At 49.6% G+C, this 70,330-nt stretch overlaps 5 protein-coding genes across 5 annotated transcripts in view; 3 read left to right on the top strand and 2 right to left on the bottom strand.

The window, feature by feature from the left end:
• The window catches only part of LOC128299545 (titin-like), a 30,546-nt gene extending 19,795 nt beyond the window's left edge, over positions 1-10,751 (top strand). Inside the window, exons 10-21 of the mRNA XM_053035544.1 lie at positions 1,313-1,328; positions 1,579-2,804; positions 3,351-3,905; positions 4,516-5,532; positions 5,710-6,536; positions 6,682-6,694; positions 6,854-7,453; positions 8,105-8,664; positions 8,998-9,724; positions 9,821-9,993; positions 10,071-10,201; positions 10,381-10,751. Of these exons, the coding sequence (XP_052891504.1) occupies positions 1,313-1,328; positions 1,579-2,804; positions 3,351-3,905; positions 4,516-5,532; positions 5,710-6,536; positions 6,682-6,694; positions 6,854-7,453; positions 8,105-8,664; positions 8,998-9,724; positions 9,821-9,993; positions 10,071-10,148 (5,792 nt within the window). The 3' untranslated portion in view covers positions 10,149-10,201; positions 10,381-10,751. The remainder of the gene's footprint in view (positions 1-1,312; positions 1,329-1,578; positions 2,805-3,350; positions 3,906-4,515; positions 5,533-5,709; positions 6,537-6,681; positions 6,695-6,853; positions 7,454-8,104; positions 8,665-8,997; positions 9,725-9,820; positions 9,994-10,070; positions 10,202-10,380) is intronic.
• A 130-nt stretch (positions 10,752-10,881) lies between these two features.
• LOC128307947 (scavenger receptor class B member 1) lies at positions 10,882-25,367 on the bottom strand. Its single transcript, XM_053045446.1, has 10 exons — positions 25,010-25,367; positions 14,541-14,632; positions 13,715-13,878; positions 13,469-13,613; positions 12,756-12,956; positions 12,449-12,676; positions 12,265-12,382; positions 12,022-12,188; positions 11,818-11,943; positions 10,882-11,282 (listed from the first exon to the last, which is right to left on the bottom strand). The coding sequence occupies exons 1-10, from the start codon at positions 25,269-25,271 to the stop codon at positions 11,073-11,075; spliced, it is 1,713 nt and encodes a 570-aa protein (XP_052901406.1). The 5' UTR covers positions 25,272-25,367; the 3' UTR covers positions 10,882-11,072.
• Positions 25,368-42,656: 17,289 nt separating this feature from the next.
• Positions 42,657-55,715, top strand: LOC128309579 (uncharacterized). The gene is made up of 21 exons (XM_053046005.1): positions 42,657-42,725; positions 42,893-42,914; positions 43,006-43,087; positions 43,203-44,636; positions 44,709-44,911; positions 44,987-45,368; positions 45,466-45,626; positions 45,726-45,928; positions 46,239-46,732; positions 46,823-47,073; positions 47,172-51,530; positions 51,612-51,777; positions 51,843-52,088; positions 52,173-53,234; positions 53,341-53,702; positions 53,773-54,236; positions 54,471-54,624; positions 54,714-54,912; positions 55,008-55,213; positions 55,293-55,421; positions 55,506-55,715. The coding sequence occupies exons 1-21, from the start codon at positions 42,657-42,659 to the stop codon at positions 55,535-55,537; spliced, it is 10,680 nt and encodes a 3,559-aa protein (XP_052901965.1). The 3' UTR covers positions 55,538-55,715.
• A 535-nt stretch (positions 55,716-56,250) lies between these two features.
• LOC128297627 (cleavage and polyadenylation specificity factor subunit 4) lies at positions 56,251-57,665 on the top strand. The gene is made up of 4 exons (XM_053033308.1): positions 56,251-56,560; positions 56,636-57,162; positions 57,242-57,411; positions 57,486-57,665. The coding sequence occupies exons 1-4, from the start codon at positions 56,458-56,460 to the stop codon at positions 57,574-57,576; spliced, it is 891 nt and encodes a 296-aa protein (XP_052889268.1). The 5' UTR covers positions 56,251-56,457; the 3' UTR covers positions 57,577-57,665.
• Positions 57,666-57,736: 71 nt separating this feature from the next.
• LOC128297955 (FAD synthase-like) lies at positions 57,737-58,868 on the bottom strand. The gene is made up of 4 exons (XM_053033675.1): positions 58,721-58,868; positions 58,276-58,614; positions 58,085-58,206; positions 57,737-58,020 (listed from the first exon to the last, which is right to left on the bottom strand). The coding sequence occupies exons 1-4, from the start codon at positions 58,745-58,747 to the stop codon at positions 57,882-57,884; spliced, it is 627 nt and encodes a 208-aa protein (XP_052889635.1). The 5' UTR covers positions 58,748-58,868; the 3' UTR covers positions 57,737-57,881.
• Between the last annotated feature and the right edge of the window lie 11,462 nt (positions 58,869-70,330).

Below are 70,330 nucleotides of genomic sequence, written 5' to 3'. Positions count from 1 at the left end.
GTGAGACATGAACTCTATTCAAAACTAATAATACCCACTACAATCCACGTTCGAGACGGTAGATTCATCATACAAATGATGAATATTAGCAAGTAAAGTTAAAGGATCAAAAAGCTTCTTTATACAAAACCCAACTGTACTACTTGAGAGGCACACAACATCATCAAATATTCTTTTTGAGGGAATTTTTGATGCTCTGTGTTTTCGTTTGAAATCTCTTATTAAAGCACTTACTACTGCGGCTCGTAATAAAAGTCACGCATTTGGCATTACTCCATCGCATTGCAGAATGCTTCGGATGATGTAAAGCTTGTTTTGGGCATCGTACCCAAAAATATCTCGTAGTAATTTGATCCGTTTGTTATTGGTGAGCAACCAACATGTAGAAGACAAGACAAAAAAAAAACGCTTCGGCTTACCTGTGACGTGTCAGTTGACGCTTCTTCGTCAATTGCAAATGATAGTGAACAAAGAAATGCCACAAAGGGCATCGATAGTACTGCAGGCTAGCAAAAACCCGATATAGTCCAACATCGTTATTGATCAAATCGAGCTACGAAATGTTATGTAAACCCATTTCAAGTCATACCATCCGTTAAACATGATGTGCGCCATCTTGCACGATGTACATCCCAGCCCGCCGAATGGCCCGATGGTGCGTTTTGCGCTAGGCACGCACCCACCAACCTGCCGTACACTACGCAGTGCGTGTGTCATTGAATCAATGAGTATTGACCTACTAAGCATAGCGGTCTCCTCCTTCGACCATGCTAAATAGGCTAATCAACCTCCCTTTCAGTTGAATTTGGGCTATAAATATAGTTGTCAATGTTGATCGAGCCGACGGGGGCACACGGTGACCGTTCGATCGAGCCTAGCATTCGTTCTTGGCACGGTCGCTCGTTCGGCGGAAGAAAATCGGTACAACCCGATCGGATGTGACATAGTTGCGACGCGAGAATACCTGCAACCGTAGCACGCACTGCACGAGTTTAGGCCTCGCGCAAACATTTTCCTGCACCGGTGTACGATTTGTGTCCGATTCGTAACCACCGTACCGAGAAAGGTGCATGAAAATTGAACTGTCCTGTACGCTGTGAAGTGCGCTTCACTTCTCCGACAGCTTTCGCCTGTACAGTGTGTCGTCACGGTCTCGCTGTGGTCCGAGGTTGGCTATCACGTTTGCTAGTGGATCATATTTTTGGTGCATTGAAAAGATTTGTCCGGTGGTTGCTCTGGACGCACGGTTTTCTCGCAGTGGTTCGCACATTCTTCTAATATCTGTCCAATTTCCTTCCCATACTCGCCACAGATTCCCGACCTGGAACGTGCGCTGGTTTTGCGGTGTTTGGTGTAGTGTCGATCGATCGTAAGCGATCGGGACGTCGCTGATCGCCTGCAAGGGTGTATCGACTCTGTGTGTGTGCGCGCGCGCCAGTGCGAGTGTTTGGTGTGGAACGCCCAGCACTGCTGCACGCTCTGGTGGTAAAGTGGGTAAAGGGTTATCCTAGAGGGGCCGGGTAGTGTGTGTGTGTGTGTGTGTACGTGATTGCTCCGTGCTAGTTCTGCTAGTTCCAGCACATTCGCAAACATGACGGGCAGACGGGAGCGGCGCTCACGCTCGAAAAAGAACCAGCCGGAGGAACCGGTGCAGGTGGAGGTAACACCGGCCGAACCGACGATGCTGGATCTGCTCAAGATTCCTGGCCGGGGTGATTCGCCGCGCGATTTTCGCAGCTTGCATCGCGAAAAGTCCCCATTCGAAATAGGTGAGAGACCGGACGTGCAGGTCGCGTCCCAGAAAGCCATCATCGACAAGGCGCTCGTGATGGATATCTCGGGCGGTGTGACGAACGTGGACGAGTACATCTCGCTGTTCTTCACCGACTCGTGCTCGCTGGATCCGGCCAGCTGCGGTGACATATCGACCGTCAAGGTGGTCGTCGTCGAGGAGGAAATGGCCGAACCCGAACCACCGAAACCGGCCGAGGAGCACTCCAAAACCGAGGCGGAAGCCGCGGCCGAGCTGGCCCGCATACAGGAGGAGGAAGAAGGTAAGTCCGCGAAGGAACCGACACCGCCGCCACCGCCACCGCCAGAGCCAGAACCAGAGCCAGAGCCAGAACCGGTGGAGGAGGAAGAGGAGGAAGAGGAAGAGGAGGAGGAACCCGAACCCGAACCGCCTCGGGCACCGACGCCCCCTCCACCGAAGGAGCCGACGCCCGAGCCGGAACCGATAAAGCCACCGCCCGAGCCCGAATATGACTCAGACGTAGAGCTGATACCGGTGAAGGAAGAGTTCGATCCGTCGGTGTGGAAGAGCATCGACAGTCTCGAACAGCAGCTGCAGCAGCAGGCCGAGGCAGAAGCGAAGCCCAGTGCGAAAGTGAAATCCCGTGAGGCGTCCCGCCGCGAATCGACAACAGAGATGACGGAACGGGAGCGTGACCTGGAATGGCAGCGGCAGCGCCAGATGATGCGACCACCGCTGGTCATCTCGCACCTGAAGGCACGGGCTGCCCCGAAGGGCTCGACGGTGAAGCTAACCTGCAGCATCTCCGGCCCGGGCATCACGGTGCGCTGGCTCAAGAATGGTGACCCGATCGAGAAGAGCAACAAGCACACCTTCAAGGTGAGCGAGGGTCTGCTCAGCCTCGAGATCAAGGACGTCGATACGGTCGATGCGGGCGAGTACGCCTGCATGATCAAGAACAAGAACGGTGAAACGTCCACCAGCACCACGCTAACGGTGTATGAAAATTACGAAACCAAACCTACGCCACCGACGTTCATCTCCATCAAAGGTAACCAAATGCTAGTAGGGTAGTAGGCTAGTGTACACTTGTGTTTATGATCCCGGCTCCAGTGCTCGCGCCAGGATGTAGTTCTTTTCCTAGTCATGTTCGGAGCGGAAGTGTGACCAAGGGGGAGGTCCCTTGTGTCCACCCTTTTGTGTATGTGTGTTTGAATGTGTAACTGCGCTTCCGTGTAGGTCGCTGTGCTCTGTTCTGTAGCGTACTTCGTCCGTTGCATCAGTCAATCAACCGAAGCTATCACTAAAGCTGTGTTTGTGTCTTTGTTCGTGATAGTCGATTGGTCGGTGGATTCTAATTCGATGTATTGTATTATTTTACTAATACATTAAGATGATGTTTCACTAGAGGACAAGCAGGCACCCGCGGTAGTTGCCAGTGAAGGGCAGCAGGTAGCAGAAGCTCCTGCTGCTGCCCCTGCCGAGCAGCCAGCAGCAGCAGTAGCTGTCGAGGAAGCTCCTGCCAGCGAAACTAAATCAAGCGAAGCAGCACTGCCTCCCTCCGGTGCTCCTCAACCGACATCACCTCAACCTCAAGAACCGCCCGTCGCAGAAGCACCTCCACCGGCAGCTAGTGCTGCCGAGGAACAGCCAACGGAAGCCACGGGCGAAGAAGGCGAGGCACCGATCGTACCATCGGAAGCGGGTGGCCATGCAAAACACAGACGCTTGGTACCGGAGAAGTCTCCATCGCCGCCACCGATCGGTGGGGATATGGCACGCTACTACCACAAGAAGATCCTGCACCACCGGGACAAGCTGCAATGGTCGGTGCACCTGACCAACCGGGCGATCGTGGCCGGCCACCGGCTGAAGCTGATGTGCTGTGCGACAGGATTTGATCCAACGCTGGAATGGTTTAAGGATGGCCAGCCGGTCGAATATGACGACCACATCGTCGATATGAATGACATGCACCGTGGAGCTTACGGCTGTTTATGGGTAAACGATGTCACCGTGAAGGATGCGGGCGAGTACAAGTGCAAGGCGAAGAATGGCATGGAAGAAATCGAAACCGTGTGCAAGTTGACGGTTGTCGAGCCTGTGACAACCGTGCAAACCTTTGCACCGACGTTCGTGCGCATGGTAAGAGGTAAGTAACAAAGACAGCTAAATCTATACGTGGACTTGCTAAGTATAGAACTGCCTGTACTATTTTTGGTGTAACCACCACGTTAGAATACATTACAGTTACTTGCAAACATGTGCGACCAGATTGACAAATGACAAAGCTTTCAAAACAACTGACTTGTTGAGAAGTGGTCTAGTCAAACTCAATATTAGGGAAGACTCGGGTTAAGGCTTTTTCTAGTATTTCTTAAAAGTTATCGTGGTAACTGGCTGCATTCTGAGAGGTGACCTAGGTTTCCACAACGTTACAAGACTTACTGACAATTACTCACATACTTACAATGATTGGAATAAACTAATTCCCGAAAATGACGAGTTCTCAAATATACGTTGCTCTCCTCAAGAGATACCTGAAATCTTGGCCATATTCATACCATAGGAGACTCGTTCTTCAGGTTTTTTTTGCTATAATGTCCTGCATCATAACGTCATAACAAATTGAAACTGATATAGAAGAAGGGATATTTATATATATAGTTGTATATACATGAACTGATGTACTAAGAACTTCATAACGTGTACCCCATCGCCTTGGCCTGCTTGCTAATATACTTATCCTTATATCTCTTTAGAAAACTACGACTCGTACAGCAACATACTGACGGTAGAGTTCGTGATCCGTGCCAATCCGACACCAACGCTCACGTGGTACAAAGGTATCATCAAGCTAGGTGTCTACCCGGACACGCATATGCGCATCTCGCAACACTTTGACGAAACGGCCGAACATACGATCGCATCGCTCGTGTTTTACGATCCCTCGTACACGGACAATGGCGAGTACATTTGCATCGCATCGAACAGCGTCGGTGAGGCCACGTGCAAGCACATGCTAGACTTCTGCAGCAAGGAGCAGTACTTTGAATGGCTCGCCAAGAAGCGGCCTGGTTGGTTTAAGGCGGAATCGTACATACCGGTCGAACCGGCGCCCACCTTCGGCGGCGATGAGGAGGGCGAGGAGGGCGAAGAAGAGGGCGAGGAAGAGGAGGAAGCAGAAGGTGAGGAGGGTGAAGGCCCGAGGGAACCGAAAGTAAAGCGGGCTCCCAAGCTTCCCGATGTCAAGGAGTTGCCGGAGGAGGAAACGAAAGCTGAAGCGGAAGCCCAAGCGCAAGCCGAGCGGTCCGTGCAGATAGTGGTCCCGGAACCGGACCCGGCCGCCACCAAAGCCAAGGACGCGGAACCGGAACCGGAAACGATGTACAAGCGTCGAAAGTCGCGTACGCAAGTTGCGCTGGAAGAGTTCGAACGGCGCAAAAAGTTCGATTTCGTGTCGCACATGGCGAATGTGCGTGTGGAACCGGGCAAGACGATGCGTTTAATCGCGTACGTGAAATGTCCGGAGGAGGTATCGTCCTACTGGAAGAAGGATGGGCGCGTGCTGGGCAATGGGTTACGGCTCACCCACACCACCATGCGCTGTGGAACGTGTGTGCTGGAGATCGAGAAATGCAAATATCGGGATGCCGGCACCTTTACATGCGTCGCCAAATGTCCGACGTACGGTGAGATCGAGCAAAGCTGCACGGTAGCCGTTGTCGAGAAGACGGAAATTAAGGGTGAGGCACCGGTCTTTACCCGCCCAATGCAAGGTACGCGCGTGACAAACATTTGCTGGATGGATTGCAATGATCGTCGTGACCTCGTGCAGTTGTAGCAGCATCCGCAAACGGTCAAGATCTCTCATCAAGATCTCATGATCAGTCAAGAGAAGGAACTTTTACACGAACGTCTTTTTTGGTGACGTTCCTGATTTTTTATCCTTACAGAAAAGTATGACCCGATACAGGACGAACTGACACTGGAGTGTTGTGTGCGGGGCGATCCTGAGCCGGAGACGGTGTGGATTGTGCAGGGCGTATTTATGCGCCACAACACCGGTGGTCGGCTGTACTTCCGGAAGTATCCGGACGGTCGTCAGCAGCTGAAGATCTTTCAACCTTCGAAAGAGGACAGCGGGCGGTACGTGTGTCGTGCGAAGAACAGCGTCGATAAGACGGACATGGTGTACTACATCAACTACAAGAACAGCGACGAGGATGTGCTGAAGGTGTTCGAGGAAGAGTTGCACAAAAAGTCGGAAAAGCCCATCCTGAGCCGTCATCTCCGCCCGAAGGATTGCGATTACAATCCGGAGGACGAGGCGCTGATCAAGTGGTCCGAGTCGCGCAGTCAGCATGAGAAGGACTACGATTATCGGTACAAGCTGCACTTTATCACGCAGCTGCAGGATAAGACGGTGCCGGAGGGCTCGAACCTCAAGTTCACGTGCTACGTCGATGGGAAGTTCCCGCTGTTCATGTGGTACAAGGATGAGATACCGCTCGTGCAGGGCCGCAAGTACCGCCAGAAGACGCGCCGTGACGGCAAGGTTACGCTCGAGATTGTGAACGTGACGACGGAGGACGCCGGCACGTACAAGCTCGAGGCACGTAATTACGCCGGTACCATTGAGTCGAAGTCGGTGGTTAGTGTTTATGAAAATCCGTTCACCAAATTCGTTCCCCCAATCTTTGCAAGCAACATCCTAGGTAATGAGCGTGGCGACGATGGTACAACACCATCGCCGAATAATGGCCCGGCAGCACCGCCCGGGGCCGCTTGAGCTGTTTGTCAGTTGATACTATACCTTTGCTTACTATACTGCACCAGTTCCGCTACTAATCGTTTATTCTAATCCGTTGTCAATATCTGTCAACTGTCACTACTTGTCGGTTCGTAACGGGCCGTGCACGGTACAGCGGGAAAAGAATGGTACTATGTAGGGAAGAGGGCATTTCATTTTCTGCCACAGCACAACCAGTGAGAAACTATTCTATATTCACTAAAACCGTCGGCCTAAGTCAGGCTGGATAACGTTTAGATATTTGCATGTGTTTATCTTACCATATTTTGAATGTTTTGAATTCTCAGAGTACCAGCAGGCTAGTACAAATCACTACACAGACAAACCGTGTGCTACTAACAGCACTGTCGGTGCATACACCACCACCCATCAACGTGCCTCCGCACGCTCATCGACCAGTGTCGGTTACGATCACACCAAAGTCAAAGACTACTACCGAAGACATCAACATACCGCCACCGATCAGGCGTACAGCCGCGATAGCAGGAACACGACCTTCGAGCACCGTCGGCCATTGCGTGCGTCGAGCACCTACCACAGCACGTACTATTACGGTTCTGCCCAGGGGCTTGGCCACTCGAGCCATCACGGCGAGTCGGCGGCTCGTGAGGCAACAAGCACTTCAGACATCGCGAACCAGCGACAGAGACGCAGCTACTATCATGAGCGGTTGACGACCGGAACGCGCCACGATAGAACGGCGCGAGATGTACGGAAATCGCCGAACGTTCCGGAACAGGCCCAGAGTTTGTCGGTGGAGCGGACCGAGTGGCGGACGCGGGATTGGGCCCGCATCAAGCGAACCAGTCCGGCGGTGGTTTGTGAGGTGGATGATGATACCAGCAGCGGCAAACACTCGATCGGCAGGGGCGGTAGTGTCGTGCAAGGTAAGAACCGTAACTGTTTTTTTTTTGCAAATAAGCCTAGCAACCAACTGCACCAAAAAGGGAGAAAATAATGTTCGATAGGTTCACTTAAGCATCGTACGAATAAGTGTAAACATGCAAACATTGTAAGGAAGCTTGAATGAAACTGAAAGGAGTTCTGGACTGTTGTGTATTCCGGTACATGAAACGTTAAACAAATAAGGGACAGTTATACAATGGAGGGTTGTTGTATCGCTCATAGTCACCAACTGGAGATTATGAAGACCGACAACTGTAGAATTAGTTTTGTTCGAATGAAATTTTCCTAATTCATGAGGAATTCTTTCTGATATTGATACTTCTGAGATCATGAATCTTCCTCTTTAAGCAATACCTGGCCGTTCCTGAATAAATTAAAAAAAAAATCTTCCTCTTTATCGTAACGACAACCTCAAGAAGTCTAGATGCCTGATATATCTGGCATTCTTTGACTTTTTTTTATATATCAGATATATCTTATGTCAGATCCAGCGTACGGAGGATTGGTCCGGATGGGAAGGGATTGTACCGGTCCTATCGCATGAAGACTGCTGATATAGATCATGAAGTTATTGAAGATTAAATAATGCAGATTTATTAAATACTAATTTCTATTCTTCATCTTCCCAACAGCTACTACCAGCGCAGCTGAATCTTCATTGTCCCGCGAAGAGTCCAAATCATTGCGGACAACTGAACGTACCTCACAGCTGCAGCTATCCACCTCCGACGTGCACATGTCCGAGTCGGATCGAACTGGCAGCAAACGGTCACAAACCTACCCGTACCATTACCGGATGGACACGTTCGCCACTACGCAGCGCGTCGAAAGTTTCACCTCGCTCGAAATGTACCAACCGATCGTACAAACCGTACTGCGCGACCGGCTAGTAAAGCGTGGTTCGAACCTGATTCTAGTCTGCTCCTTCTGGGGCATCAACTGTGAGATCGAATGGGTGCACAACTACACGAAAATTAACAGCGGTGCAAAGTATCGCATCTCGCGCCACCAGGGCATGAGCATACTGGAGATCTACGACATCACACACCAGGAGGCGGGCATGTACAAGTGCGTGGTGCGAAACGATTGCGGTGAAGACGTTACCAACTGCTGTATTCTGGTGCTGGACCACATCCGGATGTCGTCTACAAAGCATACGAGACCCGACCGGCATACGCTGACGAGACGTTACTGAGGATCGCTGAGCGATAGATTAGTGTTTAGAAGATTTAGTCTGTAATTCTGTGTCCCCCCAATGTTGTCCAGTGCCATTTCGCGCTCACATCCCCCCATCAAATGTCTCTGTGTGTGTGTGTTTCTGTTGGTAACTGGCATTCTTTTATCTGTTCGAACAATTTAATGTCCCTGTTTGCTTCGTCGATCGTTAAGTGTATTTGTTTGTGTGTGTGCGCTCTACATGACTACGGCAAGAACTAGAAGTTGTCGAGAAGCACGAGGGGCTAACCGGAAAATGGGCCCACAGCTTTGCTAATCCGTTTTGCGTGCGTAAATTTCCCTTTCCCCTATTCCGATCCTGCTAGAAACCTACTCGCTACACTCGAACGAGATCGTACTGGAGTGCCGGGTCCGTGGTACGCCGCGACCGAACATTGCCTGGATCAAGGACGGCGAGTACATTATCCCGGGCGACAAGTACGAACAGTACGATCATGCGGACGGCACTTGCAAGCTGATCGTGACGAACCCGGGCGAGGATGATTCCGGCACGTACACGTGCGAGGCAGAAAGTGGCGGCTGTAGCGACGCCATCAGCCACAATGTGCAGTTCGTGAGCAAGGAGAAGGTGCTGATGGAGCGCACGCACAGTGTGTACCACCGGAATCCGAACCTACCGCACTTCTACCAGGGACTGGCCGACTATTCCATCCCGTCCGGCGGTAACATCTGTCTGGTGGTGGAGGTACAGGGCAACTGTGAGGTGCAGTGGTTCCGCGACCGCTATCCGGTCACCGGCAAACCACCGAAGGTGCGCACGTACAGTGACGGTACCGGCATCTTCGCCCTGTGCATTACGGCTGCCACGATGGATGCGTCCGGCCGGTACGTGTGCCGTGCGACGAACGCGTTCGGCAAAGCGGAATCCTCCTCGAACGTGGACATCATCAACCCGAACGCGATCAAGGGCGCGAAGCCACCGATCTTCATGTCCCGGCCGCAGCCGGAGATCAAGATCAGGCAGGGCGATTCGCTTTCGATGGCTTTCAAAATTATCGGTGACCCGAAACCAAAGAGTAAGTTGCAACGGGTATTCAGAGCAACGTGGGAGAATCAATTAGATCAATCGCTCATCGATCGTATTGCCTTTTTTGGTTTTCTGCACCCCACAGTTCAATGGATGAAGGGCACGAAAGATTTGACCAACTCACCGCGTACGATCAAGGAAGTGCACAACGACTACATTCGATTCTCGATCAAGGAAGCGGTCGTAGCGGACGAGGGTGCCTACTTTATTGTGGCAAGAAACCGACACGGCATTGATCGTTCGTTTACTAAAGTATCGGTACGTAGACAGCGACGAAATGATGTATGGCAAAACGCCGGAGAGGGTTAATCGGGTTATTTGTTTCAAACTTTCAGATCAAGCCACCGAGGGGCTACAAGAAGCACCTGGAAGACGATCTAGATCGGGATGCACCCGATAAGGGAAGAAAATAAATAAACAAAAAAACAAACATGCAAAGCACAGCGCTGAAACTTTACACTTGTAGGTAGGTGATAATCATTGTACAGCGGAAATAAGAATAGCATCGCCAGAAATCCATTTACTCTCCATGCTAAACAGCGCATTCCATTTTGCAGACTGGCGGGCGCTCCAATTATTTAGACAACAGGAACATTAATTGACTGTTTTGAACGCCATTTATCATATTTTTTCCTTTCGTTTTAGTTTCATCTGGAATGTTACATTGTGTTTTGAAGGACGCCTTTGCTTTAACGGAGCGAACTAGTGTGTTTTAGTGCAGCTAAGTTATCATTATTTCATCGTCCATACACTGCAGAATGCATCAGCAGTTCACCCAACTAGGGTATCGAAAATAGTAATGCGTTTTTTGTTGTTTTGTTTTGTATATCTGTACGCACAGAACAGAAGTCAGTGATCGGCGCTTGGATGATTCGAGTGAAAGCATTGCAAGAATATAATTACCTTGAATAAGTTTTACTTCCGATGCCATAAACCCTTGACCATCGCCCCCTTTTTAGTAAGAGAGAAGTTTTTGAGTTTGTATATGAATAAAGAAAACGATTTTAAAAGAAACTTATCAACGCCACGCGGGGTCGGTGTAGTGCACGCGTTTTCTGAGCAAATAAATGGGCGTCCGAACGAATGCAGCGCCATCTGGCGTTTGCTAGCGGTAGCAACATCGTATGGAGATTCTCTTTAGCCAGTTTATTAACAGTAAAACCTTAAATTACTTACAAATCTTACACAATTAGCTGCAAATCTGTTACGAACTAGTTTCAATGCTTGTCTGAAGAAAGCACTTCAGTTTTGGCCTGCTGGATGGTGTGTTGTTTGTGTCTGTGTTTGTGTGTGGGAGGGTATTGTGATTGTTTCTGTTGTGTGGTGTGGCGTACGCACTAGTATAAGCTTTCCCGCAGCTCGTTGGAAATGCGGTACGCGGAGGAATACGCGGACGAGAGCGTGAGCGACACCTTCGTGATGGCAACGAGCAGCAGAATGCCACCGAACGCAAGCAGACTGTGCTTTACGATCTGATCGCCGAACGGCAGGATCTTTAGGTAGAAGATAAAGCGGGATAGTAGCGTTTTCGGCAGTCCTGGCATCGTCTGCGTTAGGTGCATGAAAGTGGAAAACAGAAGGCAAAAAAAGAACAAGAAAACGAAATCATAATTTTAATGACGTCACTGTTTGGTGGGCGACTAGCGGGGTTTTACTCCCAAATTCCGTTACGAATACTACATTCGCTGAGAAAGCGAGTCCTACTTCGGTTGATCGCTGATGAGGAGGAAGTTGCGCACGAATGCAAATGTGAAGGATCAATGAAGCATGGTAAGCCATGAGTTAATTATGAGAATGCGCTACGCAAAAATCAAGAAGAGCAGGCGGTTATGGTACGGTTTACGTGCGCAACGGATGAAGATGTCTTCTGTGCGTGTTCGTGTGTTGTTTGTGCTTTTTGATTTACATTCCCCATTTCAAGCCGGCATCGATGGAACGAGATGAATGACCGCGAGGCCGGTCGGTGGTTAGATATGATATTGTGTTGTAATGATTTGTGCATGCATGCGCTACTCGGAAGCATTTATAATGTGCTCGGTTTGCGACTAGGATGCTGTTTTGAGGGAAATATGCTAGACTTACAATTTCGAACCAGAGCGTCGGTATGACGAGGTTGGAGAATTTCTCACAGTGTGCCATATTGCTCAGATCGTCCAGCGCCATGTTGATTTGGAATTTGACCGAAAGCTCTAGCGGAAGTCCAGATACCTGCGAGGAACGCGACAAACAAGGGTGAGTGGTTTTAAATAAAATCTACACTCCATTCATTCTACACTCTTTTCTTACAGGATTGATCATGAAGTGACTCCGGTGAAGTTTTGGGTTCGGCCGGGAACCGTTCACATGTGCCAACACCTTCGGATCTGCGTCCAGAAAGTGAGGATAGCTGAGAGCGATCGGGAAGCCGTAGTAGCAGCTAGTTACATCCACCAATCCACGCGGTAGACAGCGGCCTGTTGGGGTTGAAGAACAAGGTATGTTCAAGCACTTCGAATGCTCATGCAAAAAAGCCACGCTCTAGGACTTTACCTTTCCGACAGTAACATTTGTTGCGCGGATCAAATTCTCCATTGTCGAGGGCGTTCTCTTCAAAGACGAATTTGGTTGCCTTTAGACCATCCACCTCGTGGTCGGTACCGTTTTGTATCTGCAATTACACGGGGCGTTAGGCGTTAGGCTAGAGCTTAACTCGGTACGTACACGTTCTACTCACCAGGATCTGGGCTCGGCACATACTTTTCCGGAAAAACAGCAACTGATCGTTGGGTTCGATGAAACTCTTAAACTTTGTACCATCGGACGCGTTTCGAATGTTGCTACAGTGGGTTCCATTCCATTGGGCCAGGTCCGGTGATCCGAGATAGGTGTCGTACAGTCCCGACACGCTTGCAGAGGTTTCCCCGGTGAAGAATGTTTCAAAATCATCGTCGAAATCATACATCTGGAGTTATAGCAACGTGCGCAAGGAAGGGTAAACAATCACTCCGGTAACCTGCACCGCTTGCGATCTCGTCACTTACCCGATCGATCAGCCCCACTTTGTCGAACGATATCCAGTTGGGAAGAAAAGTATAGCCGAGCGTGGTTAGTGTGGTTGGATAGCCGTACATAAACTCTTTGGCCGTCTGACGTTCCAGCGGTTGCACCTTTGTTTGCCGTATGAGCAAATTGATTGGCCATCGGAGAAAATACGTTTGGCTGGCAGCTACTTGCGCTATACTCTAGAAGGGGTTGAATGGGCAAAGAAATTGAATGACGAGATGGAAGAGAGGGGGCGGAAGATTGGATAATTGGAAGAACATACTCGATTGGCTTGAAAAACGTTTGTACTGGCTACAGCAATGCTTTTACTCACCAAAAACCTTCACCAACATATCCACCAATGTATTAGAAACTCGTATTGGAAGGATAGGAATGTTAGAATTATTATTTTTCGAGATGTTTTAGAATATCTTGAATAGAGAACAAGTTCATCCTTATCAACCATATCGCAATTTGGCTGACATTCATGAGGTTTTGTTGATAATCTCTGCTGTAACATTAAGTTGATGATGATGATACATATTTGTCGCACAATTCTTTGATACAGAATTAATTTCAATTACATTCGTGTTAATGTTAGCCGATTATCATACTGCCCACTGCCTCACTCTATTGTTAAGTTATTCTTTATTAGTATCATAATTTTAGCAGTTTTTTACGATGTTAAACGAAAAATGTTGTGATCGCTTACCAGCAATGCAATGTTTGGCATCATAAATACATCATCTTCCCGCAAATTACCGGACAAACCCTTCTGAAAGATCAGCGGATGATGGGGCCGGGTTGAAACCGTTCCATTCTCATTGAACGTAATATTGTCGTGCGACATCAGCTCCCTATTGTCGGCAATGTGGAAAGGAAACAACCCGTGTATGATCATTGCATGTGCGTTTTTTTTTTAATTGTCTTTTGTTGCTTCCGCATCCTTGAAACTCACCTGTAAACGTACGGACCCACTTCCTCGATCTGCATCTTTTCGGCCCGGCCCGCCATAAAGTCTTCCGCGTTGGTGACGTTGAAGAGATAGATCTTGATGTACAGATCCACTGGCGGTGTGCGCCACAGGTTGAAGATTTCCGACCCTTCTTGAAAGATTAATTTCTGCATTGGTAGTAGGGAAAAACAAAAATGGGAAAAGAACGGGTAAAAATGTACAAAAACCGGTTGTTTCGTGTACGGGACACTTTATCCCGCAATAACGGCGTCCGGGAATACGGTGCAAAGCAGTTCCGTAGTGCCGTCTCGCGGTGGACTAGTTTGGTTGTTGCATTCATTTTACCTTTCGCAGCAGTGAGTGCCGATGCAACTGAGTGCATTCACTGCAGTTCGTTCACCACGACCGGCTAGGTGCGGGGTATTTTTATACGTTATTTGGTTTTCAAGGTTATGTACCGACAGAGTGCCTCCCGAACGGGGCCGGCACGTTTCAGCGCTGTTTGTTTGTGGTTCACCAAAAAAAACCGGCATTCGAACGACAACAAATTAATGCTTAACCGAGGTCCAGGAATTTGGCTTCGGTTTTACTCCTTGCGAAACATTCGTTGGTCATATTAATATTGTGTAAAATACCACACAGCTGAAATACATTCATTCAGTACTTTATTGCGAATGCGCTTTCTACCAGTGCCAGACATGGAACGCATGCTGATGCAGTTTTTTCTTATTCTCATGCTCCTTAATATTCACCATACAGCACGGAATGTAAAACAACGCGTACGGTGCGTTCGTTAAAGTGCGATTCGCGTTTAATCGAGATTACTTACCCACTTAAATATTAGCAAATAAGGATCAAGGATGTGAACGAGTGCACCGCAGATGATGAACATGAAGCCGACGGCCATAAGCATAAACGTTCCTGGAAGCAAGTGGGAAAATGAACATCATTAGCCATGGGAAATGTCCTGAAGCGAAGCATCACAACAGTGTAATGGACACATGAGCACATTTTAAATAATGTAACTAATATTATTTAATTTCTTATCAAAACATGGTTGTAATTTGGGGCGATCCGGTTGGTGTATTGGTGCACCGGTCTTTACACGACAGCACCGGACCAATCCCCCGTACGCTTGGACTGACGATCCGACTGCGGGTGAATAAAGTTCAAGAAAGTCCATCTAGACTCTCTTGAAGTTGTAAATGATTGCACATAGGTGAAGTTTGAGGATTGAAAACTTATTAAAACGATTCTTTATAAAGTAAAGCAGATAAAAACATGTCAATTTCATCATCGCCATGGTGGATGGTGGTAAAGATGAAACTGGATGAACTTTCCTATTTTTAATTTAAAATAGCATAAGCTACGTTACTTATTATAACACGGTATGAGATACAGGTTTAAAAACATCCGTAATGGATTAATATTAATGTAGAAGATAATTAAAAAGGGTTCGTTTCTTTTCATCTGTTGATGTCTATTGAATTATTTCAATCGTTATTTACATCTACGGTCTTCAGAGTATTGTATTGTTATTGTGTTGTTAACAAACTCAAATGATCATCCTGTACCTGTCCACTTAGTCTATTTAGCCATTAAGAGGAAGAACATGTTCTTTTCAAGCCAAAGAGTTGTGAAAGGATGAATTAAAAATAATTGCATTAATTGTACATTTATATCGCACTTAGATGATTAAGTTCTTTTTCCACGTAATTGTCCGCACCTAATTGTACATTAGACATTGCGTTTGCGGGAATAAAAACACACCGCTTGATGATAGCAAAATGCTCTCAACAGTGGTTACAAGGTAATCTAACGGAACGTGACTGTTGCGAGTTAAAACGAGTCTCATCCTGCGACCATCCTGCGTCAAGATGCTACATAATGAATCCTTAACGCCCGCAACCCACAATTATTCGGTTCGGGTTATAGAGTGGCATTAAAATTTGTGGTCAAACCGGGTTGGATAAACCGAGGCTGAAACGAGCCACGTGAACTTCCGGGAAATTAGTTACCCTGCTTAACCGCTGCTGGGTGGGTGTGATTTATCTGCCAATGATCAACGAACCACGATCGATTGTGTTGCTTTGTTGTCGCTATTTAGCTAGATTAACTCACTTAACCCCACACGTTGTACATGGTGCGGATTGTTGACCTGCAGCAGCAGCAGAACGATTCAAAACGTGCGGAAAGGATTGCAATGATTGCCAGGGCATCAGTGTGGAACTCACGCGAGAAGGCAAATGTTAATGGGGGCATAGGGGCTATGGTTTAACCCTACCGGGGTGGGCTCGGCTCAAACAGCGATGAAGAATGAGTTGTTAATGGTATGTTTTTCACACTAATAAACAAATTACTGTTTCGTAAGAACCTGAAGCTACTTTGCACCCAACGCAATCAGCTTTCCTTAACGACGTTACTACACCTGGGATAATACCTACCCGCATGCCGTTTGTAGGATCGGTCGCAAATACCTTTTCGATTCACTGGACGTGTCCTCTAGCGTCCAAAGATTGCGATTAGGAAGTCACGAGGATTATCCACCGGCCCTGATCGCCAGTGAATTATCTGCATATCCGGCTCGCAAAGGGATCCAAACAAAAGCGCCAGATCAGCATAGTTCACATGGCCAATTAAATAGCCATCGGTTACGCCTGTCCGCGCGTTAGCCGACCGAAGCAAACGTGTTAATGACATGTGCTCTGCAGAGACAGATGGACACGCGTTCCGTCACGCGGTTCCGACCAGTGATTAATTTCGGCGTGTTCAACCGTATCATCGATGCGTTTCTCCGCCTGCTCCATCGAACCATTAATGCGTAAGCATACAAAGTAACGCTTCACTAACGCTATCGGCATGCCAAACCTGCAGGCCGATTTCGATCATAGCGTGCTTACTAGAACGACGCCAAGTAACGAACTAACCAGGTAAAATGCATGTTTCACCGTGGAAAACAAAACGCTCCGCCGGTTAGTGGCATAGCCGAAGGTTAGCTAGCCTCGTATCGATAAAAAATATATAAGAGTTTGCTGATTTTTTTTTTTCGTTTAGTTTTGTGATAAAAAAATGGAAATCGTCTGCCCAAAGAATGGTACGTAATATTTAAAGCGCCTTTGAGCAACAACAAACCAACAAAAAAAAATGTAAAAGTTCAAGGTAATCCTACCGAATGCACCACCAATGTAACCTAGTTTCTTTAACACTCCGTCTTGGCAATGCGTTCTTTATTTGGAAATTGAACGTAATTACCTTTCCGAAAATATTGCCATACAAACCCCATCAGCCCTAAAGGTAATGGAAGGAAAAATCTAAATGTCATGTCCTTGGTGCGTTTTGGAGTAACGGGGCAGCACTGGCACAGAGAGAGAGAGAGATAGAAAAAAAGATTCAGCCACACCTCATCTTTACTACATCAATCACCACCAGCCAGATCGGAACGTACGGAACAGGATCGGTACGAAAATCGGACACGTGAGCCGCCCCGGACCCGTAGGCATTCATCAGCGAAAATTACCATCTCGGAGGATTGACGGGCGACGAGATTCATAAAATAATTACACCGGGAGTTGTGATTTATAATCGGGTGCTCCCTTCTCAGTGGTCACTTTGACCGGGGGACCAGTGTGTGTGTGTGTGTGTGTGTGTAGCTGTTATGTCAATTTGCATTCGAACGACATCCCCTCGGCAACGGGACGTTACCGCGGTGTGCCGTGTACCGTGGTCGATCGTTATCGATATTCATATACGACGCGATCCGGTACTGGTTTGTAGCGGGTGCATTGTTTACAGTAAGCCATCTTGTTTTATTCGACACCTTGGACGATGTATTTGCATACATTCCACTTCACGATGTGCGATGTGCCGGGCTCTTCTTCACAACCATGACGGGGAGGGGGTGGTGGCCACACCACAGCGGTGTGAGTCAGGAAATGTGATTCTCGGTTTCTAGCGTTTCACTTTCTTTACATTGCAGTCGGTCGGCTGCTAATTGAGTTAGGATTCTAATGAGTGCGGACACTAAAGTGCGGATCTCTTGATCATGTTTCAAATTAACCATTTCGCAGCTCATAAATTACGTTGTTTCTATGCTTAATTCAAATGTGAACAGGCTAATGTTTGTATATCTCGCGGAAGATCTGTCACTATTTTAATGAAGCCCCACCGGAATGGATACTGTCATCCTTTCCGCCGAATGGCTCGCTGAGTAATTCGCTGTACTGCGTCAGATCTTTTCTACGGCAATCAGTTTTCTTCAGCATCATTATTCAAATAAATTACATGTACAATGAGCAATCACCAGAAGGTGGTTTTAATCTTTCTTTGAACGAACCGCAAGGTAAATGTATTCCTCAGCATGCTATACTGAAAAACAGAATGAAGTTAGCAAGAATCTCTTGAATAATCAATATAGAGTATTTCAATACACAATATTTTATTATATTCAAATGTACACTCTTTCATTAGTTCACAAACAATGGATGGGTTTTACCATTCCGTTACATTTGTTCAATTTTTATGACGGAAACTAATTTTAAAATAGTTTTTGGGAAATTCGAGAAACTTTTGAAATTTTCAAGCCTAGTAATTTACGGGTATTGAAACATTTTAGCAAATCTTGAATTATTTGTGAAGAAATTGTTCAGTGCTATTCGCATGACGTGCTCAGTGGACTGAATTTCTACAAAGTATTGAGCACAATCACATTCCAATAAGATACCTGTTTGTTACTGTCCATGCCCAAAACACCAGTCTCCTCGTGCAATTAATCCATTTTTTAATCAAATAAAACATACATCATATTGAGCAGGGCCCGAGAGTACACGCTGCTGGCAAACAAAAAGCTAAACGCCGATCTAATGCCTACACAGTGTACCGCGAGCGTACGACCTTGGGGGCCTCTCCGTCTCCATTACCGCCTGATCCCGCGGCTCCTCCGTACCCCAGACTCTCATCCAACGGACCACACCGGTCGGAAAATCTACGCTTATCGACCAAGAAGCCTGATGCTTCGCCCGAACATTCCCCAAGAGAGGGCCTCCGCAAGGGTACCCGTCCGCGAACTCATGGGGTGGCTCAGAAACCGGACTGTGGAGTTCGGAGTGGCGTGTGTATTTCTTTGCGCTCCATTGGCTGGGCCCGCGCACACACACACACGGCAGGCGTTTGAAGCTACCCACAAGAGACACTTCGTATGTTGCAAGGCTGTATGGATTGGGGCTTCTGTGTTGTGGCATCGGGCCACAACCACCACACGGTGCGTCTGCTGGCGTACTTCGGTTTGCGGGTCTCGAGCCGCTATCGTTAGCAACCATGTGGAAATCATAATTGAAAGTGCACTTTCCTGCCTGCCTGCCTGCCTGCCTGTTTGCATTGTCCGGCACGGTAAGGTGGGTCCGTGTGTTTTTTTTTTGTTCCTCTCAAAAATCGCCAGTTCTTCCGTTAGATGTTTAACCTCTTAATAGGGGTGTTTTTTTTTTTGCTGTGTTCCGCTTCTTGTTTAGGTTAGGTCCAGCAGTTTTCGCATTTCGAACAAAGCGATCGAACACTCGAACGAAATGGAAATTAAACACTCTTGCCGCAGAGGTCTTACCACACACACATACACACCCACACGCGCGTGCCCAAGGGCCCAAGGACGAGAGTCTTTCAATGGAGCTATCGAGCTGAAAATTGGAAGGCTCGTACTTCGTAGGGTAGAAGAACACTAAGAAGTACTCACCAGCTCACTCATCCTTTTCACGTGCCAACACCTTATCGGGCCGATCTGTCAACGCAAAACAACGACACTGAAATGTCACCGGGAATGACAAGGAAAATTGTCCGACACCGCACGGGTTGAGTAAAGGTTGCAAGCATTGCGTTCAATGCACAATTAATTGCACATCGAGCCATTGGAGCGACCGCAGGACGCACAAGCGTAGGTTGTGGGAGTGTGGAACCGAGCGGACCGCTCGGAGAATTTCTGACCCTGAACGCGACAAACAATAAAACAACCCCGATGGCCGGCAGGTTGGTGTGCGGTAAGATGCAAAACAAAAAAAAATAACCAAGCGGTAACTGGCAACGCAGCGAAGAAACAGGTACTCCTTGACCCTGGCCGGAGGACACACTAGCAGGACGATCGACAACATCCACCTTCCAGAGCATTCTCAGGAAGGGGGTGCGCGAGGATCGAACATTCCGTGTCGTTCGATCTCGCCCTGATCTTGCTCCTTGGTGGTTTAAAGTTCGTTCCGAGTGGGGAGGGAGGTTTTTTGTTTTATGAACGCGCATTATGACCGACTCGTTGCGCTACTGCGTCATACGGTGGTGAACTCATTAGCGAGCGCTGAGTGCAAAAACACACGACAAGCGAGACAGATCCTGGAGGCGGATTTATCGTGTCGCGATGCCACCGAGGCCGAGCCGCATCATTGCCATTATCAGTCGGCAAGAGCGAGCTCAATTAACATTTGCATTCGCCCAGCTGGACGTCATTGCAAAAAAACTTTCCGTGTGTGTAGTCCCCGGCCACAGTCCGAATGTGATTTAATTTCGATGAAACATCAAACTCATCACACGCTGACCCCTCTTACGCCCGTTACGTAACCGACCATCTCGGCGTTGCATAAACATTGTTGTCTTGTTTTACTCCCGCAAAATCCCCGCGTCCATCTCCCCCACATCGCCATCCTCCCGCGGGGTAGCCAGGGTGTCGACCTACGGACCCTCGGACAGCAATTATAGTGGAGAACTTTCCCGACTGTGCGGTGGCTGTACGTACGTACATCGTAAGCCCGCTAGAAATCTGCTGCGTCGTTTGTCGCTTTCCGACGACATTGGCCATCGGCAAACCTGCTGCCCAGTGGCTGACCCGGTGGAGCATCCATGCGGCGGACAAACGGGGGCGGTGAAGCGTGTGATAATTATTGGTAGACATTTTTGTCCCCGCACGCAAACGAAGCGCTGCGGATTAACCAGGCGGGGTGGGGGGCTACGGTGTGGCTCTCCCTTTTTCAGATGGCCCAAGGTTCGAAACGCACTACGGGGTGGGAAACTGTTGAGTCAGCCAAGGGTCTAGCCAAACGGTAACAGGATATGCTAATGGTTGCGGTAATGCAGGCCCATTACGCCCTTTCGCTGTGCTGTGTATGTGCTATATGGCGTGCGTGTTTAGGGTGCGACCGTTCTTGGCGACCATTCAAGGGTTAAATCATTAGCCTCGAGACTTGAGCGCTACCGTTATCCGATATCCTAGCCGGTAGGAGCGGTATGGATTATTTGTACTAAAAACACAGCCCCAACATCGAGAGATTGTGCTTGAGCTGTTGATGTTTTTTCTGCATTTTTTAAAGATGCAATAGAGTAAGAAATGAGAGTGAATTAAAATTTTACAAGATGTAGTTCTTGGGTTCACAGACAGATGGCGCTGCACTATTAGGTAGGAATGTTAAAATAAACTATATTTAAATTATTTACCTACAGGGAAGTAAAATAAGATAAGTTGCGAGATAAATAGGACAAATAGTTTGTCGAACATTTCACTAATACAAAGGGTCTCTGCAAAGGCTACTCTCAGCGCACAAATGAGACATTCCGTAGTACTTTGAAGCGCGCCATCTGGTATCAATCCATTAAATTATGTGTCCTAATTTTTTTTTTCTTGAACAACACAATGAGTCATTTAAAAAATCTGCTGATTATTATAAATAATTGCAAGATGATTCATTTTTTAGTTTTCTACGGAAAAACTCCACGGACTGATCGTAAAAGAAGAAGATCCTCGGGTTGCAGCTCGTTCATGGCCTCTGTCGTGCGTGAAGGTGTTTAAATTGTTAGGTCCATTCTTTCATTCATCTTTTCCTCTTTTCATTTTTCATCGTTTAATTGGTGCTGGAGGTTTCCTTAACTCGATAATTTAGGATTGTTCTAGCCTGGGACATTTTTAATGTAGTCTTAGAGTTGGGTAGAAAATTCAATTAGGGGAAGTTTAAAAAAAATCCCTCAACAAAGATTAGCTTATTAATGCCATGATGCCTTATCGATGCCATGTTTGCATGCCATGATAGGATATTAGGGTTTCTAGGTGAAACGATATTTTGCCGTTATCTGTACAATTACTGTTATGTGATCTTTCTTTATGGACACCAAGCTCATGCCCTCAAACACATCTTCGATGATATCACTGATTTTGTCTGCTGCAAACGTATCAGCTTGAGGATGTCAAACTCTCTTGTGCTGGGAGTAGGTTGGTGTTGGAAGCGTTTTGCATCGGTAGAGGAGGGAACAACTCCTGCCGTCGTGCTCTCTGTGATGAGTTGTGTCTTGGTGCGTGTATTTACAGTTGGACGAGATTTATAATCATGGTAGTAGGCCATGTCGTGTTCTAGTTGGTGTGAGTAAAAAGGATATTTTTTGCTCCTCAAATAGCCTTTTAACACGGGCGGCCCGGTGGCATAATGATAACGGAGCCGGTCTTCACACGAACGGACCGGACCAAAATCCCATCCGGACCAGTCCTCCGTAGCAAGAACTGACTATCCGGCTACGTGATAAAATAAGTCGATACGGCCAGGCCGTTCTAACGAAAAAAAATAGCCTTTTAACCGTGCGTTAGTCCTCCACGGTAAAGAAGGTGACCAAAATGCCCTTTTTTATGTGGTTGGTTGTCAAATGATGGAAGCTCTTTTATTGGATCCGAGATAACAAAAAAAAAATCATTCCGTCGTGGTGTGTTTGCGTTGATTAACCATATCTCTTGCATAATGCATAAAGGTTTGGATAATGAATCGCTGTTCTAACAAATTCCATTTAGTTACCTTTTTTTTGAGAGGACGAAAGGAGTTCGTTAACTATAAATTCTGTAACTATATAACTACGACGCATCACACTTTGTGAGTCATCAGTCCCGATTTGAGATTTGAACCAAGAAATGACGCATGTAAGCACGATCCGTTTATCAACTCTTCTATTTGACCGGTTTGACTGTACTACTACTGATTATTAACATGTTTTCTGAGCTGTTGTTGAGAGAATATAAACTCGACGATCTCTCTACCAGTGTTACGTACTAACGGCGCAGAGCCTTTCTACTAAATGCCTTCGGAGGAGATTATGAAATGTAATTGTACCGTTTTAGAACAACAACAAAAAATGAAAATCATTCTCTTTGCGCATTTTACCTACAATCAAGATTATACAACACCCTTAACCTATCAATTACTGCTAGGGAACGGTGTAAACCGCTTAGCAGAACACAGCATCGGGCAAACAGATGTTGGCAAGTTTTTCCTTTGCAATTTACCAACATCGATCACTTTACTTTACTAACAGAGAGCGCCATGATCTTAATTCCAAATCGCTTCCTTAAAATCAATCGCGTGCAGCGAAAGCCCGACAGCATCTTGGCGGTTCCGTAGAAGAACGTGTAGCGCACGCGGCATACTTATCCCGCTTGATCGATCCATACCACCCGGCACGATCAAGGGAATGAAATTTTGAATTGATGGTGTAGCCAACGCTGTCCATCAAACAAATACTGGTTTTCTTGGTCGTCGAACGGTGGCATTAATCGCCCTCTTACCGGGCGCGTGGAGTCTTAATTTTTCGCGTGTATCAAACCATCCCCGCACAATTTTCGCAAGCCCAGCCCCTGCGCGCTGTCGAATAATGGTAAGCGTTGTTCGAAAGTATTACAAAACGTGCGATCGGTGACTTGAGGTGTGCATGAGTGCGGTTGAAATTAGCGATTCTTCGCAACGTGATACGGAGCGCCTGGGCGTGGGGAATAGCTTGTCATCCGTCGCTGTGCACCCGTCCATGCCCATTGCATGGTGTGCAAAATAATGATCGTCCGAGGATCGGGCCCCGGGGCCGGATCATGCATATAATTCAATATTCTTACTACCACTTGATGTCGCTGCTGTCCCCAGCAATTAAACGATGTCGAGCATTATCGCGCTGCAAAAAACTGGACACGTCCATAGTGTGCCCTCTGACACAATACGCAAACCAGGCGTTGCGGTTGGAGAACGCGCGAAGGAATGCACTCGGAATGAGACGGTCGCGTGACAAAGAGAACCCCGCCAGGGAAGGAAGGAAACGGTCCGGCAAGTGATCGTTTTGTTGCGTTTGCGTATGTGTCGAATGCGGAAATAATTGTAACCTCCTCAATGCGTCCACACGGCAATAATAACGGTGCGATTTACGAAGTTGTTAGAGCTTTTCCACGATGCGGGTTGGTATCCTGGTCACAGCCACCAGAGCGTTGGTGCCAAACGGGGCAAGCGTTTGACATTTATCCGGTTGCGTTTCGGAGTTCTGACCTGTCTTCAGACACCGTGGTGCGATAGTTCTGGTACACCAAATACCAGGGCGGCGATCATATCACGATGTCGGAATTACGCTACTCGCTTGTGTATTGCGCCAATCTGTCGGTGTCGGTGGTACAGGTTTTTCCTTTTAGCACCTTCCCGGTTCTTCCTCTCTTCCCCTCCCCATCCGAGTTCCGACCCATGGGCTGTTCGTACCTTCTAGTCTTTCTAGCCTGCGCTCAGAAGGCTCGATCGCCAACCAAAACGCAGTAGCAAAACAGAGGGGAAAAAAAACCGATCGGTAGGCAGAAAAATTTGGACACGGATCACGGGTGATCGGGTGGCGATGGGTTTACACTTGTTGCCCTTCGATGCGAGCGCATGATTTCAACATGCAACTTGGCACCGCTTGCACCGTGGCACCCCCAGCACACACACACGAGATGGCGGATGCCGTCTCCGTTCTTGATCGTGCAAAACCAGCCCGGAGTCTGCTTCTTTTTCCGTTTCGCATCGCACCTGATGTCCCTTTCTCTCTGACCGTTGCTGCACCGAGCAGAGCGCGTGTGTGCCCTCCGCTCTGTCGCGCTGAGTGTGGTATTTCTTCGGTGCACATTTTTGCTTCGTTGTGCTTAAGGCGATTGGGGGAGGGGGTTGAGGAACGGGGTGGTTTGGTCTTGGGCACTCTCGCTTTCCGTTGCATATATCCCTACAACAAGTTTTTTTTTTATTTTTGGGATGCAATCCATCCAACAGCCGATCCACTGTGCCAGAACCGCACACTCCGACTATGGTTCGTTGGCCCGGTTCGATTTGTATCGCACGCGACGCATTCGTTTTTCCCGCTGTTTACTTACACCGCAAAACTTGAGAGAGTTGTTTTGCATGGTGGCATCGGGTAAGGACCCACCACTTTACGCACACCCTTCTGAGCCCTTTATCTTCTACTAAACTCCTAATGCAACAAAAAAAAAGCAACACGCATCGCGCACGTAATACTTACGGTTTGGGTAGCGCGTATGTCGGCCATGTTTCGGTTGGTGGAAGAAGTAATCGAGCAGGGAAAATTCGCTCCGGATTCGGCGCCGGAATGGTCCAAGGCTTACGGAGCGGCGCCGCTGGGGCCGGCCGGAACTACCGGCCGTGGACGAGCAGCAATCACCGCTACTGCCGCCCAGGCTGCCCCCATTTCCACCGGCACAGCTGGGACCACCGCCAAAGATTGTCTGATACTGGCTACCGAACAAGCTCACAAAGTCACGCATTATTGTTGTGTTTCGGGATTGTATTGGGTGCCACAAACACTCAAACCCCCTCACGCAATGCACACACAGGACGAACAGAACGGCACAAATCACTGATGGGTCTCGAACCACTTCCTTTGCACGATTGTGTTTTTTTCTAATTTCCCAACCCCCGGTGATAAACGCTTCTGCAACTCACCGAATTCAATAAAATGCCCTTCAATGCACCCCAAAAAAGTACGTTGATGAGGACCAGTTCACACGCGCAGCAAAAACCCGACACCACCCTGTGTTTAACTTCGACTTCGTCACTATTTAACTCACTCAACCTCTTATCCTTGCTCGAAAAACGATAAATCAGCCATATAAATACAGGCTGAACAACTCACTAGAGCCACCCGTCTGCACTGCCGCTTAGCGTTCGAGCTTCGAGTTTGACACGAAGGATCGAGAATTTTTGGTACGATAAGTAACTGCTCTCGTATCGTCTGCTTCCTTGGTCCGCGAAGCGCGTTACAAAAGGCACACTCCGCGTGTCCGTTGTGATGAGCGCGCGGTAGTAGACTGTGCGAGTGCTCAGGCGCTGGGCTTCTTTGTAGTGCACTTTGCAGCGTGCGTTAAGTAACCTCCCGTCCGCAGTCCGTCCACTTGCCGCATCCTTTCGAACCCCCCCCCCTCCCCCCGCCAGCGTGTGTCGCGACGCTGCATCGTCATTTGCAAGCTGCACCTCGGCCACACCACCGGATGGATCGTCCGGATTGGAACCTGCTGGAACTCGAACGGAGTGCTCGAACGTTGCACTCCTCGTGTGTGTGTGAGTGTACGAGCGCGAACGAGACGACTGATCGGATCGGGGTGTGCCAGGTGGTAAAGGAGGGGGGGAAGGTTGTGGGTTGGAAGCCGGTGGAAGTAGCAGCGTGAAGCCATTGCGAAAAACCAGTTGATATTGCCCGAGCCCGAGTATAAGCCCGTAGTGTCCAAGCGGGGTGGACAGTGCCGCACGCTCGTGAGTGCATGCGTACACTACGCCTAGCGTCGGATGCATTTATCACGACACGCATCGTACGATTCGTGAGATGCACCAGCCACGGCCACGGCTGGTAGGGAGCTGCGGTTGAAGTTCTCGCACGGTGTTGTCTTGCAGCTGGATGTGCGCACAGCATTTCGTCCCTTCTGATGACTTCTGTTTCGCGTGCGTTCACTCATAGTGGAGTGGAGTGCTGAGTGATAGTAATAAAAAAATTAAAAAACACGCACAAACGTCAATGAACACCCGCACACATTCGTCCAGTGTCAACCTGTCTGGTGAACGGTTTTTTTATGCGAACCTTCCCCCCTCTCTACTTCTATCTGTCTAGGACGTTCGGACACAGTAAGTGCTGTGAAGGGAGGGGGTAGTAATATGTCGATCACACTATTCATGTACCCCAGAAGTGGTGCATGAATGAGACTTGGTCCGTTATTATGCACGCACCACGGTGCCGTATCGGATTCCTCGTCTGATGGTTGATTTATTATTTTTTGTGAGTGTTTCGCTCCTAGCTGCGAGGACTCGCGGCGATTAGACGAAATTAATAATGTCCCGTCGGTGAGGGTCACGGTGAGCACGGGCGGTACTGTACGCCACCGTGTGTGTGCAATTAGTCTTGGGGTTGAGGTCACTGAGGCAGGGGTCAGGTCGAACGGACACCCCGGATATATTGGGGTATTGCTGAGCCGGGTGCGAAACATTCAGATCAGCCGGTGCTGATCGTCCGTTCCTCTGCTGGTAGTGCCCGCCCACCTATCATGCCAATGTTTTGGACACCTCGTTTGACAGGATGATGACACGGTATGGAGGTAGTTTGATGACGATGGGGGAGCATTAACCGCACTTGAATTCGAACTCCGCTCCATTGCCATTGCCCTCCGCACGGAGTGCGAGTGCGTGCGCTTGTGTTAGTAGGCATCCGCGGTGCGCGTGTATGTGGGTTAGTCGTTCTTGCGGTCATCTAAGCGTCTCCGACCGTTAGTACGCAAGCTCGTTAGCTAATTGCGCGTAGCACGGTGCACCCAATGTCACCAAAGGCTCTCGCTGTGTGTGAGAGTAGGCATCGTTTATCTTGGAAGCGCTAGAAGTAGAACTCCACATTTCCATCAGTAGTACTACTGCTTCACGCTTCACTCACGTCCAACTGAACGCCTGCCCGTAAAGAATGCATCCAACATCCTCTCCCGACCCGTTTACACGATTACAAAACACACACCGTGCGCGACGACCTTCGTACGCAACAGTGACTCAGGGGAATCCCTCCGAATGTCGCTCGACCGGAAAAAAGGTGTATGCGCTGTTGTGGCGCTTCCGTGAACATCGTGAGATGGAAAATCACTTACGGAGCCGCTCACAATGCGCGACAGTACTTTTCCATCCGAAAGCGCCGGCTCATCTTTCCCCCCCTTTTCGTGAGTAATTGGTTTTGCTCGAAAAGTCGAGACTTGCGGAGGGAGAGTTAACAAAAAAAAAACGGAGAGCAAAGCTACCAAGCGGCTTGCAAAACCCTTAGGGAAATCGCCTTTAACTTCCCTTTATCTCAGCTTGTCCTAGTCCGCTTTTCCTAGTAGCTGTCCGGGTCGGGTAATTGATTACCCACCGAACGTCAGTCAATGCACCGAATCGGAGAATACGGTTCGTCGTATGCGGCTTTAGAATGCAATAAACAACGGTCCGTTATGGTATAAATATTAATGTTGACTCATTCGTCGGTTCACTGAGGCGATTCTCACGTGCCTGCTAAGCACCTTCGGTGACAGGTTCTGTGGCTAAACACGTCAAACGAGCGTAGGAAAGTACAAACTTCCACGCAACGCCGCTGCGGATCATGTTTCGAGGATCTTTTAGGAGAATTATTGAAACAGGTTTCATTTTCACGGTAAAAATAACAACGGTTGCTAGTGGATGAGATACGAGATAATGTATCTGGACCGGCATCTTACGAAGTTTCTTGGTAGGAAGTAGGAGGGTGCAGTGACTGCATGGAATCCGGATGCGGTAGATTAATTTTTATTTCCTTCCTTGGTGGATGAATCAATAATTTTATACCACCTGGTAGATTTTGTACAATGTTTCAATCTATGTGTCACAATTCCTACAAAAATTTGAATTAAATCTTTAATCTCGAAGAACCAGCCACAGTACAAACTGTCACCCGGAAATGCCGGAAGTATTCCCAACAGAATCAAATGCTCAAGTAGATTATCTCATGTCAAGAGTTCTTCATTAGATAAACGGTATATTACATTAAACGGCTACCTTATTGATCTATTTAATGGCAGGTGTTTCACCCCGCAGCACCGACCCAGCACCGCAATCGATGGGTTTCCATTTCCCATCCACCGTACCGCACTGCCGAGTTCAAGGGCCACTTCAAGCGCAAGCCCTTCAAATCGTTACGTTCCCGCCATTCAGTGCTTGAAAGCTTCTCCCGGCCGTCATTCATACTTTTGCGCATACACACAAGTGCGCATGCATTTCGCTTTCTGTTTGTTTTGCTCATTTTCACGAGGCTTTTACGTTTGCGAGCTCGCCGATTATCGCGCTCAAATCGCGTAATAAAGCGCGCCACGGCCCTTGCATCGCCAAAGCTTGCCGATGGCAGAATAACGCCGTTTTAAAACTGGCATCGTAAGCTCCCGCGCGGAAATCGGTTTTCTTCAAGGGTTGTTTTGTGTGCAGGGTTGCTTGGAAGCTTTCAAGCGCGCGCGAAAGCTTTCAAAAGCTTGCACGAAACAAATGATCGTTTGTGGGATCGAGTTTGTAACTGTCGGTGGGAATTGATTGGTGCTGTGCTGCACGATGATTTCATGGTTAGTGTGTCACAGTTGGGTAGCAAATAAATTACCTCATTGACGAAATATTTAGCGTAGGAGAGGAATTATTATCAAAACCAGCCGTTCGGAAAACAGTGTGCATTAGTAACGGCTGACGATGGCAACTTTAAAACGAGTGCAATAGTATGATTTTAGACTTTTTAATGAAATTGCATAATGCAAAACCCCGTGCGTGCAAACGCTTGGGTGCATCAAACAGCCAGCGTAACGTCTGTTCGTTCTTAAAGCTTTTCTTTTACATTTCCTTCACAATTTTATCACACTTTGATGTGCCACAAGGGTGAAATAATGAGGGAAGAACCAGCAAAACAGCGAGTAGCATTTTTATGACTATGACAATAGACCGGCCGACGGAACGACGGTCTATAAAATGCATTTTACTCCCGAGCTGAGGTCACCAATCGGATGCAAGCCGTTAGTTGTCAGTCGGACAAAATAGCTCCCATCTCCCCACGGTAGCGTTGAGTCAACCACAACGTTGCCTTTTAGGACGTACTGCTGTACATTGTGGTGCAGGGAGAAATTTAACACATGGTTACACTAATGCTGATGTGTTAATTTGAACCTCTCGATTCCGATTAGGCAATGTTTAACGGTAGTCTTTATGCTCAATTGGTACCTTTTGCTTGACCGTTCCGGGGGACCGGGTACGGCGAGGGCATTCGTTTCGTTCTTGGCATAGTTTTGATTAGGACAAAGCGTGTGTGTGTGTCTTTTAGAAAGTGGGAACGCCACCATGTTCGGTACGGAAAGTCAAAGACGTCCGGTACGGCTCAAAATTGGTATTAATACATTTCGGGAATATAGGTTCTTGCCTTACGGAGCGCTATGTGTGGCATACGGGGGGGTTTGTTTTCGTTGTATACAACGATAGCAGGGATAACATCGTTTCAGAGTCGGAGTATAATTTGGAGGGAAATTTGAAATGCTGGAACATTCGTTTAATTTGTGTATCTCTACGGGCAACCCCTGAAACCGGAACGCTTCTTCTCCGCTAGAACACACCGACCCACGGCCGAGTTAATCGAATCGAATCCCACAGGCAGATGGGTCGCTTGATCTTCCACCGATCAAGTCCCCCAGGGATGATGCCTTGATGATGATGACAATTATCACCCTTAGCGAATGGCGCGACATGCGGCAAATATTCGAAATACGGTCCGTTCATTTGCATTCAGTCGAGTCACGGACGCGTGTGTGGAATCAGGTGGTGGCCCGCCCAAATAACCTGGACCGGTATTCCAGCACCACCTCGCGAAGGTATTTGGATCGGGTGAAAACACACAAACCTGTGAAGGAAAAGAAATGAAAAAAAAAACTCCACAAAACAAATTCCACATCCCTACAGCCCACCCGAACGGATTGAAGCTGAGAGGGAGAGAGAGACACATAGTTTTAGTGACTGTTTGATTCGGAATCGATTGCCGAATACAAAAGACTTCAACGCCCCGGTACCGTACGAAAAGCGACGAACCCCTGCGGGTGCGTGGTAGCGCACGGAACGTGGGAAGCATTTTGCATCTGAATGAACGAACATGATTCAACAACGCTGGGTTTGAGAATGGATTTACTTAAAGGACGTTTTTAACTAGGTCCTGGGTAATATGATACTCAACAAACGAAGCTAATGGGATGTTTATCTTTTTGATTGAACAAGGCAATTCGGAGGTCCAGTCCCTTTTTGGTCCCTTTCTTTCACCGCTTATCCTTCGATCCCTAGCTTGTGGTGTGTGTGTGGGTTGGTACCTGTTGCGGTCGGAATGGATGACTTAAGGAAGCGACCAGAAAACTAACACACTGACAGAATTTTTAAGGGTGCGTTTTCGGTTTGTAAACCGTTCGTCCGGGAGTTGCGATACGCACCGACTCCGCGGGAACGCCAAGTCAAAGCAAAGCAACAGCAAAGGGTCTCAGGTGCGCGAGAGTACATTTCTTTTCTCTTTCGTTCGTCGTTTCACCCCTGGTCCTGGTTTGGGTTTTCCTCTCCCTTCCCAAGAAACCAACCGTAAGCCAAAGGCAGGTGGCAAAAGCTTTTAAGGTGTGGAATCGGAGTTGGTGTTGTTAAGGATGGTGTTGCATTCGCCGAGCTCTCCTGGTACGGTGGTTTGCTCATTTCCTACTTTCCAGACCGCGGACCGTTTGCTGGTGGGCTCTACACGGCTGCACCACACTTACACACACTTACGAAAAGGGAGAGAGCGAGAGCGCGCAATAGTGCGGCCGAGCGAGAGTGAACTGCAGAGCCCCGGGGAACGAGCGAACGAAGAATTTCTTCTGAGGTCTACGTCGACGATCTTCAATACGTAGCAGACAGTGGAACCAGCAAGGTGTTCGCTCCGAGTAGTCGTCCGAGGCGTCTGTTTGCTGGCGTTCGTACGCTGAAGCAGAGGAGCAAGGTGAGCAGAGACACGGGGGGGCCCGTCTGTTGGCCTGGTTTACGGGTGTGGAAGCGAGTGTCTTGTGGAGCGAGCGTGCTTGTGCTGCCGTGTGGGCCAAAACCGAAGAAGAAGGGGGGTGGAATCTTACCGTCTAAGACGGCTAGAGATCCGGGCCCCAAGTGATATTTTTTTGAAGATTTGGCGAGCAGCAAAGTGACCCAAGTGTGAACTAACGGGCGCGCGCGCGCTTTATTAGTGTGGTTTTATACTGTTTTTTTGTTGTTGAAAGTTAGTTTTATTTCTGTGCGTGATCGTGCATTGGGCTGTAGATCGATTGAAACCGTTCGCGACCGTCGTTGTGTTACCGTTTTTGCTGGGCTTCGCGCATACAATTCATACACCTCGGAAGAAAGCTTTCCCGAAATAAGAAAAATCTATATTTATACACATATAAAGTCAGTGAAAATCAGCATCCCAGTGTCGGAGGATCAGTCGGTGTGAGCGCGCACACACGCAAGGGGTGTTGCACCCCTTCTAGCATAGCCACAAAACACCACCACCACCACCCGTCCGTCTGCTACCACGAGGGTACGCTCGGTGGCCAGGCAAAATCCCGTACCAAAAACCAGTAGTGAATGTGGATGTGAAATCGCGAAGGAAGAACCGCGCGAGCGAGAAGGAGTCAACGAGCGAGCGAAGCAAAGCACACACGAAAAAAAAAAACTGGGGACGTAGACAATTTCTAAGGTATTCATTTCACATTTCTCAGCGTCTCAGCGCGGGTATTACAGCGGGAGATGGGATGAGCGGGATGTTGGCTAGGTGGGCCCATGGCACCACTACCAGCGTAACACAAACCAAAACGGGCACGGCCTGCACGGTTCCGTCCGACCAACGCAGCATCACACCGCGGCAAAGCCCAACCGAGCTGAAAAAAGCTTACAATCTGTAGGCTTCCTCGGTTGGGATACTGTTGTGAGCCCAACTGGTGCTGGTGCTGGTGTTAGTGATGTGAGGTTCCGTTTCTTCGACACACTCGCACACACAGCGATCATTTTCAACCCTGCGCAGCTTAAGAAGCACCGCAAGCATACCACCCTTAACCACCCTTAACTGCCCGCACTCAGGTGTGTATGTGTGTTGTGTTGTGTGGCTGGGAGACTTGGGAGAAGAAAATCACCGAGAAGCGATGAAGGGAAGAAAACATGATTTCTTCCGATCCTGCTCACTCTCGGCGCTGACGAGATTGAAAAGCAAACAGGTCTCGCTCACACAGCCACAACGGGTGGGGGTATGGAGGGGTGGTGCGCGATCGAGTGCTGCTGGTGGTAGAAAGGAATTTACAGTTTGTGAAATGCGTTGGAACTGCGGGATAAGTTGCTTGACCCATTTTTTGGAAAAAATATTTGATGAGTTGGCTAATCGGCAAAGGTGCGATCCGCGGTGCCCCGGTCTCGTACGAGCGGAGTGGTGCGCACACTTGTCGCACTCGTTCGGTTGCGAAATTCACCCCCGAAAGATGCTGCACTTTGGGTGGTTTTTTTGGTGGTGGTGTGATTGATCGCCCGTCTGTTTGCTTACATTATTGATTGGAAAATGAAATTATCATTTCTCGGGTGCAATCGATGCAAAAAAAAAATTATTGGAGAAATTTTTATCTGCCCGTGTGTGCCACATGCAAAGCGAACGGTCCGGCCGCGATGCGGCTGCCTTGCTTTGCGCACGGCAACCAAACAGGAGGCAACCTTTCTTTATTAATTAAAAAACATCAATCAGCTCTCACTGCATCATGTCGCATTTGTCACCAGAAAGCGACGGTCGTGCGATGTGATGGAAAGGGAGAAAACCCTACCTTCCCTTTGGACTGAAGATGTGCCGAAGGGTTACCGCGCACGGCAAATAAATATTACGATCGTCTGTCACACCGCGTTGCGTACGGAAAGTTACCATCCCTCAAACTTCCTCCCCATCTCGCTCTTCCCCACTCGTTGTTTTTCGCAACAACTCGCGTTGTTGTAAAGCAGCAGCTTTTCATCCCCTTTCCCCCTATACCCTTCACTCACCCCCTTGACCGATTCGAAGGCATGTGAAAAGGCTCAGGGGGCCCTCGAAAATCTCGTCCCCAAGGCGCACTTTGGAATGTGCCACACGTTCGTGTTGGACACACTACCCGTTCCCCCTCCTTCCTCATCCCCTCCTTAACCATCTGTTGTAATGTCCACTTTGGAACCAGTCTCGCATATGACGAACGCAATGGGCAGCCGCCTGACGGTGAGTGATCAATCCCTTGCCCGCTTCAGGGCGCTCAGGTGACGGGGTGACGATGACTCTTCACCAGCCTTTGGATGGCCTTTAGGATGGTGGGGGGAGGGGCATCTTCGATTGCTTCACCCTTCAACCTGCCGACGCTCTTCGTACACCCCACCCCCTGTGAGATGGGGTGAGATTTTGCGCACTTGGCGGGCGGAACATGGTAAAGACAACAAAATAAAGCGTTCCCCGTTTTTTTTTTGTGAGGAACCTTTTGAGAAAGGTGAGTGAGAGGGGGAGGGAGGGTATGCAAGAGGAAAAGAGAGATGAATGCCTCGTTTGCCTTTATACCCTTCCCTTCGCTGCCATTCATCAACCCCGGCACGTTCATGAGCGCTTTGGATTGGAAAGTTTCGGTGTCGATGAGCTCTTGTCGTCGTCCCGAACCCCGGGCGCGCACCCGGTTTGGGGGAAGAAGTACGGTGTGTGGCCAATGGGGATATCGATTCGTTGTGATGATCGATGTCCAATGAAACCGACAGCATTACACTTGAAACGTACAGCGAACGAAAGTGAAGTGCGAATTGGTACTGGGTGAAATAACACGCCACCGGGAACGATCGGGTGGCGATTAAGGGCGAAGCACAACATAAAGGCACATTAGCCAAAAAAAAAACCAATATCACTCTCCTTCGATACAACGGGAAACCTGGGAAGAAAGCACCAGTTCAATTTGCGCGTTTGCCGTACTTTGAATCGATTCAGCTTTCCGTTCCTCCGTTCCCCCCATGTTTATTTTCCACTACGTGAGAGAGTGATCTTATTGTTTGGCTAACTACCCACCCCAAAATCGAGCGGCAAACGATCGCAAACGGAGAGTGCAAGTGTGGTTATGGAATTGGTTCTTTTCTCTCTGCTTGCCGACCTGTTTTTTTTTCAATCCACCCTATTGCACACACACACCCGCAAAACCAGATTGGGACTAGATCGGATTGAAACGGATCGATCGGTTTCGGGTTAAATAGTAGACATTACGGTTCCACCAAAACAGCCGCCCAACGGGGGTGTGTTTCCTGATCGAAAGCAAAGGTTTTTGTTTTTCCTTCCCAAGCCCGTCTTGGACGTGCTTCCAGCAAACGGGAAACTGGACCACGAGGCCATCGCCATGTAAGGCTTCAGTGGTGTGGAAAAGAATTTTAACACTCGCGCGTATGCAAAACCCAAGCGATGAAATTGCTTCCCATCGCCTATCGATCGTATTCTGAGGGGTTGATCTTTTTTTCTTTCATTCGAAAAGAACTGCCAAGCCAGGTATTGGTTGGTGCTAATTTTTGGGCCTGCTCATAACCAAAAAATCAACAATAACCTCATTGAGAAATAAAATTTTACATTTGGTGGGGAATTTAAACATTACCGTGACGCATGCCGAAGACTTTTCACCCTCTTCTGGAGATTGAAAGAGTTTCAGTTAGAAAAGGAATGTGATGATGGGGAAGGAATGGGGGAGGATCGAAATTTGTCCATTCCGGGTGTTGTCAAAACAACCCCATTTTCCATTTGTTCCCTTGCCGGACAATTGCAATTCCCTTCCCCGGTCGACCGAATATCGATAAATGCAGAATGTTGATTATGAAAAAGGGAAAATGGGAATGAAAATTAGACGATCACACTTTCCCAATTCCCAGATGGTTTTGAATATGTTTTCTTGTGTCGAAGCAAAGTACAGCATGATTGCAAACCGCGCGTACCGCTTTCTGAAAGCGCCAACAACCCAATCGCCTTTCGCACCGGCTACGGTGACTCGGTGACTGCAACAAGCGACGAACCTTTCCCCTTCCATTGGTGTACTTTTTGTTGTTGTTGCTCTTCTTAATTTTAATTCCAGTTTGTCACCCACTGAGCGTGGTGGACAAAGTTATGATTCATAACAATTGGTTCACCGTTTGGAGCGCATTGGAAAATGCAATTATGTGAACCTGGCTTCACGGTGGGAGACCCCCACAGACAAACCACGACGAAATCGTTTTTCCACCTGACCAGTGGTTTAATTTTGTGTTATTTTTTTTTTGTTGATGAATTTTTCATCATTCACGTACACGGGCGGCCACTAATGAATACCGGGGTGATCATGTTGCGCGCACACCCGGCGAGAAAAGGTGGTGCGGTGGACAGTAGACTGGAAGAGGATTAATTTTCCCTTTCGGTTGCGGCGGTGCTTTGTATCGAATCGAATGCAATCGCCCAAACACACACCACGTTTGTCGTTCGTGGAAAGTTTCGTTTGATTCCGCCGGCATTGGTACGCTTAATCTGGCCGATCTGTTCCCTCCTTCCACCCCCGTAATACGTGCCGTCGATGGTTGATTTCGGGCGGTTGGGATATCCGCAAGGGGCGCAGGAAACCGCCCGAATGTCCGGATGTCGAACCTTTGAAACTATGGGTTATTTAGCATTCCACACCAATGCCATCTTTCGCACGTTCACACACACACACGCGCGTGTGTGCATGTATGTGCATCGTGGACAAATACAAAACCATTCATAAATCATCGAGACCCTTTTCCTGTTTTGGCCCAGCCGCACTTTAGTGTGGTTGTGTCACGTCATAAAAGCGTCCCATCAGCGGGTCGTGGCAGGTAGATCGACTGATCGAGGTATTCATACAGAAACACCCATCATCATAGCGTCTGTAGTCAGGCCTGACCTGTACCGGTAGGAATGTCGTAGAAAGCAAACCCAACAACACCGAAAAGCCCGTTGATTCACCCAATCCCTCCCCTTCCCTTCCCATGGGGATGTGGAAGGATTGCGGAAGCGGTACGATAATGATGGCCAACGTTGCTCAGAACGGGTCTTTGTGCGATTGGACATTATTGCCGTATCCGTTACAGCCTCTTAACGGCAGATTAAAGATCCTCCAGTGACGATAAGCAATTAGATTCCCTCAATTCATTTGCCACCGTTAGACGATTCTCTTCTTTTTTGTTGTTGCAGTTGCCGTTGCCATCACACGGTTGCAAGCGCCAGCCAACGGAACGCAAGCAACGGAAGGGGAAGCTTGAAAAATCAAAGAATTTTAACCTCCACCACATGCGTGCATACATTTCCCAACATAACCCACCTAACCTTCCATACTGTGTGTATGTGTGTGGGGTTTTTTTGTCTTAAGGGTGCGTAATTTGTTGCCAAACCAATTGCAGTCGAATCTTCGGGCTTCGATTGTGTTCAATCTTGTGTGCGCCCAGCGCGAGAGTGAATGTTTTTTTTAACATCAAGGCCACAACGATGGTAAGTGGTACCAACACAACCATCTTGCAGCCCACTGGCAGCAGCAGCAGCAATAGAACGATCCGTTCAGACCTCATTCAGCATCGTGTTCGTCAGCATAGAGAACGATCTCTCGTGAATGTCTTGCCGCACCTTTTTCCCGTTTTTTTTTCCTCCTTAACGCTTCGGTTCCATGTCGAAAGCGCATTCCTGCTGTTACGCTTGCTTGTTAGACACATTTTGTTTTAACCTTTTTTTTGTCCCCCCCCCCCTCAATTTCTTTGTATGCGTGCGTACCGCTGATGTGTTCTGGTGACCAAGAATCAAGGTTAACGCGTTTAATATTTCGATCCACAGTAACAGGTTTTATGGTTGCTCTGTTTCTTGTGGTAGGAAGGTTTAATAAGATTTCCAGAATCCGGCACGGCCGGTGCTTAATCTTTAAAGTCCACTCACAGCGGTGGGCAACGCTCAGAATGCATTTGGGTGGGTGTGGGGAAGAATTGGCTGCCAAGCATACAGTTTTCCAGTATGCTTCATCGGTGTGAGTGAGAAACCGCCCCCGGGCGACCGTAAGACGTTGGAGACGTTAGTTAAGAGAGATCGCTACGCTAAGAATGCTGATCGTTCGACCAAACGATCGAGACCGTGTCGGTGGAAGCAACAGCACCAGTCAAAAACAACCAAAGGGAGGGAGGGAAAACACACAACTGGACGGATGGAAAAATAACCAAACCAAACGAAACCAAACCAAGCTTGCAACCTATTCCAGTTTCCAAGCCCCTACTGGAAGCGGGGCTCGCTCACAGGCTCACCAGGCATTTCTACATCGAATGCAATAATACATGCTCCAGTGCAAGGAAGCACAGCCAACTTTATGGAGGAATCTGGGTTTTTTAATGTTAAATAATACACCACCATACACGCAGGTCCCGTGGTGGTGGTGTTTGCAGACAGCACAGCTGACAGAACCGTTGCTTTTCGGTTCGGTACGGGCGGAAAAATGGATCACGCGAGGAAAACCCCACACCGAGCGGCAGGGAAACTAGAGAGCCCTAACCGTGCGTGTGTGAGTGCGTGTGATGGACCGGTTTATTGCCACTGGAGTGGCAAATGGATGGCGGGCACGTCCACGTCACCAAACGGACGGGAATCGTTGCGGCAACTTCGCTTCGCAACACTAATTCGCTCGATACACATACAAGCGCGATGGAGGGAATTTTCCCTACCATCTTTTTTTTCGGGGTGAAGTAAAACAAAAATTAGATCACTTCTGCTAACGAATGTTGCCTTGAAATGTGAGGCAACACATGGGCAGTGACATGAGCGAGCCGTTAACCTACAGTAGCGAGAGACCCACTCACGCTTCCGTGGGCATTGAAGAAGGTTCTAGCTTTTAAACGCCTGTCGGTGGCAGGCTTATGGCTTCCTGCCTGTATTTAAATGGACCTCCATCTTGGGACCGGCCAATCAAGCCACGGTCAGGGCGTTATCAATAACATTCTTCCGTAATTGTTGTCTCTCGTTATTACTTTTTTTTTTTTGCAACCGACAATCGTGCCGACCGACATTGCGACCGGAGTTCCGGAGTGGTAGTAAATTATGCACCAACAGTGTTGTGCTTGTGTCGACGATGAACCGGGCAGAACCTCTTGCGATTGCGGAGAGATGACCCACAATTGAAACGGATATAAGGAGGACACACATTGGTAGGTGTCTTCCGATGGCAGAGTATGATCATTACCATGGGATCTCTTGGATGTAGGGCGTCGCTTGCTTTGATTGCGCTGTACATGCTGTCAAACACTAGCAGGAATAGTATTTCATGCATATTATCTTCTCGCACATTGAAAGTGCTTCTTTGACCAACTGCTCGGGTGATTTCGATTGCATTACCGGGGTATCCGTGTCAAGCGATTTTGTTGCTTACTAAATTACATTCACTTAGCGCTAGGGATGGGCAACCGGTTTGATAGTGGCCAGGTGTGTAAATTTGAAACCGGATGTGAACGGAATTAGACTTTTAAAACTTTTACCTCAAAACTTCTATTGAGAATAACTGAACTAAAGAAAACTTTAGTGGTACAGCAACGTTTAGAGGTCTTGGGCTAAGATTTCTAGAATTTTTTAATATAATTACCTGAGTCCTGAGTACGGAGGAAATGGTCCGGATGGGTTTTTGGTGCCGGTCCTAAATTGTGAAAACCGGAACCGCTACCGGATACACCGAAGAGCTAAACAATATTTAAATAATTTGCGAGCTACATCAACAAAGACAACTCCTTTCTTTTGAATAGTTTGCTTTCTAGTATGTCTATCAGATACGAAGATCTTCACAGGCAGGCAAGACATTTCATTGCCTTTTTTCTAAAACACTTTATACTGCAATTGGTATCAAATATTTTCCCGAGCCACATACACCACCAATACAGTTACACATCCCATGCACTAAGTGTTATCAATTGACAGTAGAGCTCCGTGCCCGATACCCGCTCAATGTAACCAAGTTTCAAGGCTTCCAACTGGCGATTACCTCGATCGCCTTCAATCAAGATCACCGCCTATGAGTGGATGCTGGAAGTTGGGAGAAAAAAAACCACACACAGACATCAGTAATGCTAATACTAATAACAGCCTAACCCGCACATGCATTTCCTACGTATCGCTCGTTGCTCGAGCCGCTGCAACCGTTGCAGCGGCCATGTAAACAAATCAGTGCCCTCCATTGGCCTCCGAAGACCAACAGCGAAGACAAGCGTTCCGAGCAAGTGTTTTTCGCGGAAGGAAAGTGTGCTTCAGCGTCAGTCGAATGAGATCAGCCGCGCGCTTTGGTGTTTCAGTCCGGAAAAACAGTGCAATGCGTGTGTGTGGGTATGTGTGCGCGTTTCATTTGTGTGTGGGTGTATGTGTGGTAAACTATCAGTGAAAAGCACCGCGATGCCTAGGCGCTGTTAGTGATCCAATTTGCTTTATGATTGCATTACATCGATCCGGGCCGATTCGATTGGCGGGATTGAGTACAGCCCGGGGCTGTTGTTGGCGGTGGTGGTGCGCAAACACATTCGCAGGGCCAGATGCAAAAACCGAAATGGAGGCCAAAAAGAAAGCTTTGGGAAGGAAGCGTTTCGAAGGCAGCCCAACTGACCAACATAATACCGCAATCTGCCGCGTAGTGAACTGAGACGGCCTCGAACACAGAACCCCTTTCCGTTTCTCGCCTCCACCCGTATCCCATTGCCGCTTGGAGGGTGTGAAAGACGATAATACTGGCCAGCACTCCGTGTTTTTTTTTCCTACACCCTCCAATATTTTTGAACACTAACTTCTGTCTGTCTGGCTGGTTGAAATGACGCACAGACTTAGCCTCCGTAGCCCAAGTTGGACCAGAAGCAACAAATTTAGCACCAAAGCTTTTGGTCACTCATGAGAAAATTATAGTCCCGCGGAATGATGGTACAATAAATCTGCTACCTGGCCACCGTTTTTTCCCGCTTTTCAACCCCACCTCCACCACGCCACCATTGTTTGCGGTTAAGTAAGCGTGTGCGCGTTTTATTGTGATCTATGAATCCCTGATTTGTAGGCTTTTCGAAACACGTTTAGGCTAACCTGCGTCCATCACCGCCAGACCGGCCCGAGCCGGAGTATCCGAGAAGAAGAAGAAGCAGTTCGATTTGCACCGAACAATGCTCGATTTGTAGCCCCAAAAGGGGGGGAGGATGCCTTTTTTTGTTTTTGGGGCCAAATAATTAACCTAGAAATTAACACCCCTGCAAAGCCTGCAACTGAAACGGTTGCACGCGGTCAATCAATGGCGAGTGGCCTTTGGCCTGCCTGCGGCCTCTATTATTCGATGAGGCAAAATATTGTCACGATTTTAGCCAGTTCGGCAAAGTCCGATGGAGAAAGTTTTGTGGGGGATTATTATTTTTTTTTCGTTTGGGCCTGTACTCTCTCGTGGCAGAGATAAACGCGCTAATGGAACGTTTCGTCAACAACGAATTCCAGCTCTCATCGGTATGCGCAATTCTGCAAACACAATCGTCCAGGAAACGCCATCTGACCCAGAAACAGTCCGCTGGGACGCTTGGGAACGGTTCTGCGAGTGCCCAACATGGTGACCAACCGTAAAAAAAAAAAACATGCGGTGACCATGCGGCCCGAAAAGCGCACCGTGGCACAATTATCATCAATAGCGGTTTGCGTTCTCCGTGCGTGCTAGCGTTTAGCCATCAGCGAATGGAAAACAATTTCGGACCAGGGACTGGGTACGTACGCGGCCGCTGCTACGCGTGCCCGTGTGGTACGTCATCGCTACGGTTCACTAACCTCAAACAGTGACACTGTTCGTGCGGGTAAACGGTTTGCCACGCCTCGCGCTTACACACCTTCGTACCACCGGTGGACGGGATCGCGAACGCGGTGCGTGTTGTTTAATTTGGCAATCAAATAAACCCCGCAACCCGAGCAACCTATCAAAATCGTCACGTCCATCGATGTTTGTAATGGAATTTTTGGAGCTTCACCTGGCTTTTTTGCGATTTCGAACGATTGATGAGAAAAATCGCTTCCATGCGGGATTCGACCGATCCGGTTCCGCCTTGACCGAATCCGATCCGAATCCTTCTTTGGTAACAAAAAAGGGGTGTCTTCGTCATAGTAATTATATAGAACATATTTAAACACATCCCCGAGAAATGTAACAACCTTTTAAACGTCGTTTTAAAATCGGCCAAGGCTATTTACATAGAGCATCACTCGAATCCGGATGATACGGCGCTAAACATGCTGAAACTTTCAAAGTTTTATTTCAACGCACTCTAAAAAATGAAAAAAAAAAACTTATTTTGGTGTGAAAATATTCAGTTATTTTATATTTTAAATACTCTGTAGACGAATCCAGTTAAAAGTCTAAGTCAAAGTCGAGCGTCAAAGTTACGAATTTGAATTTCCATCGTGATCAATCCTCATGAACTAGGACTCTTGTTAAGGATTTTGATCCCGGATTATCGTCATGACCGATCCGGATCCAGAAGGCACCGAATCCGGGTACTTGTTTTGGATTTCGATCCCGGATTCACGTCTTGATCCGGATCCTGTAGGTATTGTTTTCGACTCCAATCCAGAGGATACTAGATCCGGATTGATCCGATGATGGATCGAATCCCAGAATTCGATCCGAAACCGATCCGGCCAACACTACTTCAAACTCCCCAGCTCAGGTGATTCAGCAACGGTTCGGCAAATAGCAAGCATTGATTCGCTTCCAAAATAATGTAAACCGCATATAAACTCCGCTGTAAAATGTTTACTCCCTTCCAGCGTCTGCAGACGCATCGCCATCTAGCGGCGGCGGCTCTCCATTCTTGTTTTGGCCCGAATAGTTCGATGGCCGACGAAAGTACCACGGAGAGTGCCACCGTTAGCTTTTCGCGACTCGTACGGAATAAATTACTGTCGCACTTTCGTGGCAGCGTTTGGTTGTTGCCTTTGTGAAATTGCCACGCCACTCGGACATTTCTCGTTCTGCCTCCATAACAACCCGCAAATAGCAAAAAGAGTGACAGAAACCACCCTTAACCACCCGCATCGGGCGTTTCTTCTTGCTTTCGTTCTCTCCTTTCGACAGTCACAAACTACAAACATGTACACGTTCCCTAAATGCTGGACCCTGCTGCTGATAGTCGTAGCCGTAACGGGAATATCCGCTGAGGTAAGGTCCTAAGTCGCTTCGTCGTAAAAGTAGACACTAGCGCGAGCGTGCCCGCGGATCGTTGAAGCTTGTGTTCGCTTTACTTACATTACCACATTTGCATTTTTCATGTGCCTGCCTATCGCGACTGGTTGGTTCCGTTTCCCGATATGCTTCAACAACAACAGGATGTGCTTACCTGCCCAAATGGTAAGTAAACCCGCCCGTTGCGGTGGCGTGTCTTCGTGTCGAATAGCCTCAATCTTCATTCTCGCTTCCGTTCTGGTTCTGTAATCGGCAGGTTGGAAATTACGGGGATTGCACTGTTACAAGTACTTCAACGTGAAACACTCGTGGGAAAAGTCGGCGACACTATGTAAAAGGTAGGTTTCGATCGCCACAGCCCGGATCGCTGGGCATCTTCTTGACCGTGTCTTGGTCTGCCCCCAAAAAGAAATCCATTTGCAAACGCTTCCTTTCCAATCGCCACCGAAACAGGTACGGGTCCGAGCTGGTGACGGTCGATACGTACGATGAGAATAACGCGACGTATAGCATTGCGACCAGCAGCGAGTACCGGACGCGCAACAATGTCAAGTACTGGCTCGGGTTTGCCTCGCTGGACGATCTGCGGACCAACACGCTCGAATCCACGTCGGGCGATCTGTTCTCGCAGTACTCCGGCTTTTGGGCAATCAACGAACCGAACCCGATGGCGGGCGAATGCGTTTCGGCGAACCTGGGCCCGACCGAACAGAGCTGGGAATTGCGTTCCTGCGAAACGCTGCTACCGTTCATGTGTAAGGCACGGGCCTGCCCGCAGCAATCGTTCCACTGCTCGAACGGGGCCTGCATCAACCAGGCGTACAAGTGCGACGGTAACGATGACTGTGGCGATGGGAGCGATGAGCTGGACTGCAGCGCGAACTGCAACATCTACATGGCGTCCGGTGGCGATGTGATCGAGTCGCCCAACTTCCCGCAGAAGTACACCTCGCTCAAGTCGTGCAAGTGGACGCTGGAGGGACCGCAGGGCAGCAACATCATACTGCAGTTCCAGGAGTTCGACACGGAGAAAAACTTCGACACGGTACAGATACTGGTCGGCAGCCGGACGGAGGACACGGCCGTCTCGCTGGCAACGCTGTCCGGTAAGAGCGATGTGCCGAACCGCACCTTCATCACCGCGTCCAACTTCATGATCATCAAGTTCACGTCGGACGGCAGCGTGGAGAAGAAGGGCTTCCGGGCGACGTGGAAAACGGAACCGCAAACGTGCGGCGGTGTGCTGCAGGCCAGCAAGCAGGAACAGTACCTCAAGAGCCCGGGCTTCCCGCAGGCATACCCGGGCGGCATCGAGTGTCTGTACGTGATCAGCGCACGCAAGGGTTACACCGTGTCGCTCGATGTGCAGGAGCTGGATCTGAACGCGGACAGTGACTTCCTGCTGATACGTGACGGTGACGGTGCGCACGATAAGCCGATCGCGAAGCTGACCGGTACGATCGAGTCGAAACCGAGCCGCGTCATCATTTCCACCGGCAACAGGCTGTATCTGTACTTTAGCACCTCGCTGGCACAGCCCGCTAAAGGGTTTAGCATACGGTACGTGGAGGGCTGTACGGCGGTGGTGAATGCCGCCAACGGCACGGTTACCTCGCCGGCCTACAACCTTTCGCCCTACCCGAACAACCAGGAGTGTTACTTTGTGATCAAGAACCCGTCCGGTAAGCCGCTGTCGATGCGATTCGTCGACTTCGATGTGCACCGGTCGGATTTGGTGCAGGTGTTCGATGGGGCCTCCACCTCCGGTGTGCGGCTGCATGCCGGGAACGGGTTTACCGACAGCAACGCACCGAAGATCACGCTGACCGCCTCCTCCGGCAAGATGCTGTTGAAGTTCATTACCGATGCGCTGTACAATGGAAAGGGGTAAGTCTTGAAATGGAGAGTTCGGCTCTTCAGGGTCTTCAGAATCTAACGACGAATCTAACGAATCCTTAGTTGGTCGGCGGAGTTTTCTGCCGATTGTCCCGAGCTGAAGCCGGGCATTGGGGCGATCGCTAGCAGTCGCGATACGGCGTTCGGTACGGTGATTAACTTTACCTGCCCGGTTGGGCAGGAGTTCGCGACGGGCAAGAACCGCATCACGACCGTATGCCAGAATGGGGGCAACTGGAGCATCAGCTACATTCCCGACTGTCAAGGTAAGTGGTAGAACGCCAGCACGGACGCCGGGCCGAGGTTAATGAGCTTTCGATCCATTCCAACACCACACGCAGAGGTATATTGTGGACCGGTGCCCCAAATCGACAATGGCTTCTCGTTCAAGACGACCAACGTAACGTACCGAGGCATCGCCACCTACCAGTGCTATGCCGGCTTTGCCTTTGGGTCCGGTCTTGCCACGGAAACGATTTCCTGCCTAGCGGACGGTACGTGGGAACGGCAGCCGGCCTGCATGGCGTCGCAGTGTCCACCGTTGGCGGAGGTAGCGCACGCAAACGTGACGGCACTGAACGGTGGTGGCCGCAGCTACGGTACGATCATCAGCTACGAGTGCATCCCGGGCTATGTCCGCACCGGCCGTCCCATCCTGATATGCATGTCCAATGGGCAGTGGAGCAGTCCCGTGCCGAGCTGTTCGCGCAAGCAGTGCTACAGGTAGGTCTCATCTCGGTGACGCACATGGGTGCTAAGGGAACCACGCATGCTAATCGCCCGTTGTTTTGTACCTTCCAATTGTGGCCACCTTCCGCAGAATACCAGAAATCCAGAACGGGTACGTGGTTGACAAGACGCGCGAGTACTACTACGGTGATGAGGCACGCGTCCAGTGCTACAAGGGCTACCGTTTGATTGGCTCACACACTGTCAAGTGCAACGAGCAGCAAGACTTCTCTAATGTTCCGGTCTGTGAAGGTAAGCGGTCAACACCGGTCCATACCGTGATGTTTTTGCATTCTGAGGGACAGAGGGTCACTAATTCTTCACCGGCAATCGTTTTTCTGCTCCGACCAGATATTGATGAATGTCAAACGTCACAGTGTGATGCGTCATCGACCGAGTGTATGAATGCGGCCGGTTCGTTCCATTGCAAGTGTAAGACGGGTTACACCTCGTCGATGGAATGTCGGCCCGTGGTCGATCTGGGCCTCTCGAACGGTGGCATATCGGATGACAGCGTAACGGTGTCATCGACGGCCGGTGGCTACGAAAAAGGCGTAAGTACTGCGGGTGGGCTGTGTTGACGACCGAGTGTTTGATTAGCGTAGGCGACCATTTCGCGCCGGTGAGAAGTATTGACCTGGCCATTCATTTGGCATTGATCTTTAAGATGCTTTCTAGCGTTCCTTTCACTTCACACCGGTACGATTGTTTCTAGCTTTACGGTACGCGTGGGCTGCACAGCACAAAACCGGAATTTCACTCCGCCCGTTGATTGTTGTGGTTGCTGCTGAGAAGGTGGCAAAACTTACCACTCACTAAAACGTAACGGGCCATGCGTCCTTTTGCTTCTCCTTCTCCACACAGATGATTCGCCTGAACTCGGTGGGCTGGTGCGGGAATGGTAAGGAGCGCGGCTCGAACTGGGTAATCATCGACCTGAAAGCGCCGACCATCGTGCGTGGCTTCCGCACAATGTCCGTGCAGCGTATGGACGGTGCGTTGGCATTTACCTCGGCGATACGGCTCGAGTACGCGGACGATATAGCCGATGTGTTCAAGGACTATGCGAACCCGGACGGTACGGCGGTCGAGTTCCGCATACTGGAACCGACGCTCTCGATACTGAACCTCCCGATGCCGATCGAGGCACGGTACATCAAGTTCAAGGTACAGGACTTTGTGGTCGCACCGTGCATCAAGCTGGAGATAATGGGCTGCACCCGGTTGGACTGTTTGGATGTGAACGAGTGCGCCAAGGACAATGGTGGATGCAACCAGAAGTGCGTGAACGCGCCCGGCTCGTACAAGTGTGCGTGCAACTTTGGCTACGAGCTGTTCCGCCAGAATGGAACCGAAGGGTAGGTGTTGGACTAGGAACTAAGTAAACTCCAGTAAAACGGGGGCGGAGGAACTAAATGTTAACGATCGTACATTGCTTTGTCTTGCAGATTCTTCATCGAACGACACGAAACGGGCGAACAGGATGGGGACGTTTACCAGCGCAACAAGACCTGTGTGCGCAAGATGTGCCCGGCACTGTCCGATCCGGAGAATGGTAAGCTGCTGAGCAGCGAGATTCAGCATCACTTTGGAGATGTGGTGCGATTCCACTGTAACTTTGGCTACGTCCTGTCGGGTAGCTCGTCGTTGGCGTGCATGTCCAATGGCAACTGGAACGCCTCCATGCCCAAATGTTTGAGTAAGTGTCCCGTGTACTTCGCTTGCGCAATGAGACAATTACTTCCCGATTACTAACGAGTGACGATCTTCGTCCGTTCTCTTTCTCGACTCCATCAGGTGCCAAGTGTGTCTCGCTGCCGGACGATGAGAAGGAAGGCTTGTTCGTGAAGCGGGGCGATCAGAATGATATACTGGTACCGTTCAATGAGAACGTTACGCTCGAGTGTACAACGTCCGGCAAGCAGATTGGCAAGACGGCCATTTCCACATTCCGACAGTGCGTGTTTGACCCACAACCGGGCTATCCGGACTATTGGCTGTCCGGTGTGCTGCCCACCTGCTCCCGGGCGGATTGTGGCGTCCCGATGCCAACGGCCGGTGCCGAGTATGGTCAGTATGCCGACACCAAGTACATGAGCTCGTTCTTCTTCGGCTGCCAGAATACCTTCAAGCTGGCGGGACAGACGACCATGAACGACAACGTCGTACGGTGTCAGCCGAACGGCGTGTGGGACTTTGGCGATCTGCGCTGCGAAGGTCCCGTGTGTGTGGATCCGGGCCGACCGAACGATGGGTTCCAGGTGGCGAACAGCTACGAACAGAGCTCGGAAGTGTTGTTCGGATGTTCGCGCGCCGGTTACATTCTGATCAATCCCCGTCCGATCACGTGCGTGAAGCAACCGGAATGTAAAACGATCAAACCGATCGGCATCTCGTCCGGTCTCATCCCCGACAGCGCGATCAACGCGACGTCGGAGCGGCCGAACTACGAGGCGAAGAATGTGCGCCTCAACTCGGTGACCGGTTGGTGCGGCAAGCAGGAAACGTTCACCTACGTGAGCGTCGACCTCGGCAAGGTTTATCGCGTGAAGGCGCTGCTGGTGAAGGGTGTCGTGACGAACGATATCGTAGGCCGGCCGACTGAGATTCGCTTCTTCTACAAGCAGTCGGAAAAGGAGGACTACGTCGTGTACTTCCCGAACTTCAATCTGACCAAGCGCGACCCGGGCAATTACGGTGAGCTGGCTATGATCACGCTGCCGAAGTACGTGCAGGCACGCTTCGTCATACTCGGCATCGTAAGCTACATGGACAATCCGTGCCTGAAGTTTGAGCTGATGGGATGCGAAGAACCGGCGGCGGATCCGCTGCTCGGTTACGACTACGGGTACTCGCCGTGCGTTGACAACGAGCCACCGATCTTCCAAAACTGCCCACAGCAACCGATACTCGTGAAGCGCGGCCCGAACGGTGAGGTGCTGCCGCTGAACTTCACCGAGCCGACCGCACTCGACAACTCGGGCTCGATCGCCCGGTTGGAGGTGAAGCCGCCCCACTTCAAAACGACCAGCTACGTGCTGGAGAACGCGGTCGTCAAGTACATCGCGTACGATTACGATGGCAATGTGGCGATCTGCGAGATTAACATCACCGTGCCGGACATTACGCCCCCGCTGCTCGACTGCCCACAGAGCTTCGTGATCGAACTCGGTGAGAAGCAGGCGAACTACTACGTCAACTTCAACGACACGATCAAGCGCGTGAAGGCGTCGGACAGTTCCGGTGACGTGCGCATCGAGTACGTGCCGGAGTCTGCATCGATCCCGCTCGGTGGATTCCGCAACGTGACCGTCGTGGCTACGGACAAGTTCAACAACAAGGCGTCCTGCAACTTCCAGGTGTCGGTACAGCCGACCCAGTGCGTCGACTGGGACCTGCAGGCACCGGGCAATGGGGAAATCAAGTGCACCACGCAGGAGTCAGGCGGTGTCGAGTGTGAGGCCACCTGCAATCCCGGGTTCCGGTTCACGGACGCGGACAAGAAGAAGGTGTTCATGTGCAAGAAGGGCCGGTTCTGGAAACCGTCCTCCGTCGTGCCGGACTGCGTGTCGGAGAATACGCAGCGTGCGGACTACCAGGTGGTGGCAACGACGACCTACCGCGCGAACGGTGTCGTATCGGAACAGTGTCTGCCCCAGTACCAGGAACAGACGGCGAAACACTTCGCCAGCCTGAGCAGCGTGCTGTCCCAGCGGTGTTCGGCCGTGTACGTCAACATGAACGTTACCATCCTGAAGTCGGTGCCGCGCCTGCTCGAGGAGAACGTGGTGCAGATGGACTTTATACTGTTGATCGATCCGGCTGTGAAGCAGCCGCAGCTGTACGACCTTTGCGGTTCCACGCTGAACCTGATCTTCGACCTGAGCGTACCGTACGCGAGTGCCGCCATTGAACCGCTGTCGAACGTGAAATCGATCGGCAACGAGTGTCCACCGTTGCGTGCGCTGAAGAGCGCCATCTCGCGGGGATTTACGTGCGGCGTCGGTGAGGTGTTGAACATGGACACGAACGATGTGCCGCGCTGTCTGCACTGTCCGGCGGGTACGTACGCCGGGGAGAACCAGAAGACGTGCTCGCCTTGCTCGAAGGGCTACTACCAGCACCGGGAACGGCAAGGTTCGTGCCTGAAGTGCCCGGTGGGATCGTACACGAAGGAGGACGGTTCGAAGGCGGTACAGGACTGCGTGCCAATCTGCGGATACGGCACGTACTCACCGACCGGGTTGGTACCCTGTTTGGAGTGTCCGCGCAACTCGTTCTCTGCCACACCGCCGCTCGGTGGCTTCCGGGACTGTCAGGCATGCCCGAGCGGTACGTTCACCTATCAACCGGCGGCGCAGAGCGACGGTGACTGTCGGCGCAAGTGTCCGGTCGGTACGTATTCGCACACCGGACTAGCACCGTGCTCACCCTGCCCGAAGAATTACTACCAGAAGTCGGAGGGTGCGACCAGCTGCAGCGAGTGTCCATCCGGACGGCGCACGGACACGGTCGGCTCGGTAACGGCCGACGATTGTAAGCCGATCATGTGCAACGAAAACTCCTGCCAGCACGGTGGACTGTGTGTGCCGCTCGGCCACGACATTCACTGCTTCTGTCCGGCCGGGTTCTCCGGTACGCGGTGCGAGATCGACATCGACGAGTGTGCGTCCCAGCCGTGTTACAACGGTGGCACGTGCAAGGATCTGCCGCAGGGTTACGAGTGCCGCTGTGCGCGCGGCTACACCGGCATCAACTGTCAGGAGGCGAAGAGCGACTGCGATGCGGATCCGTGTCCGGCGCGTGCGATGTGCAAGGATGAGCCCGGGTTCGGCAACTACACGTGTATGTGCCGCAGCGGGTACACCGGGGACAACTGCGACATTACGATCGATCCATGCACGGCGGGTGAAAACCCGTGCGGCAACGGTGCGACCTGCGTTGCGCTGCAGCAGGGCCGGTTCCGGTGCGAATGCACACCGGGTTGGGAGGGTCATTTGTGCAGCATCAACACGGACGACTGTGCGGAGAAGCCGTGTCTGCTCGGGGCCAACTGTACGGATCTAGTGAACGATTTCAGTTGCGCCTGTCCGGCCGGTTTCGCTGGCAAGCGGTGCCAGGAGAAGATTAACCTCTGCCTGTCGGAACCCTGCAACCATGGGATGTGTGTTGACCGGTACTTCTACCACGAGTGTGTGTGCAATCCGGGCTGGGAAGGTGCGGCCTGCGACGTCAACGTGGACGAGTGCGACAGCAGCCCGTGCGAGAACGGAGGCGTGTGCACGGACATGGTCAACGACTATCAGTGCAGCTGCGCGGATGGGTACACGGGCAAACACTGCCAGCACACGGTGGATGATTGTGTGAGCGCACCGTGCCAGAATGGTGGTACGTGCGTGGACCGTTTGGATGGGTTCGCGTGCCAGTGCCGGCCCGGCTTTGTCGGTGTGCAGTGCGAGACGGACCGGAACGAGTGTTTGAGCGATCCGTGCAATCCGATCGGCACTGAGAAGTGTATGGATCGGGTGAACGCATTCGAGTGTGTCTGTCGGCAGGGCTTCGACGGCCAGCTGTGCGACAACGACATCGATGATTGTGAGTACGCACCGTGCCAGAATGGTGGCACCTGTTTGGACCGTGTCGGCGGATACGAATGCCAGTGCCCGACCGGATGGACCGGCGAGCGTTGCAATGTGCAGGTGACGGCCTGCGACGTGGAGCGACCGTGCAAGAACGATGCGCAGTGTATCGATCTGTTCGAGGACTTCTTCTGCGTATGCCCGAGCGGAACGGACGGGAAGAAGTGTGAGACGGCGCCGGACCGCTGCATCGGGCAGCCGTGTATGCATGAGGGCCAGTGCAAGGATTACGGCTCCGGGTTGAACTGTTCCTGCTCGATGGATTTCACCGGTGTCGGATGTCAGTATGAGTTCGATGCGTGCGAGACGGGCACCTGCCAGAATGGAGCGACCTGTGTCGATCGTGGCAGTGGGTATCAGTGCATCTGCCCACCTGGATACACTGGGCGGAACTGCGAGCATGATCAGGTGGATTGTAAGGACAACTCCTGCCCGCCCGGTGCGGTTTGCATCGATCTGAACAACGACTTCTACTGCCAGTGTCCGTTCAATCTGACTGGCGACGATTGTCGCAAATGTAAGTTGGGATGAAGGAACCGGAGATGAAGATTCGATGCACGAGCTTCTTAACATGCGTCCCTTTTTACTCCCCAAACAGCGGTCCAGATTGACTACGATCTGTACTTTAGCGATCCGTACCATTCGTCCGCGTCGCAGGTGGTTCCGTTCTATACGACCGCGTCGGATAGTTTGACGCTCGCGATGTGGGTGCAGTTCGCCCAGAAGGACGATACGGGCATCTTCATAACGCTGTATTCTGCCAGGTACGGCACGCATTGCATGTCTTCCTGCTGGAATTCTATTGATGTGCGCTTCTTCTCCTCCACAGTGCACCGAACGTGATCACCAAGCGCAGGACGATGCTTCAAGCCCACTCGAGCGGCGTGCAGGTATCGTTCTTCGAAGATCTTCAGGATGTGTTCCTACCGTTCAAGGAGTACAGCACCATCAACGACGGCCAGTGGCATCATATTGCCGTCGTTTGGAGTGGCAAAACTGGACAGCTGATGCTCATCACGGAGGGTTTCATTGCCAGCAAGGCTGAGTATGGTGTCAACCGGGTCCTTCCCAACTAGTAAGTTACCGGGCGAACCACCCATGGGAAAACACCGGAGCATGCCTAACGTGTGATTTCCCGGCTCTTTTCATCCTTCTCTAGCTGCTGGCCCGTGCTTGGTGCACCGCTGATGGATGGCAATCGCAAGGAAGCGTACAGCGATCTTGGCTTCCAGGGTAAACTGACGAAGGTACAGATCTGGAGCCGGGCGCTGGATGTCACGAACGAGATTCAGAAGCAGGTGCGTGACTGCCGCAGCGAACCGGTGCTGTACAAGAACCTCATCCTGAACTGGGCCGGCTATGAGCAGACGCTTGGTGGCGTGCAGCGCTCTGTCCCTTCGACCTGTGGACAGAGGAAGTGTAAACCGGGCTATGCCGGGGCGAACTGTCAGCAGCTTCAGGTGGATCGAGAACCACCGCAGGTCGAGTACTGCCCGTCGGATCTGTGGATGGCGGCAAAGAACGGCTCGACCGTGGTCAACTGGGAGGAGCCCCGTTTTACGGACAACATTGGCATTTCGAAGATTGTCGAACGCAACGGACATCGGTCGGGCGAAACGTTGCTGTGGGGCATTTACGATGTGATGTATCTCGCGTACGATGCCGCCGGCAATACCGCATCCTGCGCGTTTAAGGTCACGATCGTGGCAGAGTTCTGTCCCGCGCTGGCTGACCCGCTTGGTGGTTCGCAAAGCTGCAAGGATTGGGGTGCGGGTGGACAGTTTAAGGTGTGCGAAATTGCGTGTAATCCGGGCATGAAGTTCTCGCAGATTGTACCACGGTTCTATACCTGCGGCTCGGAAGGATTCTGGCGCCCGACCGTGCACCCGAACGTGCCGCTCGTCTATCCGTCGTGCTCGCCGACCAAACCGGCCCAGCGGCTCATTCGCATCCAGATGCAGTTCCCGTCGGATGTGCTGTGCAATGAGGCGGGCCAGGGTGTACTGCGCCAGCGCATTAAGAATGCAATCAATGCGCTGAACCGTGACTGGAACTTGTGCTCGTACTCGATGGAAGGTTCGCGCGAATGCCGCAACGTGGAGATCGACGTCAGGTGTGACCGCAACCGGCATCCGAACATTGTCAAGCGGCAGACGGTGCTGCAGATCTCACCGAATCCGGAGAGTGCCTACGCCATCAATGCTACCATTCCGATCAAGAGGTAAGTGATATATTGATGGAATACTCCTAGGAGTTCGGAACTTTCAACAAGAAGTTCCAGAGCCAACACTCCAACGCACTAATCATGGGGCTCTCCTTCTCAACAGTGAAATTGTGAGCAACTCCAATGGGCAGCGTTTGAATACATTGAACCTGCTGGAGAAGCTTATCCTGGAAGATAATCAATTTGCGGTGCAGGACATTCTGCCAAACACGTTCGGCGATGCGTCCTCGCTTAATCTCGTGACGGAGTACGCTTGTCCACAGGGTCAGGTGGTGGTCGAACCGGACTGTGTGCCTTGCGCTGTCGGTACGTTCTACAACGTGTCGAGCAAAACGTGTCTCCCGTGTCCGGAGGGATCATACCAGCCCGAGATTGGTCAGCTGCAGTGCAAGAGCTGTCCAAAGATTGCCGGACGCCCTGGTGTAACGGCACTGGTTGGCGCTAGATCAGCCGTCGAATGCAAAGGTAAGTGGCCCGATCGCAGCATACCAGCTCGGTGGTAAAGCAATGCTTTCTTGTCCCGTTTCCCGTACAGAACGATGTGCTGCCGGTAAGTATCTGGACGCGGTAACCGGACTTTGTCAACCGTGCGGCTTCGGCTACTACCAACCGAACGAAGGTTCGTTCTCGTGCGAGATCTGCGGGCTGGGACAAACGACCCGTACACCGGAAGCGACCAGCAAGAGTGAGTGTCGTGATGAGTGTAACTCCGGTATGCAGCTTGGTCTGGAGGGCAAATGTGAACCATGTCCGCGTGGCACGTACCGCAAGCAGGGCGTGCATCCGTCATGTCTCTCATGTCCGAACGGACGTACGACGGCTAAGCTTGGATCGTCCAATGTTGAAGAGTGCTCGTTGCCTATCTGCTCGCCTGGAACGTATCTGAACGGTACGCTGAACGTGTGCGTCGAGTGCCGCAAGGGCTTCTATCAGTCGGAGTACCAGCAGACGTCTTGTATTCCATGTCCACCAAATCACACCACTAGAAGCACTGCAGCGGTAAGTGATCCTGGGTTGAGAGTACTGTTGGGTGAATCTAGATTCAGATTCAGGAATCTGTATGAATCTTTGATCTTTGAGGGTTCATGAACCTTTTGAGAGTAGACTCCTGTGTGATTGACTCCTCACTAAAAGTTCATAGGAATGACTCTTCTCAATAATTTAATTGAATACAACACCAGTTAAGAGGGAAATTGGATTCTTGAGTTGAATTGAGATGAATCTTTCTTCTAGAACAACAAAAATGAATGCATCAACCCGTGTGAGGATGTAACGGATGGTTCACCGCGCTGTGATCCGAACGCGTTCTGCATACTGATACCGGAAACGTCCGACTTCAAGTGTGAATGTAAACCAGGCTTCAATGGTACCGGAATGGAATGTTCAGGTAAGGATGCTTTCCAGACGCGTCCCAAGCGTCGGATCGGAGCTCGGATAGCACGGAGATATTAACACATTTGTGCACACTACTTACAGATATGTGTAATGGCTTCTGCGAGAACTCGGGCCATTGCGTGAAGGACGTCAAGGGGCTACCCTCGTGCCGATGCAAGGGATCGTTCACGGGCACCAAGTGTACCGAGCGGTCCGAGTTTGCTTACATTGCCGGTGGCGTTGCAGCTACCGTCATCTTCATAATACTCATCGTTCTACTGATCTGGATGATCTGTGCGCGGTAAGTAACTCCTACCTTCGGTGCGAGATACCTGGAGATGAGCCTGAAAGAGAATGCTTGCAATGATTGTATCCTTCTTCATCTTCTTTTCGCAGAGCCAATCGCAAGCGAGATCCGAAGAAGATCATCTCACCAGCTGCGGATCAGACGGGATCGCAGGTTAACTTCTACTACGGAGCGCACACGCCATATGCCGAAAGTATTGCTCCATCGCATCACAGCACGTACGCACACTACTACGACGACGAGGAGGACGGTTGGGAGATGCCCAACTTCTACAATGAGACGTATCTTAAAGATGGTAAGCACTGCACTGGGTCTCTTATCTTATTTCCTGAGCATCTCTATTAAAAATTACCGTTTCTTCTATCCACACCCAGATCAATTCATCGGAGTCCAAGGTGCCAACGGAAAGCTTAATTCGTTGGCTCGATCTAATGCATCGTTGTACGGTACGAAGGACGATCTGTACGATCGGCTAAAACGTCACGCTTATACCGGTAAAAAAGGTAATGCAGCGATAACTTCATAATCGAGACCTTTATCAAATTGATTAAATAAAATTGTGTTTTACTTCGTATTCTTTTTTCCAGACAAAAGTGACACGGACAGTGAGGAGCATTAGGGCATCGTTGTTAATTTAAGTATTAGCTCATATTAAAATCCCTTCGAAATACTCTTGTATAAAAAACAATATTAAGTAGAACAAGACGCATGCAAAAAGGAACAAGAAGAAGACGAAGCTAAAAACCACAATCACGCGGGGAACACAACCTTTTCATTGAATAAATTGTATGTTTTAAATTACGACTTTTAACCGGCGCCGATGTACTGGTGTAGTTTATATTATCCGAAATGAATTAATATTCAAAGTGCTTTGTTGCGAGTATGATTAGCACGCGACTGGGCAATGAACCGGGGAGAAAGTAGATAGTGCGACCTCAAAGCTTGGGAAATGTTGAGGAAATGTTGAGGACCATTCCGTTGGTCGGATAAAGCACAAGCGCGTGTTGAGTAGCTCTTTTCGTTCACGTGTACTTTGAGCTACACTTGCAAGGCACACTGGGATTTATTATCGAGACACTTCGGTCATTTTTGCTTTTTAAAATATTTTTTTAGAGCAGATTCTACTTACGAAGCTTGCAAACAAGTGTTAAAGAATAAGAAAACTTTAGGTGAATAGAAGATTATTAAATTCTGTGTTGAGTTTTAAATCTCGCTATGTCATTTTCTACATTTAGAGCCACTGTGCCTGGGCACAATGTCAAGTCTTTTGAAGCCCTCAACCAGCCGATGTAGCCAAATGTCAAATGGTGTAAACAAATCGGCAACAAACATTTCTTCGTACCGCGAATTTGCTACGGTGTGAATTTCTCTCGCTTTATTTCGATCGTTTCCTTGTTTTATCTGTGCAATTTGTATACAGATACATGAATTAGTATTTGCTTTAAACGCAAAGCAACGCAGTGGCCACGGTTTGCTTGGTATAATTTGTGATACATTGGTTCCCTGAAGGACTAGAACAAGAGCCGGCCCCCAACAACCATGGATATGCTGATAGCGAACGTCGATAGTTGGATGTTCAAGATCGAGAAGGATTTAAATGAACAATATGGAGCCCTTGCACTTCCCTTTCCCGGGATGGACAGTAAGTGGGGTTGCTAAACGCGATGCGCGTTCTTGGTGTTGTCTAATGAACTTCTCTTGTGCATTTGTGTTACAGAATCAACGGCCGCCGTTTGTTTGTTTTTCAACGCATCCGATGGGACGGAATGTAAGAAGGGAAACTCGTGCCCATTTCGACACATCCGTGGCGATCGAACGATCGTGTGCAAGCACTGGCTGCGTGGTCTGTGTAAAAAGGGTGACCAGTGTGAGTTTCTGCACGAGTACGACATGACCAAAATGCCGGAGTGTTACTTCTATTCCCGCTTTAACGCCTGCCACAACAAGGAGTGTCCCTTTCTGCACATCGATCCGGAGAGCAAAATCAAAGATTGTCCCTGGTACGATCGAGGGTTCTGTCGGCATGGTCCGAACTGTCGGCACCGGCATGTACGGCGCGTACTGTGCAATAACTATCTCGCCGGTTTCTGTCCCGATGGGCCGGAGTGCAAGTATATGCATCCACGGTTTGAGCTTCCACCACCGCCGGAGATAAAGGATCAAACACCAAAACGTCCCACGACCTGCCATTACTGTGGGGAGGTGGGACACAAAGCGTCATACTGTCCGAAAATGCCACAAGAGGTAAGTAGGCACCAAGAACAGTGAATGGGGTGGGATGATAAAAGTATAAATGATTGTTGTTCCTTCTTTTCTACTACAGCAACGGGAAGCTACGCAACGCATGGAGGATGCCAAGTATCGTGCCCTTGGATATTATAAACATCGAATACATCAAGATTCCGCAAATGCCGGGCCAGGTGCTGGCGGTGGTGGGGAGGAAGGCAACTTCATGCCACAAAAACCTCCGCCACGTCCAATAGAAGAGATTACGTACGTATTTCGCTTTGTTTGTGTTTGCTTACATACACATGAAATTAATTTTCCTGCATTGCTCCCAAACACAGGTGTTTCAAATGTGGCATCAAGGGCCATTACGCCAACAAGTGTACGAAGGGACCGCTGGCATTTCTTTCCAACAATGTACAAAGAAAGTAGGCAGCCCGTCGTTAGTTTCCGTCCATTTCGGCGGATGTTTCCTTTCTTTTCTTTTTTATTTTCCCTATTAAGTTGTATAAAACGAATCAAAGTGAATAAAAAACACGAACGCTTGTCTTCGCAAAAAAAAAAACACTAAACCAAAGTAGCTTGCGCTAATTTGTAAAAGACGTAAAACAGAGTCCACCCGTGGTGTTTGTTTAGGGATGATAAGATTAAAGGAAGGATTTACCGTTGCTAGGCAACTACCCCAATGTTTCCTGAAACAGGTACGTGGACCACCATCAGCAGCAGCAGAAAAGGCGCTATAGTCTGCCTGCCCTTTCATATTTGTCCGCTTCTTGCAACGTGTACGCCGGAAGGTACGTTACTTGCTCACTGTCCGCTTCAACCTTTAGGTGTGGGTTGGGAATTGTATTCGTACGATCACCAATTGAAGTATAGCTAAAATGAACAAATGGAGCTGTCGGAATTTCGGTTTGAACTCCCAAAAAAACCCACTATTTACCCTCTATCGTACAACGTGCAGTACGGTACGTTATGTTCCCGGATGTAGCACCAGATGTCTTCACAGGTCCATTCTAACAGTGGATTGATTCGCATCAGCGGTGGCCAACCAGGATCCGTTTCCTGTAACGATTCATCCAGAGGTTACGCAATCGCGACACAGGAATTCACCACCGGCCACAGCAATCTAACCTGTAACGGTGCTAACCGCTCACAGTGCGGATCGGACCGCCGGGATCCCATAATGCAGGCCTTCAGCTGTGGATCGTCCTGGCAGATGACCTCGAGCGCTGCCTTAATTCCACCGTCAACCGTAGATATAGTAATACCGTAGTGTTGCCGGCACTGCTCCACAAACTCTTCGATCTCACTGAATGGGTTAAGCGGTCGGACGTAGATACATTTGATCTGTTTCGCATGCTTCAGGTTTGCATTATGGATTAGGTCTAACAGCACCGTACAGTCCTTTCCACCGTTGAACGATATGAATACCTCCGAGGCACGGTAGCTGCTCAGTGCTTGTGTGATTATCTACAAAGACGGAAGTGTTGAATGAAATGGCCCCAATTTGGATACGTTTCTGAGTTCTGGATTAAGTTATAGCGATACTCCTACCGTTAGGAGACCATTTGCTTACACTTAGTGAGTCTTTTAGCTTATCCATGGTAGTAAATTCGTGTGTCCTGTCGTTGTTTATGCGGCTCCCGCAGCGCAAACGATATTCATGCTTTGCTTTGCTGTCAACGACAAATCACTATGGGTGGTGGGTCGGCCAGTGTAATAATGTTTACAGTGTGTGTCATACACTGTGTGAAGCAATAGAAAAATTTTACGCAATCGATCTTTATCTCAGATAACATAAGATCAGATCGCAGATAACAGAAGATCATCCAATGAAGTAGTGTAGTTTTAGCTGAAAATATTGACTACGGCTTTTGCTATAAAAATATTTTGTATTACTGTTTGGTGCTACCCACACTAATCTAGATATTTGTGACATTTCAACTAGTCTTGTGCTTAACCTTTAACCGTAGAGTTGTCAACCAAATTTACACGCGTAAGTTGACAACCGGCCTACCCGGGTATTCCATACGTTTTGACGTATACAATTAACCGTTTTCGTAGCTAAACAATGCTTTCTATCTACAGGCAGTCCCCGAGATACGCTATTATAGCGGACCGCTATAACCCGGAAAAAAATTCGCGTAACTCGAATTTCCGCGTAGGTCGAATCCCCTGGTGCAATATCGTTTATACTTCAAAGTCACAGAGTCGACTTCCTTCTCTGCATTTAATTCTGTTAGCAAAGAAAGACACGCGTTGACGGGGTTCAGGATACAAGGAGAAAGAGAGTTTTATTCGCTTCGCGTTCGTTCTTATATACATCGCACTCATTCCAACAATTCTGACATTTGACATTAGTGACAATATATTCAAGCCAGGTTGGATCATTTATCACAAATTCCAGCAGCGTAGCTGGCGATTTTGAGAACGATGACATTAAAATAAGTTAGAAAGAAATGTTTTATGTGACAAAAAAAAAGTATTTTCGATAAAGTTTCACCTTTTTGAATAGATTTTGTGCTATAAACTAGCTCATCTTCAGTTGAGGATCAATCGCCTTGGAGGCCCAGGGCAGAATTATAGTTGGGGTCTCTAATTTTAAAAACGGTGCAGGAAGGAAGGGGGACATTAAGGGGACTTGAAATGAGACAAGGCGAAAAGCGCAGTAAGAAGGGGTCTACTCCGCCTACCGTTTGATTCGCCGCTGGGCCGTCCGTAACCATCTTCTTCAAATGGTCCGCCAGGGCCATCACCATCTTCGAATACAATATCGGAACCGGCTATATCACCACCAACACCATTTACCACTGTACCTGCACTCTTCTAAATGGAGCTACAATCATACGTGCGCCAACTTCGAGAAGCTGCACCTGGTGGAATTTACAACTACAGCATCCAAGGAGCACTTTGCCATCGAATTGGTTCGCTCGCTGTGCTTCCGGGATATTCGCCATGCAACACTCAGTTATACTTCTTCGATCTTAACTTAACTTTACAAAACACTTAAGCACCAGTAGTTGGTGGGGGACTTAATCGATATTGTCTGTTCTGCAGCGAGTATTTATCACACGCAATCTCCTAACTCGGATGTTCAGTCATACGTATGAACGCATGTCTGTTCGCGATGAGCTGCACCTTTGCCTCCTTTCACGTAAACCAGGTATTGACCAGTTCCGGAACAACACACCGACTGCAGGTGAGATGGGTCATGTGTGTTTGTGACGATATCACCGGTAGCACGGAATATACACGGGAGATTGTGCTGCAACATCGTGCTGCAGGATCCTTAAGGCCAGTGTATGAGACCAACCAGATGATGCGTCCACTACAATACCCGATCCTGTTTCCACGGGGTGAAGCCGGTTGGACTCATAGTATGTTTAAGATACGTCGCCGAGGAAGACAGCCGAGACCATCGAGCCCGGGGACAAACACAGATCATCAATGAGAATGATCCCCAGATGGAGCCGAATGCAGAGGAAAATTCATCCAATCAAATTACTCCACGTGAATATGCCGCATATTGTATATCCTGGCGGTAGATCGCTCATTCTCTGATGCATTGTGAGAGGTAGTCACCCGTCATATGTTTTGCAATACAGAATGAGCGAGTTACTAAGTTGTGAATTTCGATTCTTTTTGTTTATTTATTATTTAGTGGATTGTTTAACATTGTGTATCCCATTAAACAAACAACGCAAATTTTATATAATAATAATAATTTGTGTTATGCACAGTCGGTTAAATTTGCATAGCTTTTAGCATTTGAAAACTAAAATGCTAGGCCAAGTTTTTGTGTTGAAAGATTACCTCCATGATCATTCGCTCACGTCGATGTTTTAGGCGATGAACAAAAATTAACAGTTGATTTCTGTGGTGAGCTTCTGACAAATTTGTCCAATGACCAAATCAACTGGTCAACTGTGAAAACCACTATACTGTTGCCGCGCACACAATTGTTTTCAGATTTCCGATACCAGGAGAGCATGTTTTTCAAGAGGTGACATCTGCAGCTTGGGACAAATTTGCCCATCACGATTGTTATTGCATACTATTAAACACGTGAGATGGCCAATGCAAGTGAGATGGATGAAATGGGAAGTATTCCTCATCTCTCGCTCAAACTTACCATCGACTGGTACGAAATTCCGTACAAAACCAGCTGTTTTTAGATTTCCGATACCAGGAGAGCATGTTTTTCAAGAGGTGACATGCAGCTGAAGATGTATGAAACGGAAAGCATCATTCATCTCGTTCAAACTATCCATCGACTGGTACGAAATTCCATACAAAACCAGCTGTTTTCCGATTTCCGATACCAGGAGAGCATGTTTTTCAAGAGGTGACATCTTCTTTCCCCCTCTCCCTCCTCGCTCCCCCATCATCGCTCACTTCCCGGTGCCCATCACTATTGCTATTGCATGCTATCAAACACGTGAGAACGATCGCCAGTGCAAGTGAGATGGATGAAATGGGAAGTATCCCTTATCTCTCTCGCTCAAACTTTCCATCGACTGGTATGAAATTCTATAAAAAAAAACCAGCTGTTTTCAGATTTCCGATACCAGGAGAGCATGTTTTTCAAGAGGTAACACCTGGTTACAGCCGAGCAAGATGGCGGTAGATGGCGCGCAACTTTGTATGCAATTCCATAAGAAATTCCATACAAAACAAGCTGTTTTCAAATTTCTGATACCAGGAGAGCATGTTTTTAAGAGGTGACACCTGGTACCAGCCGAGCCAGTTGGCGGTAGATGGCGCGCAACTTCTTATGCAAATCTAAGCCAAAAAGCCGTCAAATAGCTGTTCCTAGGGTCACCACCCACCTCTCACGGGTCACCACCCACCTCCAACGAGTCACCACCCAACTCCCACGGGTCACCCACCCACCTCCCACGGGTCACCACCCACTTCCCACGAGTCACCACCCACCTCCCTCGGGTCACCACCCACCTCCCACGAGTCACCCACCCACCTACCACGGGTCACCACCCACCTCCCACGAGTCAGCATCTACCTCCCACGGGTCACCACCCACCTCCCACGGGTCACCACCCACCTCCCACGGGTCACTCCCCACCTCCCACAGCAGCGGTGGATCAAACGGTAGGCGGAGTAGGCGGTCGCCTAGGGCCTCGCCGTGTTGGGGGCCCCAAACAACTTGTGCCGATTGTGCGATTTTTGGAAATTTAGCAGCAGAGTTAATTTATAGCATAAAATCTAATTAAAAAGGTAGAAAATTGGTTATCCTTGGTTAGATATTTTTTTTTATTTTGATTAGCTGTATCGGCCCGGTTACACGGCTACGCAAGAGAAGTATGCAGTGTATTCAAACTCCTTCTTCTTTATCGGCACGACATCTTCAGGATGTTTAACCCTACCATTTCTGGCTTTTTTTTTGCTTTATTTACCCGTAGGATAGTCAGTGCTGCGTACGGAGGTTTGGTGGTCCAAATGAAATTTTTTCTGTGGTCCTGTCTTGTGCAGACCGGCTGCGCTACAAATACACCATGGCCGCCCCGTGAACCCGTATATGGGCTCATTCAATTATTACGTAACGCAAAAATTGTCAATTTTAGACCCCCTCCCCCCCTATTGTAACAAAACGTAACACTGGACGCAACCCCCCTCCATTAAATACGTAACATTTCGTTGACCCCCCCCCCTTGTTTGAAAAAAAAATGAAATTTTCTGAAGGAAGTAATCCATGTAATTCCATCGTATTTCGACTAATGCAAAAAGAAACAAACATACTGCCTAATAAATTTAAAACTCACGCCAGGCTGACTTGCTTCATCGTTGCTAATAATTTGAAGCGGTTTTAGAACCTACTTCTATCTATACAGCTACGATTCTGCGTACGATACTTCATAAACCATGTTTGTTTTTAGGCTGTCTGTATATTTCATCAATATAATTCATCATTGACATGTACATTGGCATGTAGTGAACTAAACCTAGGTTGGATAGATTCTGGATAAAGATAGTCATTTCTGGAAGACGCTTCGTATAAAAGTCTTTAACACCACAGATCCCAAACGAAGGATTCATTTGCTAATCGTCCACTGAGAAAAACTTAAGAAGCTCGTTTTAAAGTTTACATTACATGACGAATCGATGTAATCTATTAAGAACAAGAATTCGTACGTAAATTATTTATCAATACTATTCCTTTCTTATTTATCTAGCAACCTTTTATTTGCGTATTTGTCTTCTGTTAATTCTCATTATTCACTCTCTTTTTTAACTAACTTATTTTTTGATAAAACAGAGATTTAAAGGATTTAAAAAAATAACGAAAGTATAAATACATTTGTTGGTAAAGTAGATTTAGTGAATAATTTTCAGTTGTACGAAGTTGGGAGCATATAGAACTTATATAGCTCTAGTACTCACATACGCCTGTGAGACATGGACTTTGTCCAAAACTGACGAAACCCTCTTAGCCGAGTTCGAGAGGAAGATGCTCAGAAGGTTTTTTGGTTCCGTATGTGTGGAAGGACAATGGAGCCGCTACAATGATGAGCTCTATGAGTTGTACGGCGAACCTACAGTCGTACAGCAGAGTAGATGACGCAACAATTTTAGCCGGTATGCTGACTTCGAACACGGCCATACAAGCACCGATCACGATGTTGCACGTTCTAGTTGGCAAAAGTTATTCATTGTACCGTAAACAAGCTTCCGAGCACTAATTGATATCGAATAATTAACTGATGTATGAAGCTCTTTACGATAGTGAATAACTTGGATGCATCATTCTGAGTCTGTTTAGAGCTCTTCAAGCTCAATGTAAGTTTTAAGAGTCGGCGATGCTTGCTATGTGACAATGGATGCAAACTGGATCCACTACAACACACAGGATTCCAAAATCACCATCTGAGCGGACATCAGAAGTCATCAATGAGTGGGTATCAAAAGATACCAAGAAACTTGACCTTTAAATAATCAAAAAATAGATAGGTAATATGGAATTGGTATAAAAATCCCTAAAATAAGTTAATTTTTCATACATGCACATACATACATTGTAAACCTATTGTGCCTGAGCAGCACGTAGTATGTTTCATACTGATGTAAATGTGCAAGTGTAAATGTGACGAAATGATCGCAAGTGTCTTCACAATGAGCGAAGAGATCGGCCCAGAAATTCTTTTATTTCTTGACGCACGGACAATCGACCTAAAATTGGAGCATCAAATTTAATAAGGGAAATTTAATGGAACGATCGAAATTCACATTAATATGTGCAGGGCCACGAGGGTTGACAAATTTGTCCAATGGCCAAATCAACTGGTCAACTGTGAAAACCATTATACCGTTGCCGCGCACACAATTGTTTTCAGATTTCCGATACCAGGAGAGCATGATTTTCAAGTGGTGACATCTGCAGCATGGGACAAATTTGCCCATCACAATTGCTATTGCATACTATCAAACACGTGAGAACGATCGCTAATAAGTAATATCAATAAAACGGAAAGCATCCTTCATCTCGCTCAAACTTTCCGTCGGCTGGTTCGAAATTCCATACAAAACCAGCTGTTTTCCGATTTCCGATACCAGGAAAGCATCCACGGAAGAGGTAGCACCTTGTACAGCAATTTTGGTCGAAAACCGCCGATAGGTATGCAATATTTGAACACTAACTTTCCCGTTTGTCGAGCAAAATTTTGCAGCAATTTTGTTCAAAAACCGCCGAAAGTTATGCAATGTTTAAACACTAACTTTCCCGTTGGTCGTGAAAAATTTCTTCGAAAACTACCAGTTTTTGAATGTATAGTACCAGGAGAGCATCCACGGAAGAGGTAGCTCCTGGTACTGCGCCGTAAGGTATGCAATGTGTATACACTAACTTTGCAACCAATTTTCCGCCGTAAGGTATGCAATGTTTATACACTAACTTTGCAACCAATTTTCCGCCGTAAGGTATGCAATGTTTATACACTAACTCTTCATACAAACCAGCTGTTTTCAGATTTCCGATACCAGGAGAGCATGTTGTTCAAGAGGTAACATCTTCCATCCCCCTCCCCCCTTCCCCAACCAAGAAGGCGGCCAAGATGGCGGACAAGATGGCGGCCAAGATGGTGGACAAGATGGCGGCCAAGATGGCGGACAAGATGGCGGACAAGATGGCGGCCAAGATGGCGGACAAGATGGCGGACAAGATGGCGGACACAAGATGGCGACCAAGATGGCGGACAAGATGGCGGACAAGATGGCGGACAAGATGGCGGACAAGATGGCGGACAAGATGGCGAACACAAGATGGCGGCCAAGATGGCGGCCAAGATGGCGGACAAGATGGCGGACAAGATGGCGGACAAGATGGCGGACAAGATGGCGGCCAAGATGGCGGACACAAGATGGCGGACAAGATGGCGGACAAGATGGCGGACAAGATGGCGGCCAAGATGGCGGACAAGATGGCGGACAAGATGGCGGACACAAGATGGCGGACACAAGATGGCGGACAAGATGGCGGACAAGATGGCGGCCAAGATGGCGGACAAGATGGCGGACAATATGGCGGCCAAGATGGCGGCCAAGATGGCGGACAAGATGGCGGACAAGATGGCGGACAAGATGGCGGACACAAGATGGCGGACAAGATGGCGAACAAGATGGCGGACAAGATGGCGGACACAAGATGGCGGCCAAGATGGCGGACACAAGATGGCGGACAAGATGGCGGACACAAGATGGCGGAACAAGATGACGGCCAAGATGGCGGACAAGATGGCGGACAAGATGGCGGACAAGATGGCGGACACAAGATGGCGGACAAGATGGCGGACACAAGATGGCGACCAAGATGGCGGACAAGATGGCGGACAAGATGGCGGACAAGATGGCGGACAAGATGGCGAACACAAGATGGCGGCCAAGATGGCGGCCAAGATGGCGGACAAGATGGCGGACAAGATGGCGGACAAGATGGCGGCCAAGATGGCGGACACAAGATGGCGGACAAGATGGCGGACTAGATGGCGGACAAGATGGCGGACAAGATGGCGGACAAGATGGCGGACAAGATGGCGGACACAAGATGGCGGACAAGATGGCGGACAAGATGGCGGACAAGATGGCGGACAAGATGGCGGCCAAGATGGCGGACACAAGATGGCGGACAAGATGGCGGACAAGATGGCGGCCAAGATGGTGGACAAGATGGCGGACAAGATGGCGGACAAGATGGCGGACAAGATGGCGGACACAAGATGGCGGCCAAGATGGCGGACAAGATGGCGGACAAGATGGTGGACAAGATGGCGGCCAAGATGGCGGACAAGATGGTGGACAAGATGGCGGACACAAGATGGCGGACAATATGGTGGACAAGATGGCGGACAAGATGGCGGACAAGATGGCGGACAAGATGGCGGACAAGATGGCGGACACAAGATGGCGGCCAAGATGGCGGACAAGATGGCGGACAAGATGGCGGACAAGATGGCGGACACAAGATGGCGGACAAGATGGCGGACAAGATGGCGGCCAAGATGGCGGACAAGATGGCGGACAAGATGGCGAATAAGATGGCGGACAAGATGGCGGACACAAGATGGCGGCCAAGATGGCGGACAAGATGGCGGACAAGATGGCGGCCAAGATGGTGGACAAGATGGCGGACAAGATGGCGGACAAGATGGCCGACAAGATGGCGGACACAAGATGGCGGCCAAGATGGCGGACAAGATGGCGGACAAGATGGTGGACAAGATAGCGGCCAAGATGGCGGACAAGATGGCGGACAAGATGGCGGCCAAGATGGCGGCCAAGATGGCGGACAAGATGGCGGAAACAAGATGGCGGACAAGATGGCGGACAAGATGGCGGACACAAGATGGCCGACAAGATGGCGGACAAGATGGCGGCCAAGATGGCGGACAAGATGGTGGACAAGATGGCGGACAAGATGGCGGACAAGATGGCGGACAAGATGGCGGAAACAAGATGGCGGACAAGATGGCGAACAAGATGGCGGACAAGATGGCGGACACAAGATGGCGGACAAGATGGCGGACAAGATGGCGGACAAGATGGCGCACAAGATGGCGGACAAGATGCCGGACAAGATGGCGGACAAGATGGCCGACAAGATGGCGGACACAAGATGGCGGCCAAGATGGCGGACAAGATGGCGGACAAGATGGTGGACAAGATAGCGGCCAAGATGGCGGACAAGATGGCGGACAAGATGGCGGCCAAGATGGCGGCCAAGATGGCGGACAAGATGGCGGACAAGATGGCGGAAACAAGATGGCGGACAAGATGGCGGACAAGATGGCGGACAAGATGGCCGACAAGATGGCGGACACAAGATGGCGGCCAAGATGGCGGACAAGATGGTGGACAAGATGGCGGACACAAGATGGCGGACAAGATGGCGGACAAGATGGCGGAAACAAGATGGCGGACAAGATGGCGGACACAAGATGGCGGACAAGATGGCGGACAAGATGGCGGACAAGATGGCGGACAAGATGGCGGACAAGATGGCGAACAAGATGGCGGCCAATCTGGTGGACAAGATGGCGGACAAGATGGCGGACAAGATGGCGGACAAGATGGCGGCCAAGATGGCGGACAAGATGGCGGACACAAGATGGCGGACAAGATAGCGGACACAAGATGGCGGACAAGATGGCGGCCAAGATGGTGGACAAGATGGCGGACAAGATGGCGGACAAGATGGCGGACACAAGATGGCGGCCAAGATGGCGGACAAGATGGCGGACAAGATGGCGGACAAGATGGCGGACAAGATGGCGGCCAAGATGGCGGACAAGATGGCGGACAAGATGGTGGACAAGATGGCGGACAGGATGGCGGACAAGATGGCGGACAAGATGTCGGCCAAGATGGCGGACAAGATGGCGGACAAGATGGCGAACAAGATGGCGGACAAGATGGCGGACACAAGATGGCGGACAAGATGGCGGACAAGATGTCGGCCAAGATGACGAACAAGATGGCGGACAAGATGGCGGACACAAGATGGCGGACAAGATGGCGGACACAAGATGGCGGACAAGATGGCGGACAAGATGGCGGACAAGATGGCGGACAAGATGGCGGACAAGATGGCGGACAAGATGGCGAACAAGATGGCGGACAAGATGGCGGACACAAGATGGCGGACAAGATGGCGGACAAGATGGCGGCCAAGATGGCGGCCAAGATGGCGGACAAGATGGCGGACAAGATGGCGGACAAGATGGCGGACACAAGATGGCGGACAAGATGGCGGACACAAGATGGCGGACAAGATGGCGGACAAGATGTCGGCCAAGATGGCGGACAAGATGGCGGACAAGATGGCGAACAAGATGGCGGACAAGATGGCGGACACAAGATGGCGGACAAGATGGCGGACAAGAAGTCGGCCAAGATGGCGGACAAGATGGCGGACAAGATGGCGAACAAGATGGCGGACAAGATGGCGGACACAAGATGGCGGACAAGATGGCGGACAAGATGGCGGACAAGATGGCGGACAAGATGGCGGACAAGATGGCGAACAAGATGGCGGACAAGATGGCGGACAAGATGGCGGCCAAGATGGCGGACAAGATGGCGGACACAAGATGGCGGCCAAGATGGCGGACAAGATGGCGGCCAAGATGGCGGACAAGATGGCGGACAAGATGGCGGACACAAGATGGCGGACAAGATGGCGGACACAAGATGGCGGACAAGATGGCGGACAAGATGGCGGACAAGATGGCGGACAAGATGGCGGACAAGATGGCGGACACAAGATGGCGGACAAGATGGCGGACAAGATGGCGGACAAGATGGCGAACAAGATGGCGGACAAGATGACGGACACAAGATGGCGGCCAAGATGGCGGACAAGATGGCGGACAAGATGGTGGACAAGATGGCGGACACAAGATGGCGGACAAGATGTTGGACAAGATGGCCGACAAGATGGCGGACACAAGATGGCGGCCAAGATGGCGGACAAGATGGCGGACAAGATGGTGGACAAGATGGTGGACAAGATGGCGGACAAGATGGCGGACAAGATGGCCGACAAGATGGCGGACACAATATGGCGGCCAAGATGGCGGACAAGATGGCGGACAAGATGGTGGACAAGATGGCGGAAACAAGATGGCGGACAAGATGGCGGACAAGATGGCGGACAAGATGGCCGACAAGATGGCGGACACAAGATGGCGGCCAAGATGGCGGACAAGATGGTGGACAAGATGGCGGACACAAGATGGCGGACAAGATGGCGAACAAGATGGCGGCCAAGATGGTGGACAAGATGGCGGACAAGATGGCGGACAAGATGGCGGACAAGATGGCGGCCAAGATGGCGGACAAGATGGCGGACACAAGATGGCGGACAAGATGGCGGACACAAGATGGCGGACAAGATGGCGGCCAAGATGGTGGACAAGATGGCGGACAAGATGGCGGACAAGATGGCGGACAAGATGGCGGACACAAGATGGCGGCCAAGATGGCGGACAAGATGGCGGACAAGATGGCGGACAAGATGGCGGACAAGATGGCGGACAAGATGGCGGACAAGATGGTGGACAAGATGGCAGACACAAGATGGCGGACAAGATGTCGGCCAAGATGGCGGACAAGATGGCGGACAAGATGGCGAACAAGATGGCGGACACAAGATGGCGGACAAGATGGCGGACAAGATGTCGGCCAAGATGGCGGACAAGATGGCGGACAAGATGGCGAACAAGATGGCGGACAAGATGGCGGACACAAGATGGCGGACAAGATGGCGGACAAGATGGCGGACAAGATGGCGGACAAGATGGCGAACAAGATGGCGGACAAGATGGCGGACAAGATGGCGAACAAGATGGCGGACAAGATGGCGGACACAAGATGGCGGCCAAGATGGCGGACAAGATGGCGGACAAGATGGCGGAAACAAGATGGCGGACAAGATGGCGAACAAGATGGCGGACAAGATGGCGGACAAGATGGCGGACAAGATGGCGGACAAGATGGCGGACAAGATGGCGGACAAGATGGCGAACAAGATGGCGGACAAGATGGCGAACAAGATGGCGGACAAGATGGCGGACACAAGATGGCGGCCAAGATGGCGGACAAGATGGCGGACAAGATGGCGGCCAAGATGGCGGACAAGATGGCGGACAAGATGGCGGACAAGATGGCGGACACAAGA

The sequence above is a fragment of the Anopheles moucheti genome, chromosome 2 (genome assembly GCF_943734755.1).
Source record: "Anopheles moucheti chromosome 2, idAnoMoucSN_F20_07, whole genome shotgun sequence".
In the NCBI taxonomy this organism is placed as follows: domain Eukaryota; kingdom Metazoa; phylum Arthropoda; class Insecta; order Diptera; family Culicidae; genus Anopheles; species Anopheles moucheti.
Note: the sequence above shows the minus strand (reverse complement) of the source record. Positions and strands in the feature narration are given on the sequence as shown.

What these genes read in the sequence shown, in the direction of transcription:
- LOC128309579 (XM_053046005.1), top strand. Translation starts at nt 42,657, where the DNA reads ATGTACACGTTCCCTAAATGCTGGACCCTGCTGCTGATAGTCGTAGCC. An exon ending in TGGCGACGATTGTCGCAAAT is followed by an intron (nt 51,531 to 51,611) that starts GTAAGTTGGGAT and finishes CTCCCCAAACAG; the next exon opens with CGGTCCAGATTGACTACGAT. An exon ending in ATCTGGATGATCTGTGCGCG is followed by an intron (nt 54,913 to 55,007) that starts GTAAGTAACTCC and finishes TTCTTTTCGCAG; the next exon opens with AGCCAATCGCAAGCGAGATC.
- LOC128307947 (XM_053045446.1), bottom strand. Translation starts at nt 25,271, where the DNA reads ATGCGTGACTTTGTGAGCTTGTTCGGTAGCCAGTATCAGACAATCTTT. An exon ending in ATTTGCTAATATTTAAGTGG is followed by an intron (nt 13,879 to 14,540) that starts GTAAGTAATCTC and finishes CTACCAATGCAG; the next exon opens with AAATTAATCTTTCAAGAAGG. An exon ending in GTGGGTCCGTACGTTTACAG is followed by an intron (nt 13,614 to 13,714) that starts GTGAGTTTCAAG and finishes TGCCGACAATAG; the next exon opens with GGAGCTGATGTCGCACGACA.
- LOC128297955 (XM_053033675.1), bottom strand. Translation starts at nt 58,747, where the DNA reads ATGGATAAGCTAAAAGACTCACTAAGT. An exon ending in AGCTAAAAGACTCACTAAGT is followed by an intron (nt 58,615 to 58,720) that starts GTAAGCAAATGG and finishes CCGTCTTTGTAG; the next exon opens with ATAATCACACAAGCACTGAG. An exon ending in AGCGGTTAGCACCGTTACAG is followed by an intron (nt 58,207 to 58,275) that starts GTTAGATTGCTG and finishes GAATCGTTACAG; the next exon opens with GAAACGGATCCTGGTTGGCC.
- LOC128297627 (XM_053033308.1), top strand. Translation starts at nt 56,458, where the DNA reads ATGGATATGCTGATAGCGAACGTCGATAGTTGGATGTTCAAGATCGAG. An exon ending in TCCCTTTCCCGGGATGGACA is followed by an intron (nt 56,561 to 56,635) that starts GTAAGTGGGGTT and finishes TTTGTGTTACAG; the next exon opens with AATCAACGGCCGCCGTTTGT. An exon ending in GTCCGAAAATGCCACAAGAG is followed by an intron (nt 57,163 to 57,241) that starts GTAAGTAGGCAC and finishes TTTCTACTACAG; the next exon opens with CAACGGGAAGCTACGCAACG.